Source organism: Hesperophylax consimilis, chromosome 25 (assembly GCF_061612785.1).
Source record: "Hesperophylax consimilis isolate HC1 chromosome 25, BYU_Hcon_1.0, whole genome shotgun sequence".
NCBI lineage: Eukaryota > Metazoa > Arthropoda > Insecta > Trichoptera > Limnephilidae > Hesperophylax > Hesperophylax consimilis.
In genome coordinates, this window is record NC_142860.1 from 27,316,065 (window position 1) to 27,388,153 (window position 72,089).

Here is a 72,089-nt window from a genome sequence, read left to right on the forward strand (position 1 = left end):
TTCCATTAAAAGTGTCCACTCCTTCCTCTTCTCAAAAAAACCCTCTGCACAGCATCCTCAAAGATAATTTAAGCCCTGAAAGAAATTATTAAATGCACGTGTATTTGCCTTAATAATATATCATGACGAAATGCGAAAATATTCGGACTTTCATGACGTGTTCATGAAATAATTTACTTACGTAAGTTTATCAGAAAACCTGTTAATTCTTTCCTTAAGGCCTGCAATCCCGTTTTTAACCGCATAACTAATAATTTGTATTTGGTAATAACTTGTAAATTACGTATTATCTACCTGTACTATTATTTTACATTATTTTTATGCCATCTTTAAAACCAGTTTATTTATTTTTCCCTTTTCTTATATTATGTACATTTAAATAAAAAAAGTACCATGAATTATCTTCCTTTTTTTATTTAATTTTTTTATTTTTGTTTTGTTGATATTTAAACATAAAAAAATTCAAATATTGAAGACAATATTAGTGATTTCTAAACGAAAATCTGAAACAGAAAAATCAGAAAAGGAAACGGTCACATCTGGGACTCGAACCCAGGACCCTTGTCTTTCCGTGACAGTGCTCTACCAACTGAGCTAATGGGACCCTATTCCCCTCGGTCACTTTTAACTGTATCATACTTCGAATAAGAACCACTAACATTGTCTTCATTCGAAGTATGATACAGTTAAAAGTGACCGAGGGGAATAGGGTCCCATTAGCTCAGTTGGTAGAGCACTGTCACGGAAAGACAAGGGTCCTGGGTTCGAGTCCCAGATGTGACCGTTTCCTTTTCTGATTTTTCTGTTTCAGATTTTCGTTTAGAAATCACTAATATTGTCTTCAATATTTAAAAATTACAATTTGAGGTTTTACTCAATAAGTTATTCCGAAAAATAAATAAAAAAAATTCTGTTATCATTGTATTATGCAGTAAATCTTATATCATGTAAAATATATTTGTATTGTTATATCTTCCTGGGCATTTAAATTAATGAATAAATAAAAATTCAGAGGTTCTTAATAAATTAGCAATACTAATTTGTATCCGCGTGTGTGGAGCTTAAATAAAAATCATATCATTTGATTACCCAAAATCACAATTTCCACACTAATGGTCAAGGATACATATTTCATAAATTTAATAAATTTAAAAAAATATATATATATATACAGTAACCTCATTAGCTAATGGCTAATGGTTAGGAACTTCAGGGGCAGTAAGATGTCCCCAGGAGACATTAAACTCGACGCGAGTAATATAAGAATAGATTGGGAAACTGAGAAAGACAACCATTTTCATCTCAAAAATTTCATTTTCTAATCCCCAGGTCATCAGAATCAAATTTGCAAATCCCTGGGTTTGCAATTAGGCTAAGAATTTCTGTAGAAAGAAGATATGCCACAAAATTTTAAACAAAATGGTTACGAAATTACTTTTACCAAAATTTATGCCAAAATTATACACGTACAGAATTACAGATAGGCGAAATAAAACACAATGTGACAATTACTCCTACTGGAATTACAAACTTGTAGTGTCGATAGTTAGTTGAGGTTTTAATACCACCCAACGAATGTCGGTAGGATGTGAAGATCTAAGATATTGTTATTCAGCTTATATAGTTTTAAGATATTTCCGTAGGTGGCGGTAGTAACACCACATGACAGAGACAATATGTCGGCTGTACCCGAAGGGTTAATACAGCCGATCTTCAGGCTCGCAGCTCATTTCGAGTTCCTTCCCTCGCTAGGATAACTTATTAGTCTTAACTGAGTCGGACGTATGTCCTGAAAGATATTCATTTTAATTATCTCACAATAATAAAGTAACTCGTATTATTTGATCGATTATTATAAAAAACTTCCGATCATAAAGTGTTATCCGATTTAAGAATGCAATTTACAATACACTAGTTCATTACAAAACGTAAAAACCTAACTTAACCCAACATTTGTTTTTATTTACATATTTTTTAATAAGCATTTACTTTGTGGCTCGTCATAATTTATAATAAAAATCGAAACCGGTAGAGTGCAATTAAAATAAAAGTGGTCTAAAATAAATTAATATATTTTATTGTAATTTATTTAGCTTAAATTCTTAAAATTTGAACTTACTTTGAACAGATTTTAGTTAACTAACTAACTAAACATCACGCCGTTTCCCCGAAGGGGAAGGCAGAGAGGACAGACCGCCAAGCAACTCGGTCTTGGCACACACTTCTTGCCTCATTCACATTCATACATATTATTCTATTATTCTGACTCTTGACATGGCCCGACTCAAGTATCTGATACACTTGATCGTGCCATGTTTTCCTCGGGCGCCCCGGCTTTTGCTACCACTCACAGATTTTCCACAGACTTCATGACTTCTTTATTTCCATAGGTGTGATTAAAGTGGGTGTAATAAAAATCTCTAGTTGGAATTAAATCCTGGAATTAGAAACATCAACAAAACCGATTTTTTTTTCAAATATGAAATTTATTGAGCACACACTTTGCTCTGAAATTTGAACCTTCTAATAATCATATTTTTTGATGTGTGTAATTTAATATATAATTTCGTCAATGTGTTATTCTGGCAGTGTAATATTTGTAAATGAAATTCACGCCTGTGTAATTTCGTCCTGACGGCAAACAAAGGTATATTAGCATAAAGCCGGCGCCAGACATGTGTTCAAAGAAGTGTTCACATAAGTGTTCACATGTGTGGCACGGGCATTTGATACTGTGTTCACTTATTTGCGCACTTAAGTGCGCTTTGCCGTTCCGTGTTGGTTTCTTTGGCGCACATCAAAGGGATCAAAGTCAAAATGTTTGCATGCCTGCCACACTGCGCGAAGCCCAGTAGCGCGAGCGTCGCCGTGGAGAGTTGTCGTGCCGCGTGCGTACACAAACAAGCCATAACCAAGCGAACTAGCGATGGAGTGGAACAATGAGGGCGTGTTTGAATTCATTGAATTATTACAAGGAGAGCCTGACACATGGGACCCAAAACGAAAAGGGCATAAAAACAGAAATAACATTAATGACGCCTGGAGCCGTATTCAACGGAATTTCTCAATACCTTGCGCTATCGAGGAATTAAAGCGCAAAAGAAACACTTTACTAACCCAGTACAGAGATTGCTTGAAGAAAGTAAAAGAATCTACTGGCTGTTTGGCTGTTTTTGTTTATTTATTTGCACGTGTAATAAACAATTACTAGCACATAAATAATATAAGCAAACTGTGTCGACCAAATCGTCGTCCATGTTATTTTATTTTATTTATTGGTAAAGGTAAGAGACAAACAGCTTATACATAAAATACAAATATAAATATATACATGTTAAAAACAGTCAAGCCAAAAGAGTCTCCTATATTAATATTGATTGGAGATGGAGTTTTATTGCATAAAAAAAAATAATAAAAATAAAAAAATATATATATATATTTTAGGTGAGGAGGGGAGGAATAGGAATTTAGGATGAGGATAGGAGATGCTCTGGATACATTCCATACTATAGTATTAATTTTCGATCGTACGAGTTACTTCTATTCGATATTTGTGAAGTGTATTGCTAAAAATATCTATGTTTTGAAATTTAGTATTATATTGGGCACATATACGTGGAATTGGTGAATTTTTTCTAAAGTTATGTGAGGTCTATTTGAAAACTGTGAGCTCAAAGAAGTGATCAAATCTTTGAACACATATCTGGCAGAGACACACATAAGTGACCAAATGTGTGAGCAAAGTCTTCAAATAAGTGTTCACTTATTTGAATACATGTCTGGCGCCGGCATTAATATAATATCTACATCGAACTTTACCCAAAACTCAGTATCCCACTTACTGCGATGTCATTTTATAAGAAGTTACAGATCAAACATAGGTACATATGAATAGGTGACGAGATGAGACAAGACATTGACGTTTTTAGAACATAATTCTGTTCCTAATAAAAATATCTTACGTGTGGTAAGCTTATAATTTATTTATGAGTTTGGCATCAGATGGAATCAACAATATTGTACAAGCTTTTCATCAACATGTTTCATTATACATTTTTTACTCTCTAGGTTATTGATTTACTAAAACATATCATTTGATATGGTGCAAGAACAAAATAAATATGTAAGTATCATTGACTAATTATATCAATGATAAGTAACAATAATATTAATAGTTTGAGCTAATTTTTTGTTAATATCTATTTAATATCTCTGCCTTTACTTGCAGATTTAGTGTGTTGGGAACTATTGATAAAGTAAAAGGTTCTTTAAAATAATTGCGTGTATTTACGTTACAATAAATAAGTCTGAATTTAGCTATTTGGCTTCATTACCCGAGGGTTAGTAATTCTCTGTTTTTAGAAGCTTGAAGTCTGACAAGGATACCCCACAGGTATCTACACTCTAGCGAGATCTGTCGGATTCTGGAGTAAACTTTCTGACTAGTGCTATCTATCGCTTGAATAGCCAAATTTTTACCATACATCACATTTTTATGTAAAATCATGTCAAAAAAGCTTTTTATGACTTTTTTTGCACATTAACTCCATACACGGAGTGTGTATCATCTTTGAGGATGCTGTCTGGAGGGTATTTTAAAGGGAAAGAAGGAAAAGAAAGGAAAATAAACAAGTTTGAGGAGTGGGTAGGAATCTAGAGGTCAGTGGGTCCAGGAGTGACGGATGTACGGATCCACCCCTCCCATTGCATAAGGTTGAGAGGTCTAGAGATTCAGCTGGAGATGTCAAAGGGTCTCTCTCATCATTCCTTTCCGCCAAGTAGCTGGTGGATAGACGCATCCGCCACCAAAACATGGAATAACCTCACCCTATAATCTCAGGCAACCCTGCTTATTCAACAAACGTAGCGAACCACTTGGGGTGACCTATGTCAGAGGTGTTGGTTGTCCAGTGAACGGTGACCGCGGCGGCGGTACCCACACCCGCCACCCACCTTGAAAATAAATTATAATAAATAATTTAACAAAGAAGGCACAGATTAAGATTTAAACGTTACATTGTTGTACGATTTTTTGGTGAAAATGGGACTTTTTGAAAAGTTTGGTCATAGCATATGAAGTTTTTTTCCCAAATGTTTTATTAGGAGTTACTTGTTGAATTTGATTTTAACCATGCGATCTAGTGTTTCTAGTGTTTGTTGTTATTTCTTGTGTTTTTTATTAATGAATGTGAAGAAGCATTAAAACATGTTAAGATTAAATGAAAAAAAAAACACACTTTGTAATACACCACTTTTTATTTGAATTAATAATGACAACCAACCGGGTTTCGTTTATCTCAAGCTTATTATATTAAGAAGGTATTTCACTATGTCGGGCTAAATATCTGACTAGCTAGCCGTTGGCTGGCTTTAAAGATCAGAATAACTTTGTTATTCAACGGCGACTGTTTCACCATTGTTGCCGAGCCTCCGGATAGATAATACTCGAAATAGTCTGGCAACATCGCAAAATGTTTGCAGTTACCCAATCTACTACAAAGGCTTTCATGTTTTGCCGCAATGTCTATGGAATGCTAACGTCAACGCCAATTGACAAGTTTCCCGCCACAGTCCGCACACCACAAAGTGTGCATAATTTGGTTATGTTATGTTGATTATCAGGTCATTTTAGATAGATTCGTGTCGAATTAATACATTGTTTCTTATTTTGAACACAATCAAATAATTCAGGATGGATCATACAAGCATTCAAATTCATTCGAGCTCTTAAAACTCGCGGCCTTCGCATCGCCGCCCTTTCACCTGCTTCTGTAAATCAAAAACCTCGGTATCCATAATAATTCGCAACAAAATTCGACTCACTTCTCCGCTGTCAAAATCGGAATGTTTTGACGCCATCTTATCTATTCCTCGAATCATCGAGGAATAGCGCCTAACGTGAGGTTCGAGCACTGATTAGTCAAATCGAACTTTAACCCGTGCGTTAGCGTTATTCATATAGTGAAAACGAAAAAATGACTAATCCGCGGATTAGTGCTTAGTCAGAACATAATCAGAGATAGTGAAATACCCCCTAACTGTTAGTTATTATATAAACTTATTATATTAGCTGTAGTTAATATAATAAGCCCTGACAAGAGCTAAGTTAATAATACATACACGTTTAATTTAAATAGCATTAGTCACGACTCACGACCCAAGAGATGAACTTCCAAAGCAATTCCGTTGGTACATATGCGTCGCACTTTCTGAACAATTATATTAATGCATCTGCGGTTGTATTAGATATTTGATGCAATTTAGATGTCTGAAGGATGTAATTCATGAAATGCTTGTTACATTTAAACAGTATCTAAGATTGTGTAACCTCTTGGAATATGGAGTGCCATAATTAGTCTCAGTAAATTACGTCTCTAGGAGGTTAAGTCGAATGGATTGCAATGAATTGATTCAATTCGAATGGATTGAAATGAATTGATTCAATTCGAATGGATTGAAATAAATTGATTCAATTCGAACGGATTGAAATGAATTGATTCAATTCAAATGAACTCATATATTGTTGAATCCAAATGAATTCATTTTGGTCATAAAGTTAAAGCTGATTGTCAAAGTCATAAAACAGCTAGTAATTTATTTTTATTTATTGTTTCCTTACATGCGGTATCACTGTTTTGGATCCTTAATATTAACGTTACTTAATATTCTCATGTAAAAGCCCCGAAAAAGGCGTTAATAAATAAATAAAATGACGTCAAGCAGTGCACTCAGTGATTCAAGTTAATTATTTTCCCATTATTTTGGCTTTCCAAAGTAGTACCTTAAAATAAGGAGTTAATGATAAAGTTCTTATGTGTGTTTTTAGTGTGATCGTTTTTAAATTGTATTCAGGTTATTTATGTACTTAAATGTTGCAGATCCCCATCCTATAATTCCATATTCACTTCAAGAATGATATAATGCTTAGTTTCTGCTTTAGACACTTTATAGAAGGGCGGTCTGTGAAGCTTGAACTGCGTGAGTATTTTCGAAAGCGAAGATTGATTTCCTGCAAAATTTAATAAATTTGAAAAGTATTGATAGTAAGATAGTTATTATTAAAATTAATAAAATATACATTAACACAATTTGCTTAAATAAATCGTTGAATAACTTAATTCTGCAGAACTCCGCTCAACTTTGCTCTAAATTGTATTCCCTGAGCTCAACCCTCTCAGAAGAATTGAGTTAAGGATAGTACCTGCCTGCTAAAGTTGGTGCGTAATATATTGTGTGGTAATAATATCGATGACAATTTTGAGGTTAGGTTCAGGAAGATGTTCAGCAACAATTAAGTTAGGAAACTTGTCAGTTTTGTTACATGATAGTCTTTACCCCTGATCGGTGGGACTTATCTTGCTCAGAGGTCAGATGTCAAGGGTTCAATCTCCGGAGAAAACTGTAAGTTAAGATTTGGTTTAATTTTCTCATTCGAGGAAGTAAGTAATCTAAATAACTTCCTCGAAGAAACTAAGTTAGATGACTTAAATTGAATAATAATTTAATTTCGTTTTAAATAATGATGAGATAATCCGTCGTACTCAAAATCGCGGTATAAATATTATACGGGCGTATAAGGTCGGGATAAAAAGCGCTACTCATAATCACTGCGGATGCATATACCGGCTGAATTGGCAGCTGTCAGATTTATATCGGCTGGATCTATTAGTTTGTATATCAGAATAGCATCGGTAGTATGAAGATGCCCGAATTTGTTGACGTTTTTTTGGTGAAGTTTATAAACATCGCTTTATTAAAAATATTAGTGTCGCGAAGCTGCGACTCCACTATAATTTTTAAATGTGGTTCAGAGCAAAGCCCTATGCCACACGCTCAAAGTACCAGTCCCAAACTACACCGATTGCTAGGTTATGGGACGATTTATGCATCCGACAAACCCGATGGACAGTACAATAGTCAAAAAGGTATAAATCTGGGCTTCTGGAGCACAAGATAAGCCCAGATTGGAATGCAGGAAAGATGGACTCACCCGTTGATGATTACCACACGTCTCCAGGAGTTTTGGTTGATTTCACTTCACAAATATATAATCGCCCTGTCTGATATTAGTTATCACTACGAACTCTGATGAGCAATTGACGCCACTTGTCCGATTTTGCGTGTGTCGCAATAATCATTTTATTATGGTGACATTTTGGGATGGGTAAAAGGGTAGGTAGGACATTTGCAGGATTTTGTATTTACATTACACTTGTCCATTAAGCCTGTGGATGCATACCTACCAATCCCCTATATATTGCGCGAACATATATTATTATACATATGAAGAAACGTGAATTTAACCCCAAAACGCGAAATGCGATAATTACCGTGTTTTTTGGTTCAGAACAAAGTAACGCCAGTCTAAAAAAAATCTGGCCAGAATGAGTATCATGAGTAACGGTTTAAACTAGAGCGGTATACGGCCCTCTTCCTCGTATAGTTACACCAATGCTGCAGCGGTGTATCAGGAAATCTTTATAAGTAAGGCTGACTTTACACTGGTTGTTATTTATGACTTACGTAAGTTTTCGATAAGTTACTCACAGGAGTGTTTACATATGCATCTTACTAATGGTAATTAATGCTGATGGAAGTTATTTCGAAGTGCTCACAGCGACAGCTCACCCCTTAATTTTATTTGCGGTAAAGTGGCTTCATGTAAATAACGATCTGCCGCTGTCAAATTTACGCGATTTTTTCAATAAATAAGAAAAAGCCTAAATAAAGTGTTGAAATACATGTTGGTTTAAGACAAACAATTTTCCATGTAGTGTCGTTCCGTTAACGGCGGAATTGGATGAAATTCTTTAATTTTATCTGAATGACAGCCAGATGACAGCAACCGACTTCCTATTCAAATACGTAATGTTATAAACAGAAACATTGAGATTAGAAAGGATTGGACGGATAATTAAGATATCATTTATTTTTCCACCTTAAAATAAATGAAAATTCTTTAAAAAAAAATTCTGTTTACATTAGTTTTTGTAGTTCTTGTTTGAGTTCTATCTAGTGCTTTTTTATATTATTTTCGAGTGTTAACAATGTACTTATTCACTTACCTTAATCATATTTTAGTTCATATAGTAAAAAACTAGTATTCATTTTAAAAAATTCCTACGAAAACTTGTTTTTTAGTTTTTGACATCTCGCATTGGAATTTTTTGATACAATTTCTTACGGTAAACTTCTCAACTTATCAAACTTATTTCATAAGCTTTGAGACAGCTGTAAGTTCGCGCGGACGTTATTAGACCTGTCAAAAACTTACACCTCTTACGACTTCCGTAACTTGATATATTTAAAGAATTACAGTGTCGTTTGCATTGCAAATTTTGCCATAAGTAACTTACGTGAGCGACTTACGTATGTAAAGGCAGCCTTTGACTGTATAAGTTCAATCCATATTTAAATACCCTTTAAAAGAACTAAATAACACGTCTAAATGCAACTACAACATAATATAAACTAAATGATTTAGAAAGAGAGAACACCATGTTTTTTCTTTGCATTTAAAAGTTTACAATAGACGCTCCAGTATAATTTGAAAATATTGTATAAAACAAAAAACCGTCAAACATTTCACCTGTCAAGGTTTGCTAATATTAATTTTTTGTGACGGTGACCTTTATAATACGTTTTTAGTTTCTAGTAATACTGTGAAAACACGTGATGGAATTTCACTTCTTTGGTAATGAATGCATGGAAATTTTAGAAGCGGGAATTAACAAAACATACTAACATGCCAATAATTTAACACACTTCCCGACATAAAATCGAACTGAAACTTGGCAGAAAGGCTCTTTGCCGGTGACAATGCATTATATCAACAAGTGACAATTACGTACACATACGCAAAATAAAGCAATGCGAATAATACTTAAGCGCAACATATACACACGGATAAGAGACATGTTAAAGGAGCTGAATATTTTGACGGTGAAGCAAACTGTGTATTTGAATGTATTTATTTTTATACATAAAATTAACTTAGGGATGATGTCTAAGGAACTGAAAAGAAAAATAAATTACAATAACGAGATACACGGACACGGGACGAGAAATTCTAAGCAAATTAGATTGCCAACAAGAAAAAAACAAGCACCCAAAAATCTCTGATGTACCAGGCCGTTCAACTCTATAACAAAATCCCGAAGGAAATTGCTGTGATAGAAAATATTAATAAGTTCAAAAATGAATTAAGAAAATATGTCTATCTCAATTATTAATGTTTCTTTTTTTGTGACTTTATTGAAATATTTAAAGAAAGATTATGTTTGCCAAACAATGTACATGTTTATATGTTTATAAAACTATTAGCACACACGAAGATGTGAGCTAACTTAAGATTAATAAATAAAAATAAATAAATAAATAAATACGCAGACGTGCACGCATTACTCTGACATCGGATGACATTACTGAATTAACTATACGAAGTAAATGTCGGTACCACCCGATCGGCATTTGGCGAGGTTAGTAGAGTTATAAAACAAAGTCGCTATCCGCGTCATTTAGAGAATTTACATATAAAATGCATTCAAATTATATTTATAGAAAGTAGAGAATACTCGAGTAACGCCGGGTAAACATCAGCATGATAAATGGTACAAATGTAGGCAAGAGACACGAAAAGAAAAACAAGAGACACAAATGTTATACATTAGAGCAACATATTTTTAGCAACAACAGAACATTTTTTTCTGAATCCGTATAAATTATTGACGAAAATATCTACTTCAGCACACTCTATATTATTACACAGTCGACCACAGACATAGGAATTAATAGACGAGAAGATAATGGCGAGGGGTAAAATCAACTGTTGAAGAACGAAGGGGGTTAAGCTGACTGTGATTCGTCAATAAATCAATCTGACAGTAAATAGGCATCTCGCATTATAATATCACCATTTAGTTCTTATAAGTAAAACCTGCTTTTGAATGAATAGAGATTTTTACATGGGAGCGCAAATTACTCGCCACGTTATGAACTAATTTGCGAAGTCCAAATTCGGCAAAGTAAATTTCTTCTGTTTGCAGAGTCGTAGTTAGTTTCAGAGTATTTAGTTAAGACACTTTTACAAATGTTTCATAATTTACTTACCCCAGTAAACAACGATGAGCACACTTGAGAATCGCTACATTGTGATGTGATAGTATATGTTTCTAAAACTGATCCATATAATACGGTGTGAATAAGCTTAAAATAAAGTAAAATAATGCTTACTTATGGAATGTAATACGACAATTGGGTTTATTCTCTTTTTCACATCTATTTTTACAAGTTTTCATATCACAAGTCAACATTTTGCCGTGTTATTTCGTAAAATGAACCGATGATGCCTCGACCATAGTTTGCACAAGAATGATGACGTCACGTTTTCAAATTTCACTTGAGGCCATACGCGAGCCCAGCCGGCTCCAATGGAACCGGTATGGGGAGTGGGGATAATACGCTTTTAATCACTTAGGGCAGGTCTACTAATATTCATATGTCTATGCAGTCGACACATTTGGTTCAGAGGGCTAAAATAGGAGCTATTTTTAAATGTATTCAGGTGAAACAAGCTATGGCGTCTTAGACGATGGTAATTGGGAACATTTATTTCAATATTGCTAAGACATAATATAGAATCAAGATGGACGTGAATTAATTTTTGTAAACATATTAGATCTTAGAACCTTATAATTTTAAATGTTTTAATCTTGAAGAATTAAAGAAGAACGTAGTATGATCTAAGATGAAGTCCACATTTGAAGAATAACAATTTTATCATTTTGTTAACGGAATCTACAATGTTATTTGCAGTATTGTGGATTCCAAATGAAACACAGTTTTGCATCTATGAAATTTATGCAAAGTCAGAATTTTGAATAAAACACGCCCTCACGACATTTTTTTGTTTTCTTGTTTGTTCCATGCTTCTACCCAAAGATATTAGAAGAACGTATTGGTGAACTAAACCGGCGACACTGGGCAAAACAATTCCACACAGTATGAACTGCTCATAGCACATCTCGTTCTTCTAATATCTTTGCTTCTACCTTTTTCATTGTCAACAATTTTACATCATCTGTCACAACAAGACATTTCATATTTAAAGGTAAAATATCAAAATTTCAATACCATTTTACGCTTGGCAATTTTACGATTTCAAATTATTGAGGCAGTCCATGATTGATGACATTTTTTTGTCTACTAACATAACACAAATGTAAATGAAACCAAATAATAAATACATTCAAATATATCTACCACTGAAGAGATAAGCCGTTAGAGGTGTGTTGTGGGCATGCCAGTTTGTCTGAAGTGAGCTAAGTTTGTCCTTACTTCTGTCCTATTTCTATTTCCTTATGTCCTTCTGTTCTGATTTATTGATTTACAAAAACATTTAAAACAAATTTTTTGTCCAGATATGGGAATCTATCGAAGTATCTGCGGGCTCTGTAAGCGAAAAACAATTTTCTTTATGACTTTACACTTTTTGCATCTCTACCCAGATAAAGGACGGCTCAGTTACCCTTGTAGTTCTGAAAGATCAGCTTTAGGAGTAATTTTTAAGGAAGCTCATTGTATTTATAAAAAAAGGATCAAACTAAAGCAATAACATAATACACTAACTAACACGAATTTTGTGTTTACGGGCAAGCCCTGAAGTAGCAACTTATCTTATCGATAGAGTACTGCTTTATCATTTGATCAGTAGAAAATAGGTAAGACGGCAGGGTTCAGTCAAGTTTCAAACCTAATATCTAAAGATTTACAACATAGAGGGCAATAGTAGTCAACTTTAAGCCTAGCTTTTTTTACCACATCCGAGGGTACTTCTTGACGTGCTTCTAATGCTACGTATACCTACTTGAGTCGAACTTATGGGAAAGGCACGAAGCAGCCGCAAATGGTGCGAAATGCCTCTTGTAGTTATTTTGTTCCTTTCTCGTAATTCGTGGCTCGGTTTGCGTTTTAATCGTGTGACAATCGAGCAGTCCTGTTAAGAACAAGGATGGATACAGGAATGGATAGTCCGTATATTATCTCAGATATACACATTTGTAGCGCATAAACCTCTTTTGTACTTTGCAGCGTGAGCAAGAAAAAATACAGTTTCTCAGTGACTGTTCCCAGGGACATCCTTGTTGAAGTTAGGTCATCGTCTTTGCCCTTAGGCACGCGAGGTACAGAAACTAGTTTTGATTTTTTTTATTTTATGTTTTTGGCTTTCGAAAGGGGGATTTCAAAACTAAGTGTAGGAATTATTTATTGTTATTAAGTTTAATTTGTAGAACTCCATTTTATTTTTTTATTTTTTAATAATATTATTATTGGGTTTATAAAAACAGTTTATTTTTAAACAAGTTCTGCTGTGTAATTATTATTACGCGTGACAGCTGTTTCGCCCTCTGAAGGCATTATCAAACTGTGGGTAGCCCACTTACAGACGATACATTTATATTATTTCTAGGTAGGTATTTTAATTTCATTTACTGATTTCTTAATTGATTTCTAAGTAAAATATTAAAAATTATTAATGGTTATTACCCCAGCAAAGTTTCCCCAATTAGTGTAATGTTTAAATTTGACTGAATGTCTTTATGTTAGTTATTCCCAAACGATGACTCATAGGGTTATTTTAATAGCATAATTAAGTACTTCATAGTGCACTCATATTTGCATTAGGTTTGAAGATATCTAGTAGGGGTGAACGAATTATATTTGTTTGTTCATTAATTAGAATAGCTTTCGGATTATTAGAGTTTTTGTTAATTTCTAATTGCTCTAAAAGATTCAGTTTACGGCTTTTATTTTGTACGTGTAACGGAGTTGGTTTATTATTATCATTAAGTGAGTGATTTTCATCTAGGAGATGTTTGGCAAATTGAGATTGTATTTTATTATTATTTTTAAAAGATCTTATATGTTCTTTAAACCTAGTGTTAAAGGACCGGCCCGTTTGTCCAACATAAACAGCGTTGCATTCGTCACACTGGAGTTTATAAATGCCACTATTTTGTAATTTGAGTACCTTACTTTTTGAGTTTTTAAGAGATGATCCTAAGTTGTTATTTGTGCGGAAGGCAATATCTAAACCACACTTTTTGAGGACTTTGGCAATTTTATTAGATGTCTGTCCGATGAATTCTAAACACCCGAATTTATTATTCGTCTTATTATTAGTCGTTGGGTAAATTAATTTAAGGTTATTTTTGTGTTTGTTATTATTAATTATTTTTTCAATGTCTCTACCCTTGAAGCCATTATTTTTAGCAATAGTTAGGATTGTATTTTTTTCCTTCTCGTATGCTTTCTTGTCGAGTGGGATATTAGTAAGCCTATGTACCATTGAGTGGTAGGCAGATAATTTATGTGACCATGGGTGTAAAGATTTATAATTAATGGTCGTATCTGTAAACGTAGGCTTACGGAAAATTTCAAACGTATGTTTATTATTTTCTCTACCGATAGTTAGGTCTAAAAAATTAATTTTATTATTACACTCTCTTTCAACCGTAAAGCAGATTTTACGGTTGATGGAGTTAGCAAATGTGACAAAAAGATCTAATTGTCTGTTGGTACCTTTCCAACAGACCAAAATGTCGTCAACATAACGAACATAGTATATTATGTGTTTGCTAAAGATTGAATTTAAAATTTGTTTTTCAATGTAATCCATGAATATTTCTGCAAGAAGTGGACTGAGGGGCGATCCCATTGGTAATCCGTCGTTTTGTTGATAGAATTTATCATTAAACTCAAAGTAGTTAGTTTCAACACAAATTTTAAATAGATCGAATAAGTCTTTTTTAGTAACTGGGTTTATATTAGATTCGTCTAAAATATCTTCAATGATTTTAAGGCATTCTTGAATAGGGATATTGCTAAAGAGACTGACCACGTCTAAAGATATGAACTGGCAATTGTGCGGTAGATTAATGTTTTTTATTTTATTTACAAGTTCGAGAGAATTTTTAACGCTATGTTTTGGGTAGAATTTAGTATGTTGTTTGAAAAGAAAGTTAAGTTTTTTGGCGAGTATTGTCGTTGGGGCGTTTATAAAAGAAACAACGGGACGTATGGGGATATTATCCTTGTGAATTTTAGGTTGTCCGTATAATGCAGGAGCCCTTGGATTCATCACCATTGCACTTCTTCTAGCGAATTTATTTGGGAATATTGATTGGCAATTATTTATTAGGTTGCGCACGTTTACTGAAATTTTGTCCGTTGGGTCCTTTTTTAAGATTTCAAAGTCTTCTGGTTTTAGGAATGCTTCTACTTTATTTAAGTAATCAATTTTGTTTAATATAACGACGGAATTTCCCTTATCCGCTTTAGTAATTGTGAGGTCGCTATTTTTAATTTTGGCTTTAATATCATTTAAAATTTCCGTTTCTTTTATATTGAATTTATTTTTATTTTTACTGGTTGATTTCAAAGTTTTTCTCAATATATCCGCTGTTATTTGTTAAGGTAAGCCGTTATTTTTTATTTTAGACAGAGAAATTTCTGTGTCGATTGCCAAACATTCAATTTGTTTTTTAGTGATATCCGAATTTATTTTATATTTGAAGCCTTTATCTAGTAAATTTATTTCATCCTCTTCAAAAGTTTCACCTGATAGGTTAATAGTTTTTATATAAAACTCCGTATTTGTATTACTTTGATATTCATTGACTTTTACATTTTTATTTTTAGATTCGACAAGTTTTTTAAGTTTATTTTCCTGAGTTTTGAATTTATCAGATATAATTCCGCCGATGTGTTCACGAGTATCGTAATCCAGGGTATCAAATTCCCATGGATGCAGTTTAAAAGTTAATTCCGAATGCAATACCTTGATGTAGTGAAGTATTGTGTCCCTTTTCCGACAACATTCCTTAGTCTCCTCCTTCAACCATATCCTGTGCGCTCGATGCACAGTTTTTATGGCTGCCGAGGATTTGCTTTTGGTAGAAATATGCACGTACTTGGGGATCACGTTTAACTTCAAACACTCTTGGTTAAACCAAAGGTTTTGCACTATTTTCCGATGTTTTAATTTTAATCGTCTGTAAAAAATCACTTGGGTAGCTATATCAGCAACCTTCAATTTATTTATTGTTATTAAGTTTAATTTGTAGAACTCCATTTTATTTTTTTATTTTTTATATATACACGGTGACGAATGCAACGCTGTTTATGTTGGACAAACGGGCCGGTCCTTTAACACTAGGTTTAAAGAACATATAAGATCTTTTAAAAATAATAATAAAATACAATCTCAATTTGCCAAACATCTCCTAGATGAAAATCACTCACTTAATGATAATAATAAACCAACTCCGTTACACGTACAAAATAAAGGCCGTAAACTGAATCTTTTAGAGCAATTAGAAATTAACAAAAACTCTAATAATCCGAAAGCTATTCTAATTAATGAACAAACAAATATAATTCGTTCACCCCTACTAGATATCTTCAAACCTAATGCAAATATGAGTGCACTATGAAGTACTTAATTATGCTATTAAAATAACCCTATGAGTCATCGTTTGGGAATAACTAACATAAAGACATTCAGTCAAATTTAAACATTACACTAATTGGGGAAACTTTGCTGGGGTAATAACCATTAATAATTTTTAATATTTTACTTAGAAATCAATTAAGAAATCAGTAAATGAAATTAAAATACCTACCTAGAAATAATATAAATGTATCGTCTGTAAGTGGGCTACCCACAGTTTGATAATGCCTTCAGAGGGCGAAACAGCTGTCACGCGTAATAATAATTACACAGCAGAAGTTGTTTAAAAATAAACTGTTTTTATAAACCCAATAATAATATTATTGTATATATAAAAAATAAAAAAATAAGTGTAGGAATCCCAAACTCAGTGCAGGAGCCAAGTCGGAGAAATCCAAATACGAAAATAAGGGGACCCCTAAATTCAACGTTCCCTGGGATCCCATCATTGATTAAGACGGCCGTGATTGAAGTGTGCACAATAGACTATTTAAAATGTGCCATTTTAGATTTGCTGCCAAAACACAATGGTCGTTTTTATTCGTAAATTAGATAGCCGTCCTACCAGACATTGACGGTTTCTATGTGATAATAACTTTGTAGCCAGTTGGAACCGTTTTAGAACGAGCGGTTTTTCAAATCCATGATGTTATGAATACAAATATTAAAAGCCCACATTTTTAGTACTATAATTAGAATCGGAAAAATAGACTTTAAGTCTTCCACATAAAAATTTGTGAAATACACCATGATTTGTTTTGTGTTATTTTGTTTCGATTCTAATTTCGCTACATATATATCAATTATATAAATTATTGACATCAATTTCATTCGTATGTCTATGGTCTAGGAGTTCAAAGCTTTTATTAATGTAAATTAAATGCAAATCAGTTTTCAATCAAATCGGCTTAAATCACACTTTAAGACATTTTTTGTTCAGTGTACAAATACAATACGCGAAAAATAATAATAATGTTGACATAAGGTAAACATTATTTCGTATATTCCACTGGAAATTGAAAGAGGTTTTAAAATGATTTACTATCAGGTTTTCTAAGGACTTCGATCAATAGTTGGCAATACCCTTGATTTAGCATCATATCATTCTAGCGCAGACCCCTGAAAAATCACGGGAAATTGTAATTTTAAGAGTTTTGAAGCTGAAAGTTTATGTAAAGAATACGTCAGAATAAGTACGATTGCTGCAGAATGATCAGAAAAAAATATTAAAGAAGAAATACACCGGTAACTTTTTGTTAAAAATATTTTTTATGAATATTTTATCTTGATGTAAGTTATCAATTTGTGTCTGAATTTGTAACACATCAGTTCCAATTCTGAAAATGACAGTTAAAATAAATAATTTGTTTATTTATTTTAGATTATAGTTAGATTCTAGAATAGAAATCAAATCCCAGCGTGCGCAAGTAAATTTTATTTGATGAATTAGCTTTATATATCAATTTGTTCATTTGAAATAATATGAAGTATACTTGCTACTCGTTCTCAGGAGAAAGATACTCTCAGTATCGCCCTAGAAAATTTAGAATTAAACGTTGCTTGAAATGGATTTAGCCGTCTTTGGTGACTAGATCTGAAAAGCCAAGCATTCTTCCACCTTCCTCTTCCCCATATCCTTCGCCTCCTCACCACCTTCAGCTTCACAAATTACTCAATTGGGTATGCCATAGTGTCACTGGCTCCAGTCGGTTGGGAACAGTAAGGACTCAGTGGGATGCGGTATTAAAATAAAAAAATAATATTTATTTTCTGAATTCTTGACACAATCAGTTCCAATTTTGAAAATTGCACTTAAATTTAAAATTAATAAGAGCTCATTGAACCAGAGTTACAATAACCAAAACCGATAGAACCAAAACCAAAATTAGTATTTTTGACGATGGTAAGTTAATTATTTACAAATTTCAACCATAGTTAGTTAAAGGTTTTTTTCGTGTAAATAGTGAATTACAATTGAAAAGCCATTATTTTTTAACATGTTTGTTTTAATGTGTTGCGAATTGTAAAACTAAGCCATGTATCTTAGGTAATAGCTTATAGTGGTTGAATAATCAGTTACATACTTATTTATAAATTATATACAGGTTTTTCCAATAAGAGGTGTTATTTTGATATTCAATCGTAAAAGATCAATGGTTTCGTTGCTTTTGTGGAAAAACTTTTTTTGTGTGACACGTAACGATGTATATATAATAAATATATTTGTACTGAATACATTTTCCAATATTCGCCATTTTGCCTCACTCAAAGTAACAAAGAGAGAAAACAAACGTTTGTCCTCTCCACTTGCAAAATCTTGTAAATTCATCATGAACACTACTGAAGAGGAAAAATAGTAAAGGTGCGTTATGGACGTGTCTGTTTGACTGAAATAAGGTCTACTTTACCTTACTTTTAAAGAATCCAGGTATTAGTGTTCGCTATCGTACAGATTAAAAGTCAAACGGTATTACGTTAATGCTCCACAGTGAGCGTTCAAAAAAAATAAAAGATCGTTTGAAAGGAAGATTTTATGTAAATAAAAATGTTCGAGTGAGCGCGCTTATACCAAGAAATGATTCAAATATTTAATGAAAAACAACTCTTTTGAAATAGAGAAAAAATCTCTCAACAATTTATTAACATAAGTTATATTTAAAGATACTACGTTTGGTGACTTAACAAGTGTGCTCGGGTTCATCGGGTGAGGTCTGTTCAGATCTTGTTGGCGGATGCGCCTGACCACCATCTGACCGTTTGACTTCTCCAGCTCGTCTCTCTCGAACCATCGTCTTGCACCGCAGCGGGAGGGATGGATTCATTCGTTCGTCACTCCTAGACACACTGATCCTTATATGCCTACCCACCCCTCATACATTTTTCCTTTCCAAGACTTCCTCTTCTTCCTTTCATTAGGGTCTCCTGTGTGGGGTTAGTATAAAAAAATGTGAACTGTGAATTTTACCATACCTGAAACATTATTAAATGTCAGAACAATAGGTGGTTTTAACAAAAAAAAAATCTGTCGATGGATTTTCATATAATTACCGTTTCGACTTTATAAATAATTAAATATTATCTTAAAAACATTTTTTTTTATAAAATTTAATAAATCCGTAGAAATTTGGACCTCCGTTATAAGCTTTCAAAAAGAAGAAGATGATTATAAAAGGTGGTTTGAAAGGAAAATATTATGTAAATACAAATGATAAAATGAGCGCGCTTATATTGAAATAATCAGTTCTAATGAATAGGTCTAGGCGACTGTCGCAAAAATATTAATTTATTAATGTCTTATTTAGAATACAGCAAACAGGGTTATGGCGAAGCACTACTAAGTAATGCAAAAACATATATTTTTGGTTTGATAATCTGATGGTTTCGAAATACTTTAGATGTTTTAATTAAATACTGCGGGTAAAATAGATCTTGGCCTTTGAAATAATAGATCACTTTTTTATAAGCCCAGAAAAAAATAAAGTATCAATCCTATAAAAAGTGCTTTAAATTTAAAGTCTTCTGCTTACGAACCTATTTTAGGTTATGGTTTTGCTGTACAATTTAGTAAAATTAAGTTCATTAAAAAATATTTAAATATTTGGGCCTCAAACTTCGAAAACTAAAAGGTTTTTTTCTTGCATTAATCAAAACAAGCGGCGGGAATTTAAACCCTATCGCCATCTACGTAAGGTGTGTTATTGTTAGCGGCCCGATTCCAAAATTTATACGACGCGACGTTGGTCATCTCCTTAAGGCGATGCCATACGTAGTAATACAAAATCATGTGTTTTTGGTTTGAAAATTTGGTCGCCTAGAAATGTTTCAGATGCTTAAATTAAATACTGCAAGTAGAATACATCTTGGCTTTTGAAATAATCGAGTATTTTTTTTATAAGCCCAGAAAAAAATAATGTATAAGACCTATGAAAACTGTTTAAAGTTCAAAATCTCCTTCTTACGAACCCATTTTCGGTTATAATTTTATTGTATAATGTAGCAAATTAAGTTATTTATAAAATGATCGGAGAAAAATTAAATATTTATGCCTCAACATCCACAAAATAAAATAAAAGGCACTTTTTGGCCATGTTTTTTTCTTGCATAAATCAAAACAGGCAGATGGTGTTAAGCGGAAATTTAAAACCTTATCGCCATCTACGTAAGGGGTGTTATTGATAGCGGCTCGATTTAAAATATTACACGACGTAGTGCATCGCTTTAAGTCGCATTTAGAGAAGCATTTTGAATATTTTTATACCTATAGCATATTAAATAATATTTTCTTTATAATTTTCGGAGCATACTTTGCGATTTGTATCAATGGAATTTCATTTTATAATTACTTTTTCACCTCGACATTTGAGTAGAGATTAATAAAAACTTTAGTATGGCGCGGTATATCAGTCAGTCCGTATCCCCGCTATCGATCAAATTTAAACGGGCTAAATAGGCCGCTTAAGCCTAGGTAAGCCGCAGAATAGGTCCCAATTTAGACGGTAGGAGTTACACTTGTCAAATATGACGTTTACGTGATTAATTACGTACTTCCATCTCTAGTATGGACTATTATATTGATCGAGTGATGAGGGATGTTAATGTTATTAATTAGTAATTAATCTAAAATAGACAATGAAGTCTACACGGTATCATCGATGTACTTAGTAAGGTATTATAAGAGGGATTTTTGAAGGTTCTGACCAGTGTTTTCAGCGGTTTGTTCACTATATATTTATGAATAGTGCATTGATTCCAGAAAAAAATACTATTCAATCAACACAATGCTGATTGAAGGGTGTAACTTTATCAAAAAATCAACTCGTAAATTAATCTCGCATAAAACATTTGACATTTTTGAAGTTCGCGGTCTCCCGATGAGACAGTAAGGAGCAAAAGTGTATCACTCTCGCAGACACTCATTTGGTTTGACATAGAAAAATTTAGAACATTCCTCTATTAATATCAAAGCAACACGTGTAATTTTAATAATATCTAGGCTTCCGTCCTTTTTTTATTATAGCGAATTTTTTAACATTGTACATACAAAATATGATATTGAATATAGGTATGGTAAATTTTATTTCTTAGTCCTCCTCACTAGGGTGACCTGTGCTGAGGCAGACTAAACTTATTCATTTCTTTTCAATTAGTTTTCTATGTCATTTTTAATGTTATATTCAGAGTTTTTTCATTAATCTCTTTCAGCCAAATTTTTATTTTTGATTTGTAATCATTCATATTTTCTATTCGCTTTATATTAGGGGGAAGGAAGGATATTATAATGTTTCGTCGCAAAATAAATATAAATTCTTTGCCAGAATGTGGTTTTATGACCTGGAATATATTTATGTCATTGTGATTTGACCTTCTTTGATAAATACACGGTATTGTAGAGGATTCAGATTTTTTTAATAGTTTCAATAATATATTTTTAGCATATGTTTGTTGTACATTTGGTACATCAAAACTATTGAAAATTTCAGTCAAAGGCGTTCTTATGGGTACTTTCAGTGTGGTCTTTATGATTCCTTTTTGGATTGTGTTCATGTTATGTAAATACTTCCCCATCCTATAATTCCATATTCAGTACGAGAATGACATAGGGCGTAATAGATTTTTTTCGTGTTCTTTTTTTACCACATTTCTTAGATTTTTAAAGAAATATATCAGTTTTGAAAGTTTTTCCGTGATACCTTTGATATGTAGGTCCCATCTAAGATTTCATCAATTACTACCCCGATATATTTTATGCTTTGTGATTTTCCTATAGTTGGGCATTGACATTGAACATTATGTCTATGGCATTCGTGTAATTTTAGTTGGAGTGATTTTACTGCTTGGCCCCTTGAGTTCATTGAAAATGTTATATATCTAGTTTTGCATATATTAACAGTAAGTGAGTTCATTTTTAGCCAATTTTGAAGTGTACAGCTATTCAGCCACATTAAATTTTGCCGTCCAGTTTTCTTCTTGAAATAATATAATGGTATCACAAGCAAATATGTTTCCTTTAATGTTAAGGTTAGTGATATCATTTATATAGATAATAAATAAAATCAGTCCCACTACGCTTCCTTGGGGAACGCCATAGTTTAAAGGCAATAGGCAAACCTACATACGTGTTATGTTCCAAGCCGCACTAAGCTTGACATTCCAACCAAGCCTAGCTTTAAATCAACCGATATACCGGTTGTCATATGTAGGTAGAATTTTAAAATGGGGGGTCTTAGTAAGGAATTTGAATAAAAAATGTTTAACTTTAAAAAAATATACTTTTGTAGATCAAAAATCATCGATTCTGTATATACTTTCTTTACAATAAATTTAGATATTTTTATGCTCAGAATGAATAAATCGTTATTTTTTTGGAATAACTTAGTGAGTAAAACCTCAAATTGTAATATTTAATTATTGAAGACAATATTATCGATTCCTAAACAAAAATCTAAAACAGAAAAATAAGAAAAAGATACGGTCACATCTAGGGCTCGAACCCAGATCCCTTGCCTTGCCGGGACACCGCTCTACCAACTGAGCTATGACCTTCGGTCATATTTAACTGTATCTTACTTCGAATAAGAACTACCGACATTGCCTTCATTTTTCTCACCGCACATTTTTATTGGCAACTATCTTTAGGTATGATCGCAAGATTCAACCCGAACTAAATGTAATCTAGACAGCGTTTTTAGATAAACATATCTTATTTTAATTTTAATGTGCGACATCTATTGACTTTTTTTCAAGTCTAGGATGAATATTTATTTTTTTGATATAACTTAGTGTGTAAAACCTCAAATTGTAATATTTTATTATTGAAGTAATTGCTAATAATGTCTTAAAAAATAATTTTATTTTGAAATATCGATATTAAAAATAAATTAAATTAGTTAGACAAACATATTTAAAATTCCAAAATCTTATGTCCATATTCGTAAAAAGCATTTATTTGTGTCGTGTTATAATTACAACATAAACAAATTAAAGTGTTTATATTGTAACTTCTAACTAAATTAAATAAATATGTATGCATGGCGTACTAGCTTCAACAGTGACAGCAGAAAAATAACCAGCCAGCTATCTGAAAATGAAATCTGTCTCAAGAATTAATCGAACGGGCCCCGAGAGTCTAGAGCTCAGCGCGCCCCTGAATAATGACGGGGCCGGCCGACCAGCTGGTGCGCCCCTGGACCGTGTAATGCGCCGCATGTAATTGATGATAGATCTAATCTGCCCCAGGAGAAATTTCTTTATAGACGCCACTGGTTTGTTGAGAGGAGTTTTTGCGCGATAGATAGATGTTTTTAATTGAGTTGTAAGGGGACTTGGCGAAAGACGTGAAGCTAGTTTACGTTTAAAATCATGGCTTAATAAAGAAATCCAATAAATAATAAATATATATTCATTTAGATTAAAAAACGCTGATTATGAATACACAGGTTTTATTATATCGATGCGGGAAAGACAAATGGGCGTAAGCGACAATTTAGTAAAAATAAGTTAGTCATCCAGTTTTGTTTAGAATTTTTGTCTAACCAAATCTGTATATTTAACTCATCTTTGACTAAATTGTCGCTTACGCCTTTTTGACTTTTCGGTGTCGATTTATTATTATACGTTTAATTTATAAATCGTAATTTAAACAACAAAAAATATTAAAATCATATAAAAACACACCGTTTGGTTGGTACGACTGGATCTGCTGATTCTGAAAACCACTCTACTTGAATAATATATCTATGGTCTACAATGTCCATATTTGAACCGAGGTCCTCCTACATGGTAAAATATGGCACGCTTAATATATCACAAGGTTCTGTTTTTAAATGTTTAGACATAGTGTCTGGAAACCAGTGGTAAAATCGAGAAACATCATTCAGGAATTTTTTTAGTAGAAGTAAGCAATTCATTTTAAAAATCTAATGATTTTTCCAATTTCTCGAATTATATACATAGGTAATCGAAAGAAATTTTCAAAAATGTTTCTGAAACTAAAAACTGAACAATTTAATGACTTTCATAAATTAACGAAAAAAGTTTCTAAATCGTTCAATGACGATTCAATACAAATTTTTGATAATTTTTCAAAATATTCCAACAGTGTTTCGAAATACTCGAAATACATTTCTAGATTTTTAATGATTTTTCCAAGTGACCGAATAATAGGTCCAAATAATTGAATTGTTTTCCTAAATCATCGAAAGATTTTTTCTGAAAATCGAATATTTTTTTAAAAATCGAATAATATTTCTTTTGTATTGTATTTTCTGTATAAGCGATGCAGTATCCTTTATAATCGAATAGAGTAAATCGTCGCAGACCATTTTTTGAATGTCGGAATTAAGTCAAATTTGAATGAATTATCATTTCAGAAAAACACCGTAAACAGAATATAATTTCCATTTTAAAAATTCCAGAAAATAAGAAAAAAACATTCCAATCCGATTCCAATTCCTGAAAATATTAAAGAGAGTCAAACACGGAAAGAGTTTAAAAAAAATGTTAAAATTTGGATTTATTCAAATGATCGAGCCTACACTGGTACCCTCACCCAAACGCCTTGTCATTGACAGTTATTGCAGTAAGTACGGTGCTAAAACTTACTATATACGTATTGTGTAAATGCAAACAATAATGAAAAGTAACCAAATGCCTTGTCACAGTGAGTTATTATAGTATGTATTGTGTTTAAACTTATTGTATCTGTATCTTCAATATGTAAACAATAATGTAACCTAAAATAATGGATTGCTGTATGGGAACCCATATTAAACATTTACATATTAGCAAACCATAGACAAAATGGAGAAATAATTAACTAAAAATTCTGCCTCAATACAGGTTCGCCTAGTGAGGCAGGTTATGCACAACCTAAAATATAGTATATTATGCCATTTCTATATAACACTCTTACATTCATATATATTTTTTCTTATATTAGAAACTGCCGTATTATTGTAACATTATTCTTTCAACAATTTCATTGTTTCTAACTGACATATAATTATACAACTTACTAATGTTATATAATATATATTCTGTACGTTTTTTGATGAAATAAATAAAATTAAAAAAATAAATAAAAAAAATCCCTTTTGGAAAACGTAAAAAACTAGAAACACAATAATAACCACAGAATAAGCAATTAAAAAAAACAGGAAACTTGTCATTACGATGGAATCCATTGTAGTAGTTAAATAGCTAATACACTTTGCATTTAAAATACCAATCCGTAAAGTTTTAGTTCCCAAAAAAAAAGTGGAATCAAAAAAAAATTTGGCACGCTCACGCCATCCAGAGCGTTAAGGGTAGGGGGTAATAGAGTGGAAGAGGGGTGGGGATAGGGGGAGGGGGATTGATGTTTTTTAACCGAAATCTTTCTTTCTTCAACTTCTCAATCTTATTTGTACGGCCAAAGAGGTTTTCTCGTTAAGGAAGTAATGGTTTACGTGAGACTTGTCGGGGCGGTCGGGAGATTCGATGGACGTGCCTGTTTGGTAAAATGCATAAGTATTATAAAACAAATCGCAAAATGTTTCGAAGATAAAGCTAATTTGACGAAATAGCTGAAGAAAAATTTGCTGCAGGTCAGCTGGAGAATAACTGTACAAGAAAATAGCTTTGGGACAATTTAGCTGTTAGACAAAATTGAGAAATGACAAATTAGCAGAAGTACGAAATAGCTGTGGATAAATTAGTTTTCTGATCATTCAATTTCGAAACATTTCGTGAAACGACATTAACCGTGTGTAGTAACCGGATCTTTATAGCCAACCGACCTTTTTATTTCTCACAACAATCCCCAATAAGGAAGTTGAGTGAAAAATATTTTGACTTATAAAAAATATGTTCATTTAGATCAAAAAATATCGATTCTAAATATATAAATATATTTCTATATTATTATTCTTAGAATTAGTTAAACGTTCTTGAAAAAGCATTCAATAGCAATAGAATATATACGCTCCACGATTGGTCGAAAGAATTCTGACGTCACATGTGTCGTGACTCGTACGTACAACGGATCACCTATGGTGCATCTCTTTCTATTACATGAGAGATGGTCGGTTTAGATGAGAGAGGTGTATAGGCCAAACGTTTATTTGGGGTTGTCAAATATATGTACGTATTTGTTGTTATTATTATATGAAATGGATTTCTAAAGATACATATTCGTATAGTGCTTTATAATAATATGTTGTTTATTGCATAACTTAGAAGTTTTTATTATTATACATGTCACATAACATGTGATACACTTCAGGCCGCCGGCCGCCCAGAAAAGTTTCACAGTGAACTGGGCTGTATACCGTTATTTTACTTTTGGTCTTTACTTTTCTGCGCGGTGGTCCTGAATTCGCGCGGGGCACGTCAACAAATACCGTACCGGGCGGGAAAAGCAAATATTCTAACTTAAAATATTAATTTAACTATGAAATCTTAATCAATTTTCTTTTTTTTTTAAATAACATCAATTCTAATAGACAGTTAACATTGTTAAAAAAATTACTGGAATTCCTTGTTGAAGAATTAAATTTTTTTCCATACAAAATTTTTTAGCGACGTGGTTCTTACAGTTTGAATGACGTCACACCACACCCCGCCTATTACCGCTCGGATTCCGCTCGTTTTGGCGGGCTTAATAAAATTCAAACTTTGAGAATTAATTTAACTATGAAAACAAACTTTAAAAAAAAAAAAAAAAATACTCGTATTTAAGTTTGAATGCGAACATTGATTAAAAAAAATAAAAAAAATGGACTCAACTTCCTTATTGTGGATGCCATAGTACGTGAAAACCGCACAAGAGTCCTGACTGCTTACAACAAGATGGAGCAAGTAAGATTGTCAATCGGCATCCCAATGTTGTGAGGCTAAAGGTAGTGGGGAAAAGAATGACGGAGAAGGAATTATCTGGCTATTCAGATCTGGTCACCAAACACGACTAAAGCCATTTCCAGCAACGTTTCAAGTCTTTCACTGGGGGATACTAAGGATGGGTTGTTAATAAAGTTACAAAATTCTAACAATTCATAAAATTTCAACGTTCATTTTCGGATTCTGTGAAAGTCTATTTCTAGTTATATTGTTATATAATTATAGGCTAGTTGCTTGAAAGAACTGAAATAAAAACAGAACTTGAAAAACTCTTTAACAGAACTTGAAAATTAAATTTTGAAGAATTATTCGAATTCTCTGAAACAAACCCGTTCTAAGAATGTGTTCCACTCTAGACGGTGCCGCAAATATACTGTTTATTATTTTTGCCGAATTACTTGTGAAGCAACACAAATTTTTAAATAAATAAAATAACACATTTGAGTACGCCGGGATTTGAAACTCGAGATACTTACTCCGCGACCGCGGAGGCTGTGTTGGAACACTTGTGCTTATTGCTTCTTAAGGCGATGCCATATGTAGTAATGCAAAATCATGTGTTTTTGGTTTTTGGTTTTTGGTCGCCTAGAAATGTTTCAGATTCTTTAATTAAATATTGCGAGAAGAATACATCTTGGCATTTGAAATAATCGAGTATTTTTTAGATGAGTCTTTTTATAAGCCCAGAAAAAAATAATGTAAAGGCCTATGAAAACTGTTTGAAAGTTCAAAATCTCTCTACTTGCGAACCCGTTTTCGGTTATGATTTTATTGTATAATGTGGCAAATTAAGTTATTTATAAAATGGTCGGAAAAAAATTAAATATTTATACCTGAACATCCACAAAATAAAATAAAAGGCACTTTTTGGCCATGTTTTTTTCTTGCATAAATCAAAACAGGCGGATGGTGTTAAGCGCTAATTTAAACCTTATAGACATCTACGAAAGGGTTGTTATTGATAGCGGCTCAATTTAAAATATTACACCACGTAGTGCATCGCCTTAATCAATTCATATTTGATGTTATTAATTTGCTTGATTTCTGGTGAAACATCTTTACCATTTTTGTTTCCCTGCACCAGTGATACTTCCACAGGCTAATTTACTAAAGGTAGTCCTATGCATTTTGCATTTTGCTTTCATGCTTTACTTTAATGTGCTTTTATATGGCAGACAGAGTATGCACTCACCTGAAATAAATTCACTCAGTTCAGCTGAAATAAACAAGCATTATTATTATTTAGCTTTCGTTCTGCATGTTTCTGAAATATCTGCGTGTTGTGTTACTTTTTATATCTCTTTGACATAATTATAATAATTTGTTTAATGTACATCACAAAAACAGTTTGTGTAACTGTTATGAAAATCCCTTTTAATAACATAGGCTATATAATCTCTTACTCGTAAATTCCGTAGAATATTTGGAGAATTTCAATAACAAAATTTTATAATAACCCATATTCTCAAACTTCCGGTAATTGTTTGGTTTTGATTGCCTCCTTATTGTACCTTTTTAAAATGTCTTCTCAGAAGATTCTCATTTCTGAGCACAAACTGCCTCCTGTATTATATTATGTTTTAGTTTTAATGTTCTTGTTTTGTACTGTCCTGCTGTTATTGTTATTCTAAGTTTTGTCATCACTTTGTATAAACAGCATATTTAGTGTTATAATATTAGATCTGTATTGGGTAAGGCACACTGTGGGAATAATTTAAAGAACATGACCACTAATACTGAATTACCGTTTTTAAGTTTGTTGTAGTTAAGCCCACTTGAAGTGAAATTACACTAAACTGCGCTATATAAATGCCATGTTATTATTATTACTATAACAACAATAACATAAAACCCTAAAATAAAGTCGGAATCTTATCGTCGTAAGTGTAGAAGCTGTGTATAAAAATATGCGGCGCGCGGCCGTGGTTCACTGGACGTACCTACGGTCGAATTTTCCTTAGCAAATACTATAAAATAAAATGGAAATATTAACAAAGTAAGTGAAGTCATGTAAAAAAAATATTCGGCGCGCGGCCCAGCGTATTGCACCAAACTACAATCGAATTTGCCCAAGCAAGCCCCGAATAGTGATCTCTCCGCACAGTTTATTAAAATTAATTTTGATAAACTTATTACTAAAATATCTCGGGAAGTTACTAATTCGCCGTCTAGAAAAATAAAACCCGGTGCTAACCGTTAATTTTATCGATTAAAAACGTTTCATAAATTTTTGGTGAGATGCTACTATTATTAAGGCGATGCCATACGTAGTAATGCAAAATCATGTGTTTTTGGTTTGAAAATTTGGTCGCCTAGAAATGTTTCAGATGATTTAATTAAATACTGCGAGTAGAATACATCTTGGCCTTTAAAAAAATCGAGTATTTTTTAGATGAATCTTTTTATAAGCCCAGAAAAAAATAATGTATAAGGCCTATGAAAACTGCTTTAAAGTTCAAAATCTCCTACTTACGAACCCATTTTCGGTTATTATTTTATTGTATAATGTGGAAAATTAAGTTGTTTATAAAATGATGGACAACAAATTAAATATTTTTGCCTGAACATCCACAAAATAAATTAAAAATCACTTTTTGGCCATGTTTTTTTCTTGCATAAATCAAAACAGGCGGATGGTGTTAAGCGGGAATTTAAACCTTATTGCCATCAACGTAAGGGTTGTTATTGATAGTGGCTCAATTTAAAATACTACACGACGTAGTGCATCACCTTAATTGTAAATATAAATCATTCGTGAGTATTTGTCAAACAAAAAAAATGTATTTCAATAAGAATCATAGGTATTCATTTAAATGTGAGCCTCAAGCAAACCCCCGTTATTAGAGTCTTGTCTCGACTTAAACTTATAAAGTTCGTCAACTACCTTCCGATCCTAAGATAACGTTATTTAGAATTTGTAACTAATTTTTTTTTATACCGGTGTACGTTTAATATTTAAATATTTTTTTAACCCTATTCTAAAACAATACTCCATATATAAACGCAAAATACAAGGAATAACGACTATCACAGATATTAGAAAAACTAGATCTCAGGGTTAAAAACATATCCTACAAGCAAATACAAATACAACATTTAGGCAAAAAAGCTTCCTGTACTATGATACCAAACTCTACAACCAAGTCCGTAACATTCACTACTCATAACAATAATATAATAATTACATTTCACATTGTGCGATGAAGCTGTAGTTAGGTCACCGTAATTGGGGCAGAGAAAGGCATTCTATCCTCTCTCTTTTCTAGGGAGACTAGTAATTTTATGGCGAATTACGCTGCCCCAGGCAACACACAAAATAATCGCAATATTTCTTGAACTTACCAGGTTTGGTGATTCTTTCGTCTATTGATGACTAGCGAGGCCCGCACTTGGGAAGAATGTTCGATAAAAATGAATCACAAGTCATTTGTTTTATCTCCGGTAAATAACTCTTCGATCTTGAGTCGGTGACGGTTGAATTCCTATTTACAGCACTTTTCGCTAGTTGCGTACGGCTCCATGTATAAAATCAAGCGTGGAGTTTGAATTCCTGCTCTAGGTTCGTGGGAGCAGAACAAAGCTGATAATGTTGCGTAGCCAGAAAAATGACAAACGTCGTAACGAAACAAAAATTAAAAACTTGTTACAAAACATATGGAGATCAGAAATATAATATGTACTGATACTAAATACAGACTGAAATGGAAACTACTCAACTGCACTAACGGTCGTCGTTACCAACGCCCTTGAGGTGATTTCGCACAAAAACGGCGCTATACAAATCATCCAAATATTATTATTATTATTATTACCAATCCTACTCGTCAACTGCTGAGCCGAAATTTTGGCACACCTCAAATGCACAACAACGCTCTTTACAACACGACCCTCCGATCAAACTAGAGGAACCGAACCAAACAACTGGATTAATCTATGGATTTGGGATAAAAAGGTTCTACAGAGTGAAAAATCACAGACTTCATTCAGTTCACGTAATGTTTTTCCCATTGCGTATTGCCAATTATACAAGCATTTTGAGTGTCAAATTAATATGGACAGCGAAGATTTCTTTTACATAAAGCTGTTAATAATATGATATTAATTAGGTTCTGAATGAAACGACGTGCTTTGCTAGGCTGACAAAACGAAACAGGTTTTATTTCTTATCTTAAAAAAGTTTACATCATTAGGGACAAGTACCTAAAGACATGGTTAAGCATATTATAAGAAAACCCAATACAGGAGGCATTGAGGAAAATTATTTCCCACGAGGCCTATTTTTAAGGAAAGAAAGGAGAGGAAGTTATGGGAAGGTAAAAGGCATGAGGGTTGGTTAGGAATCTAGGAAGCAGTGTGTTCAGTGGTGACTGACATATGAATATATTCCTCCCACTGTGGCGCAAGGCGATGGGTCAAGGGACTAATTGGAGAAGTCAAATAGTCTCCCCAAATCAGCTTCTCTCGATCTGACATTCCACGCAGCTGGTGTCAGGCGCATCCTGAACACACCTCACCCGATGAACTCGGGCACTCCTGCTAAATCACCAAACTTTGCGAACCACTTGAGGTGATCTATCCATCCACTTTCTTTTCCACCTATTTCAATTCCCACCCACCCCTCATATCCTTTTCCTCTTCCTAGATCTTCCTCTCCTCAATTTCTGTAAAAAACGATAATTTTCCAGAACACAAAACAGCAAAAAATGACATGGTGACTTAGAGCTTAAAAAATATCTTCGCAAAGAGAGATAAGCTACCTTTTCTTTTCAACGAGATAAAATTCGGGTTGTCAGTTTTCATTACCTGTTTATGTGAGATTCAGTGACGTCTCGTATTCGTATCAGATTACCTTCTAGGAATAAAAATGAAGCAATACGATGAAAGCGTAAATGGAAAAAATAATAATGACTAAGACATTTTTATATCAATGCCATTACAAAAAATATATTTATTCTATTGTATGGGTACCGATAAAACTTTCTAAACACATAATACAGATACGCGGTGTCCGTAAATTCGTAGTACAAACGGAAAACCGGTGAATCCACATTAAATTTTAAGTAACTCCGTGCGGGTTTAATCCCCGCGTGCGCAAGTTAATGCAATTTGATTAATTTACATTTTTTCACAGTTTATTAATTTAAAAAAATGTATACTCGCGAAGTTAAGGAAGTATAAACTAGTGAAAGACCACCATTTCATTGACTTGAAACTTTAGTTTGAAATGGCTTTAGCCGTGTTTGGTGACCATATCTGAATAGCCAGTTACTTCCCCGCTCTCCTCTTCTCAATCTTCTTCCCTTTCTAACTACTTTCAGCACAACAGCTACAAATAGTTGGAAGCAGTTGGTACTCTTATATAGTATTCACTTAAAAAAAGAATCGAATCGTTACCTATTATGGATTTTTTTTATTACAGAAATTTGTTTGGTGACCATATAGCCAGGTAGGTACTTCGCGATTTTTCTTTCACTGTAGTGCTAATATTACGAAAAATGGCATTATTGATAGTGTAGATTTTTTGTATGAAGATTTTCAGGAAATTTCCTAAAAATCTTCATGCAAAAATTCAAATTTTTGAAAAAATAAATAAATATCGTTTTTAGCCATAACACCATCAGTAATGTCGAATTTTTCGAACTGCATTGCAGTTGAACGTACAATATTTACAGAAATAAGTTGAAAAAATGGCTTTTTTTCCATCAAAATGTTTCTGTAAGTCTAAACTGAGCGTCGAAGTTATTAATAATGCTGACAACAATCATTCTACTTGACAGAAGATTATCTTTTAGCAGACTCATTGCGGGTCTGAAACATAAATAAACCATTCAAGATTATGACCTTGGTTGACCCATTCGTAGCTAGGTTATTGTTTAGGTGTCTGCCGTTCTCATATTAATATTCATATGTCTGTGGCCGTTCTAAACAAATGTCATTGGAAATAAAAACTCGCATTGTTCTTATTACTTTTGTAGTAAAACGCATTTGTTGAATTTACAAGTATGATGTATGATGTCGGAGTCGTCCTGAGTGCTTTTAAAGTGCTAAATTATAAAACAACAACTTTGTAAACGAACTAACTAACATGCAACACAACTCAATCCCGGAGCACACTTATTATTTCATTTACATTCATACGTTGTCTCATATAATGCATTTGATTCAATAGATCGTGCCATGTATTCCTTTAGCGTCCGTTTTAGACGTTTTTATTTGTTTTTTTTTTTTTTTTTTTCAGACCCAAACATTCACATATCTAAAAAAAAATATTGGAAAGTGACCCTTGACTAATTTATTTATTTATTAACTCCCCTTTTCAGGGCTTTTACATGAGAATATTAAGAAATATACATTATTTATTGTACATAACTGAATTTCGTCATTAACAACATTTTATATTTATTTAAAGATAAATTGAAGATGTCATCTGACTTGGTATAATTGTTTCCCTCCATTAGTATTCTGGGCGAAGAGGAATACAGATGGTAGTTAGTCCCAGAATTTCTGCACTGAAATAAATCCAGACTTCTAGTATTACATTATGGAACCCGAAAACTTATCAATTCTAGCAATACCGGACTATCAACTAAATCATTTAGAATTTTATATAGAAATACCAAGTCAGTAAAAATTCTTTTGCCTGACAATTTGGGCATATTCATATAATTTAACAGTGTTGTAGTTCAATATGATTGCTGGAATAACCATTTTAAAATTTATAAAACCTAAGAATTGGTTTTGTATTCTTTCAACAGCTTGTACATGTATATTATAATGTGGGTTCCAGACAGGAGAATTGTACTCAAGTTGACTTCATACATAGGCAAAATATAACAATTTAATACACTTAATTAATTAAACTTAATAATGCATCTCAGCATTCATATTAGCACATTCACAAAAACATATACAATATATAATTTTACAGTTCTGTTTCAGTGGCAATAAAAAAAATTTAGGAAAATAATAAAAATGAATAGTGCTCTTAATGTAAATTGATATTATTAGTGCTTTTCATGTACAGAAATCATGGAGATATCTCTTGAAACAAAATATATCATTTGAAAAAACATTTGTGGTAGTGTGCGTTGTGAATGGAGAAAAATGAGTAAATAGTGAAATCCTGTTAAAAAACGATGGCAATTAATTTCCTGATAAATTATGAGTCCATTCGGAATATATATGAATACGTGTTCATGCAGATGTCTTATTTCCAATAAAAATTATGCCGAAATTCGACAATCTTGGTATTTTTATGACACGCGTTTCTCATAACACTATGTTGGGAAATCCGTCAATTATTTCCTTTAAGAGGAAGCTACAAGCTAAAATGTGTATATTCTTGGTACACCTAATACTGTAGGTAACAGGCATTAACATCGCTTAACAAACGGAATCTAGAAACGTTCGATTTTAAGCACAAAACTGGTTTTTATTTATTTTACAAGCAATAATTATTCGCCTGAAACACTCATCCACATTGAAAAATCTCCTGATAAAAGATACATGACGCCAACGGGACTTGAACCCGTGTCCTTTCGATTTCCGGTCGACAGCTCTGACCACTGAGCTATGGCGGCTTATCTCTTACCCGCGAAATGATTCAATATATACTAGTGTTTCATTCAGCAATTACTGCTTGTTACATTTTTTCACCTGAAAACAACCAACTTTATTTTATATGAGAAAGGCATTGTGAGTGCTAACTCTCTCACTAAATGGCGTCGAGACAAATTGTCTACATTTTTAGGTGAAATACTTGAACTTGTCAAATATTAATTATTATTTTTTTGGTAAACTAATGTTTTTAAGACAAGATTTTTTATGCATAGCACAAAGGGTAACAATTAAACAATAACAAGGTAAACAATACATGACGCCAGCTCAGTGGTCAGAGCTGTCGACCGGAAATCGAAGGGAAACGGGTTCGAGTCCCGTTGGCGTCATGTATCTTTTATCAGGAGATTTTTCAATGTGGATGAGTGTTTCAGGCGAATAATTATTGCTTGTAAAATAATTGTTACCCTTTGTGCTATGCATAAAAAATCATGTCTTAAAAACATTAGTTTACCAAAAAAATAATAATTGGTTTTTATTTATGTTTTTAATAATTTTATAAGAAAGCAAAAGATTTAATCAAGTGAAACTGTCACAGACAATCTTGGCTATAATTCTGTATTTTTTTAAACGTTGTTTCCTTTACGCGTTCATACATTTCTATTGAAAAAATATTTTTAAGTTTACATTTATATTTTTTATTGAGTAATTTATTTTTATTCTACTCAACCGAAACGATAGGAAAACCTTCAATTTATCTAAAAAATATTTTTTGGTATTCATAATGTACACCAATTCGTTATAAATATTAATCAAAATAGTGATTTAGCGTTAAGCTTCGCCTTAACTATCACGCAGCCAATGGGGGAGTAGGTAGTACCTAAAATTACTATCCTCCTTAAATTAGCTTAAATACTAGACCTATAATTTTAGTATTTTACGTATTTCTGCGCAAATACATGTTACCATTAATAATTGATTGAATAATTGGATTTCTATAGTTTTAAAGCCCATAAGACAGAAAAATGTGTGGAGTCGTCTGAAGACCCACTGGTTACAAACGTTTTGTTTGGCATTTTGGCCTATCAAGATTTAATAAAATATTTTTTACGTACTTATTCGTAAGTTAATATAGATTATAGAAATCAACGTTTATATAGCACTAACAATGAATTAAAAATCTCATTTATGTTGTTATTCTCTGGGAATTATTATAATATTTTTTTATTGATTAACTGTAAAAGTGGGTGACAGTTTTTTAGCAGATTCTCTAAATAAAAGGAATGTGTTTTGAGAATTTCGAATTCTCAGAATTTTTTGACGTTTGGAGTAAAAATATATTTATTAGTTTTTTTTTCATGTTCGTAATTAGAATATTCCAATTTATAAATTCCAAGTCAAATACCAAAATCTCGAAGATAATTTTATCTTTTTTCTTAAAATGGTATTTGTTTTTACGATATCTTCAAGAATGAGATATAAATAGAGCACATTTTAAATACAAATATTCTGAAATTCAATGAGAAATTTCAAGTTTATACAACAGATAAACAACCCCCTTTGGCTGTGTAAACAATGTTTATATCATTCCATGAACCTTTTATGTTAGTTTCCATGTTAGGAATATTTTCACACACAAGACATACATTTTCTTTGAACAGATAAGCAACATAGGTACATGTGTTATAAATGATTGTGATGTGGATTCCAGACTGATGACCCGTACTCAAGAATAAGTGACTTTTGTCACCAGATCTGAATAGCCAGGTACTTCTTCACATTCTTCTTCTCCTGGTTAAACTCGTCCGTTTTGAATTTCGTCCGTTCGTAAAAAAAATTGTTCGTCCCGTTTCCGTTTCAAGATGGTGACCGTTTTCATGGTTCAGTAGATTATTTTTTCAAACGATCCTTACTTATTCGATTTTTTTTCATTATTATGGTAGGTACCTAATACCTAACTTGCCTGAAGAAAGTTTTTAAAAAGAATTTTCATTGAGACGCGTGAGGTATTTAAGTACCTACTTGCAAATCTTATGATTTCATAGGATTTTTTTTGTTATGATATATATAAAAGAAAATTATTTGAAAAACTCTTTTTTGTACGCGAGGTCTACTATTCACAAAAATACTACCAGTTAAATTTAATTGCGCACGTCGGGATTTGAACCCGCGACGTCCGGATTGCTAGACAACATCCTAACCCCTCGACCACGGAGGCCGTGGGTAACCTATTGTTATTTTTTTACTTTCTACGTCATTATTTTTTTTGACATCTACATATTTTTTTAGATTTCCTAAATTTAGAAATACAATACAAGTGCTTACTTTTTGATATCTCGTCTTATCCGATTGCAATCTGAGATGGTCCGATAAAGAATAATGGTTGAAAAAGCGTCTCAGCTTTTGATGACACCCTAAAACACAATAAACTCAAATAATGCCGAAAGGTTGACTGCCGGTAAATTCAATAATATTCGGTTGACATTCGCAACGAAGGAAATATAAAATTCATCATTATTTTATCATGTATCAACTCTACCCACTAGTAAATGTAAAATTCACATAAAGGATGTTTTGAGAAAAAAAAATAAACGAGTTTATCATTGAAGAATTTAATGTCTTGGATATAACTTTTTGCGAGTCTTCAATAAGTGTTCAGTTTGTTCTAGTTTACAAGAAGGTTATTGTCGTAGATTATTATAATAAAACTCCTAAGGCCCCTTAGCAAGATTTCAAAAATGATTTGAAAGGGAGATATGTAAATACGAATGTTAGAGGAAGCGCGCTAGAGAAAATGGTGAAAATATTTATTAAAACATGACTCGTTTGAAGTAGAGCAGAAATCTCTCGACAGATGCTTTAGTTGCATTTATAGATACACTGTTAATTTTTTCATGCCTATATAAGACATTAAATAACAAAAAAAAACGTGTTTTTAATCATTTTCGGAGCTCACTTTGTGATTTTTTTATCGACGGAATTTTATTTATTTATTTATTTATTATAAGAGCTTGTTGAACATTTTTACATATTTTTGATAATTCATCCGCCATGCTAGGGATGTCCCTGTGTTATGGCGGGTGATATTTACAGATTGGATTTATAAAATAAGTTAATTATAAGTTATAAAGTTATGCAATTCAGATTAAAATATAAAAGTTAATTGGATTATACAATTAGATTATACAATTAAATAATAAGTAAGTAATAAAACTATACAAATTAAATTAAATTAAAAGTTATTAAATTATACAAATTTAATTGCATTACAAATATTAAAATCATGGTTTCTAAATGTATTTATAGTAATAAAGATGGTATTAAATATTAATAATAATTGATAATTAGTTGATAAAATTATAATATAATTTAATTTATGTACCAATTTTTATATATTGTGGTCTCCAAGTGAACTTATCCATTTTGATATTAGTTTTTTAAATTTATGGGGTTGGGTTTCGGTTTATAAGTTTTCAGGGAGAAGGTTAAATATTTTGGGAGCTAGGTACATGAAATGTCTTCGAGCTGACGTGGTATGTAGTGTAGGTACGTTGTAGTGTCGGTTGGTTATTGTTCTGGTGGTGTAATTGTGGTGTACGAGGGTTTTTTTCTTATATTTGTAAAATGCATTAGAGTAAATTTTATGTGGAGTTGCCGTATGTTTAAGACATTGTATTCAGTGAATAGTCGAGTGGAGGAGTATCTTGTCGGTCGCTTGTTGATAGTACGTATTATCGTTTTTTGGGCTTTTTGTAATGTAATTTTGTAATTTATATAATTAACGTTTCGGCGTAACAAATTTAAAGATATTATTTTCAAAAATAACATACATTTTTTTGGAACTTAAACACTTAAAGAGGTAGCGAGAAACTTGTTATAAAACTTTAGAAATTGTGTATGCGGGGGCTTAAGCGAGCCACAGATAGCTGCGCACGAAGTCCACGGCCACGATTGACACGAAAGTTACGTTGATTGATACAGCGATGTGGTCACACATTGCTAGCTGAGGAACGCCCGTTTTCTGGATGCTTTATTAAATAAAAAAAAACAAACTCGGTCAAGTTTGAAAAGTGGGAAAAGCGGGAACGGTGTGCGGGGAGGGCAAAGTGCCGCCGTTGCTCTCGCAAGCATCCGCTGCAACCAACGCGCGTGCCAATGACGTCACATACCCACGCAGCCGTGTGTTGCGTGCGCGTGGCCCTCCGTGTGTTGATATATATGGCAACTCATAGTGAACGAAGCTAAAGCCACGTGTGAAACGTAGCCTTGCGCAGCTGTCCGTTGCCCGCCTTACCGAAGTCTTATACGTCCATTCTACCTGAAGCTATGGGTTATTCAGACGGGAACTAGAATGTAAGTGAGCTCCCAACCGAGAAATCGGCTATCCTCGGCTGCAGTCGGAACCATTCGGTTACCACCGACATCTATGAATAACTCTTAAAACTATCGTGACCGGCTAATAAAAATTGAATCAAATAACAACATTACAAAAATAATACTACAAATCTAAATGAAACCTGTTTTCTCTTTCTAACACCGTTTAGATATAACGATATCTATGAGGCCATATTTATACATTATAAGCTGTCCCCAAAAGCAAACCAAGCCTGAGGGATTGAGAACATAACATTGATTTGTTTTTTCAAATTTAGTAATATTATTTTTATATTTGTTATTGTATTTAATTAGTAGTTAATTTTTGGTATTTGTTATTGTTACAGCTGTTTCGGCTTTCAATGCCATTTTCAAACTGTGGTTATAACCACCTTTAGACGACTAATTCATATGATTCTATTTTACCCCCTCCCAATTAAAAGTGATTTTTAACTGGTTAAACCGATTTATTGAAAAAATAATTGTGACAATAGATTTCATATTCTGTGGGGGTATTTTGAAGTCTGTTTTCCCCACATTAATGTTATCTTAATTTTTTAATTATGATGTGGCTGCTATTAATTTATTTAAATGTGTTATATTAGTTTTATGAACATACTAAGAAGCGGGGAATAAATCATTTTCCTTACTTTATTAATAATTAATGAAACACATAACATTGAAAGTTACATGATTTATTTTATCGGGACATAATTTCCTAGAAAATTTTAAGTTCTTAAGCTCTTGAATAATATTTGTTAATTTTTAAGACAATTTCTATGAATTTGCTGAGCTGAGAAGTGATTATATGTAATTCTCTCAATAGAAAAAAACGCAAAGCGTGCTAAAATTATAAAAAAATATTATAAAAAAACAAATCTGGTTCAGTTATTATACATGTAGGTGGTAAAAAATTCACAGAATTTTATTAAATGCTTCTTAAAACATTTATTATTTGTCGAGAGATTTTTGTTCTATTGTTTTCGTTATCGTCTATAATTACAGTAATAATTTGTACCCTGAAGATGCTTTAGTAAAGCGAAACCGGTCGGTTCAAAAATTATTAAAAACTCGTGGTGTTAAAACAAAAATTATTTTATTTCATTTTAAATATGTCAAACCACAAAGTGATTGCTTTCTACAATAATAATTATATTTGTAATCGTTTTTTTTAAATTAGCGCGATTCCTCTAACATCTCCTTTTCAAATCATTTACTTCTTCTTTATGAACGCGTACAGCTAAGCTTTAAGAGTGAATCAAATCTTTTAATTTTTGGTCATCTTTTTAAAAAATCGAAAGCGAATCAAATTCTAATAATGCTCAAGTGGGCAAATTATAAAATGATTTTGCAAAGTAGAACGGAGTTCTGACTCAAAAGAGATTGCATGCTAAGAGGAGGAGGCAATTCCAGATTAATCTTGGAAGAAAAGAGGAGAGTCTTTATTTAAAGTTCCCATCTACACACTACAGTTACAAATAAGTCTTTAAATATAATCTCGGGAGTCTAATTATGTAATTGTTAGAATATATATTATGTATGTTTAGTGTTTTTGGAAGTAGATTTTTAATGTTAAAATATTACATTATTTTTTAGATTTTTTATGGGTATTTTTGTGGACATATCTGTAAAGTTGACCGTAACTAATCCCCTGTGAGTTTGGTGTCAGATCGAAATTACACAGGTGTGAATAACAAACGATTGAAATAATTTAATTTGGATAAAAATACGCATGAAGGGAATTACACCTATGTTATTAAATTACAAACACTAGAATTGTTACTCACGTTATCTGTGAATACGTAGATTTAAAATTTAGGGTATTTAGAAAGTAGATTAAGTTAAGTTTTTTTGACATGTGTAATTTCAGTAGGTGTATTTTAAGTGAGTGCAATTTTCTGCGTGTTTAATTTCGAGTTTGTAATTTTGGGCATTGTATTTATTATTGGTATGTATAAATTCGTCACGTAACCTTTAGCAGTTAGTAGATTTAACTTATTTTTGCTATTAAACCCCACATATAGATATCGAAGTAATGCATTTTAAATATAGGTTTATATTTTAATTTCACTTGTGTTTTAGATAAAGAAAGAATAGACATCTTTGAAGCGGAAATTAAATTACTTCCCTACGTTTGACCGGTCGGTGGCCGAGTTGACATCGCGTTTGTGTCCCACCCAGGCGTAGTGTGTTCAATTTCTCGGCTGGCTAAGTCCTCCATCACAACACAAGCAAAAATTTTAGGTTGCTGTGGTGGTAGTAGGAGATTTTCAAATATTGCCAGGTTATTCGTAACCTGGGAATGTTTGAATTTCTATTAAAATAAAATAAAATAATTAAAAAAAACGTTCTATCGAGTTTAAACTCGACAGACAGACTCATTGTCGATTACAATGCGTTCTATCATTGGTGGTAATCATTTTTTTTGTTTATTTTTTTTTTTTTTTATTTTTTTATTTTTTTTATTTATTGCACAACAGATCTCTTAACAATAATTTACAATCTTAACACCTATGAATTCAATCACATCATACACGCGGACATATACGCATTTCTCTGAAATCGGTTAATATACGAAATAAATGTCGGTCCTAACCGATCGGCATTTGGCGAGGTTGATAGAGTTGTCAACTACGGTTCCAGGGTAGGAATGTTCAATTTTCAGTAAAATCAATTTTTTTTATTTATTTTTTTTTAAATTTATGATAGTAAAAAAACTTTGTTGTTGTTGACGGGTTGATTGTTTATAGTTTTATCAATTTATGGTTCATTGAAAAATTAAGCGATTAGGCCCCTTTTTTCTAGATAAGGTTCATTCTATGCGCTTTGGTCAGTAGCGGAGGTATTAAATGAGGGTTTAACTCCCCGTGCCCTTTATTTAGGAACACACTCCATGCTTCAACTATATTCAAACATTCAATCACTTACTAGTTTTATCAATTAGTTGCCTGCAATGGGCGAAAAACTAATATATATATTGTGTCACTTCTGTTAGGTTTTGCATTACGCCCAATTGTGATATAATCCTCTATATGCAATGAATATCAAAGACAAGGTTGGTTTACCGTGCATTTATCAATATTCCAAACTTTTATTAGTGGTTCACCCTGTATGTATACAACAATTCGGTAAGGTATAGCATTACAACCCAGGCTGATAGAATCCTCAATTCGTTAGTAGAAACCATCCCTTACAAAAGTGGTGCGCTCTTCCCACCGCACCAATCGCCCTCAAAGCGGACCCTTCATTAACCGACTCACCTCGGAAATCGAACCCAAATTCGCTTTGCACACAAAATAAGGGTTTAAGAGCTACCCCTCATCGGCTAATCCTCTTCGCATTAAAAAGAAAATACGATTTGGTAGAAGGCTTTTGAGTAGATCCTGGCTCCTTGGGAAAGAGATTGGGAGGATGAGTTACACGTAATACACAGGTGAAACAACAATTGAAGGGTTTTCGAAATCAAAGAAAGCAGTTTTCTTTGTTACTTGACTGAAATTAATTGAAGAGAGCTCTCGGGAGCAATTAATTGTTTTGTGATATTGAACAATAGTTAAATTGATGGAGGGTAAAGCGAAAGAGTTGGGAAGTATCCGATTATTAAGATTTAGTCAGTAAACGTTGATTCTAGAAGAATCAAGGTCGACTATAGTACAGACGCGCCATTGCGAAAGTACGAAGCCAGCGCTGTCGCTAAGTAAACTTCACTCTTTAAAATAGTCCAATTCAGATCAGGTACGGGGGCTCCATCGAAGCCAGAGTAAAGTTGGCCTCTCAGAAGCTGGGCGTACTGTACAGGGCCCGCAGATACTTTAATAGTACACAACTGCTGACCCTGTACAAATCGCAAGTGCGCCCTACTGTCGAATTTGGCAGCCATCTCTGGTCCGGAGCCCCTAAATACCTGAAAAAACCCTTGACTCTGTGCAAAAACGGGCGGTGCGTTTGATAGATTCCCCAATCTTAACAAACGGACTGCAATCTTTAGAGCACAGGCGTCAGGTAGGTATGCTGTCCTTGTTCTATCGGTATTACAATGGAAGATGCTCTGAGGAACTAGCGTCATTGATCCCTTCGGCACCGGTGCGTAGTCGGGATACACGCCAAACGTGCGCCCAACATTTGTACACGGTTGAAATATGTCACATGAGAACGGGTCGCTCCTACGATTCGTTCTTAAGTTCAACAGCTCGGCTGTGGAACGAACTGCCGGCCTCTGTGTTTCCTCCCTCCTACAACATGGGACTCTTCAAGACCCATGTTCACTCCTTCCTCTCCACAAAAAGAACCTCCACACAGCATCCAAAGATTGATTGTTCTCCCCTTCTGTCTGAAATTAATTTTAGAGTTCCGAGCGTTAGAACTAGAGAAAAATCACTTTTTCATCTCCATAAATGTTCTACTAATATAAGACAAAATGCGTTTATATTCAGAGCCTATAGTATATTTAATAAGAATTTTAATGATATGGACATATTCTCAAGTAATTTAGGAACCTTTAAAAGATATGTAATAACTAACATTAAATAATTTTAAATATTCTACTTGAAGTTATCATGTTATTGCTTTGAATCCTTTCCAGTTACTTACCTTCCAATTTATACTCATGTGTTCAATTTAGTTGTAGGTATACATTTATTATATTGTTATTATTGCTATTGTGTAGTGTTATTGATTGCTGCTGTGTTGAAATTTTACAATACATTTTGTTTTGAATTTTAGTTGGTTATTAGTATATCAGTTAAATTTAAATTTTTGAAATTTAGCTGGTTATTAGTATATTATTTGTGTTCCTAGATCTGTTATTATTTTTTATTTATTATTTACAATTTTGTATTTTTTGTAAATTTCTCAGGCCACGGGTACAGAACCCTTAGTTTCTTGTTTTAATATTTTTTATTATTATTATAATTTTAAGTGAAAATCTGTTATTGGATTTTATCTATATTATTTAGTTTATTCTTATATATGTAAATAATCTGTTGATTTTCCCAAATAAATAAAATAAAATAAAATAAAATGACATAGGCCCTGAGGGAAATTATTTTCTTCAGGGCCTCCTGTGTGGAGTTAATATAAAAAATAATAAAAAATTGATCTGTTGATATAATACTAGCGCAAATACGTGTAAAATAACGGAATGATATAATTGTAGGATTTGTGAAGCTGAAATAATTAATTAGAAAAATAATTGACCTCAAGATCATTGCTTTTCAAAAGAAGAAATTTGAACTCTCTCGAACATGAAAAATTACGACTTCTGATTGTTCCATTTTTTTACATTAATCACATAGGAAACCATGCAAAAAATAATTCCCCTCAGGGCCGAAGTCATCTTAGGGGATGCTGTGTGGAGAGTCTATTTATGAAAAGAAGGAGAGGTAGTTCTGAGAAAGACAAATGTGTGAGGGGTGGCTAGGAATCTTTTGTGTCTGTGTGTCCAAGAGTAACGGACATATGAATCCACCCCTCCCGCTGCGGCCCGGCGATATTCTGGTAGAGTTCTGCTGGAGAGGTCACTTTTCTCTCCTTCTATTCCTTAAAAAGACCGTTCACACAGCATCCTCAAAGACGACATAGGCCCCGAGGGATTTTTCAGGGCTTCCTGTGTGGTTAATGTAAAAAAAAAATACAAAACAGTTTATATTCAAACTAATCGAACAAAAAATGTAGTGCCGCTTATGAAAAGGATAGTCATTCCAAGAATATGTCGTGTATGTATTAACGGTATCCTAAGGTACCTACTCACATGTTCACTAGGCCTAATTCAGTGACACCACGCGAGTTATCTCATTGATGTATATTCGCTCTATTAATTCACCTAAGCATTCAAATAAAACAAAATACAGAAAAAAATTACTATTAATTCATAAAATAATTTGTTTAGTAAGTAGAATTTTGAATTAAAAGTTCATCGAATTTGAATAATTTCGCATTAGGTACTTGGCCGCGCACCAAAAATCGAAGTTAGTTTGTATAATGCTTGTGGTAAAACAACACGTAAACAACGACTATAAATAACAATCGTTATCATTTTCCAACTTTCGCTACGCGATGGCACTGACTTGATCACGTGACACTTCGCAATCTATCGCGCGCTAAAGCCTGTACTCAGCGGTCAGCCTTGTAGGAGTACGTAGAAGTAATTAGTAAGTAACAACTGTTCACAACATTAAAGATCAATCGAGAGCAATAATGTACTCGTCTTTATTGTTGTGATCTCGTCTCAGAGTTAAAACAGTGAACCATGACAAGAGTGATGTTTTTGATGACGTTGAAAGGTCCAAAAAGCTTTTGACACTACTGTAAGAGTTGGTGTTGCTGGGACAAGAGTTGATGTTGGTGTTGTTGGTGTCCCAAAACTGCACTCAATGTTTTTTGGGACAATTAATTTCTATGCATCCGCTAAACTAGATGAACAGTATTCCTAAAAAATTCTCTTTGGGGCTCTGGAACATAAGATAAATTCAGATTGTAATATAAAAGAAAAGGGACACCCGTCGCATTTGGGGCCACAAAATATACCAGCTACTATATGAATAGCTAGTAATATGAATGTTAAATTCACAAAAATTATTACACATCCATCCTTCCTGTCTGAGATATTACTTTATACCATCGTTACGCAGAGTACCCTTTCGAGTTTGAAAGTAGTTTGGAGGATTGGTCATCATCCCCAGTATAAATGGGTTGTTGGCTAAATGATTTGCGGTTTTCCAATCCACAGAATCCAAGGTTGCGTGATTACTCTCAGTGTGAAATAGCGAGAATTTGGATAATTCTAATTTTTTTATTTTTTTATTTTAACAAAACTTACTTATAATAATTTTATGAACAAATAAGTCGCGTACGCTAGATGAGGTTTAGGGTTAACCCGACGGCAGGACTGCTGGAGACAGAATGATATTATTTGCCGCGCAAGGTACCGCGCGCAGGTTTACAATGAATGCAGGTAAAAATAATATTGTAGTTATTTCGGAAGATGTAAACTTCCTATAATTTACCCTACAGTAGGTTTTGACAACTTCTTCTACTTGCAACAATTGTTAAGGTCATTGTGATATTTTAGGAGAGCAGATGCAGAGAGCATTATGATATTTATTAATTTCAGGATTTAATACTGAAGTTTTCTATCAATCAAGTCTTTGCGAATTCATTCATACCTACTCCATACACATATGACGCGAAAACGGATAGAGGAAGATTTGTGCATTAGATCTAGCTAAACAGACTCCGAAATACAATGCAATAAATATTATTCAAAATCAGATAGTTATTTTGCCAACTTTAGGATTTGAAACGTTCAGGAGACAGAGCCAATGTGCTTGCAGGGGTTCCGCAGAATTTTCGAAAGTTATTTTAGCAAACGTTGGATTAATAACTGTCGATTTAGGAAAAAAAATATTAACGCACGATTGCTGTCATTCAAAAATTCTCCAAAAATCATTACCTTACGAAAGTCATTTGTTTATTGTGTTGTTTTACGAGAAGTTTCAATTTACCGGAAAATAGTCATATTTAATTAGATGGATTCAATAAAATATCATACATCTATCTTCTAGAACCTTTGGTTAAAAGTACATAAATTAAATTTAAAAAACATGCCAAGTTATACAACCACATTCGTACAAAGAAAATACATTAATTTGCTTGACAAAACTCCGCAACTTTCTTTATTCAGATATAAAACGAAAAGAAAAGTACAAAACAAGAATAAAAATCTGGCTGATAGAGGCCAATGAAAAAACAACAAAAAAACGCTAAAAACAACAGAAGACAAATAAAATAGAATTAAATAACTTGAGTCCGCCTCAACACAGGACACGGTTAGGAATACTAACTAAGAATCACCATTACTATACGGTAATTCAACATCATATTTTATATAGTCGCTAAAAAAAAACTAGTTATAGAACTGAACGCATACGACGCAGGTGAAACTAATCTTTCCCAAGATTCAAACGGTTTCTTGAAAAATCACACTTTATTGTTGCCTCTAGCCTCTGTTTGATTTGAACAATGACAAGCTTAATCGACAATGATTTCCAAAAATCCCTCATGACCGGTAATACCGTTTCCATTCCAGACCGCTAGCATTTTCATTTTTCTCGGTTGAAAAAACACGTTTCTAAAACAAAAGCTAAAAAGGTTTTTTCTCTCTCTAAAGTGTCATTTTTTTCCTTCTAAAAGATGCCCGCACAACACAATAACCAAATAATAAGCAGTCAAAAGGGCAAAATAATGAAATCAGTTATTGTAACTATAATCATTTGATGGGAAGGCTTGAAGTCACAAAAAATGATTTTGTAGTGTACGGTTATGTTTCTTATTAAATAGAAATACACTTTATGATCGGGAGTTTATAATGAATACTTTGGTCGGTTAAAGATTACGAGTTTTTTATTATCGTGAGAAAAGTACAACAAATACTCGTATATGATGTAGGGCAGATATTCATTTTTTTTTATTTTTCATAGTGAATACCTCACAAGAGTCCCAACTGCTCCCGTCTGGAGCCAGTGAGACTATGGCATCCCCAATTGGGGGATGTTGTGAGGCTGAAGGTAAGTGGGGAAGGGAAAGAGGAAGGTGGGGAAGTACCTGGCTATTCAGATCTAGTCACTAAACACGGTTAAAGCCATTTGGAGCAACGTTTCAATTCTGAATGGTGGTCTTACACCAGGGCGATACTGGTAGTATCTTTCACTCTGGAACGTGCCGCAAATATACTATATATTATTTTAATTAATTAATTGTGAAATAACACAAATTAATCAAATAAAATTTATTTGCGCACGCCGGGTTCGAACCCGCGACCTTCGGAATGGCAGTCCAATGCGTTACCACTGGACTATGCCGGCCGTCAAATATTTAATATTTTGTATCAAAATTTTGGAAAAAATTAGAATAAATATAATTCATAAAATATTCACAAAGCTTTATAAATGTTTTTCAAATTACGGTCGAAACCTTTGATTTCATAGTGTACATTTTTTATTATTCTGTGGTTAACTTTTATATTTGAATGAATGGTATTTTTTCTTTATAACACAGTTTAGTTCATATTTCTAATAATAGGGGAGAAACAGTGATTTCTTAAAACCATGTAAACTGGTCCTAAAAGCGAACAAATTGAATCTACGATTGATAAAAAACCGCACAAATTAGATTGAGAAGTTGGGTGCGAACCCAAAACCTTAGATCACTCGACCAAATAACTACTTAATCCACTGCATTCTGATTTTTTTACCAATTTATAACATATTTATTTTGAAAACTAAAAAAATATACGTTATTATATGAAATAACGTCGACAAAAATTATTAAAAACACATTTTTTCGGTTATTTAAAATGTTACACATTTGTAAAAATCACAGTGTATATTTGAATACAACTTAGGCATTATTCAAGAGATTTTTGCTCTATTTTCAACGAGTCGTATTTTATAAATATTTTTACCTAATTATTATCGTCATATTTTAATATCAGCGCGCTAAATTCAAAATTCGTATTTACATATCTTCTTTACTAACCATTTTCATCTTGTTGCTACGAAGCCTTAAGCTATTGGAACATGAAATACTTTAAAACCTCTAGACAACTTTTTTAAAGATAATGTATTTTCACGAATTCTGAGAAAATCTATTATTTTTTTTGAAAAAAAAAATTAAATATTCATCCTAGACTTGCTAAAAAGTCAATAGATGTCACACATTAAAATACAAATATGATATATTTTTCAAAGATTGCATTTAGTTCGAGTTGAATTTTTCGATCATTCATAAAGATAGCAGCCAAAAAAATGTGCGGTGAGAAAATGATGATAATATTGGTAGTTCTTATTCGAATTTTAATGAAAATAATAATAATAATCTAATTAGTTCAGTTGGAAGAGGAGAAGGTCATGGATTCAAGTTCTAGACGAACCGAATCCTTTTCTGATTTTAATGTTTACAATTTTTTTTTTCAAAATCGCTAATATTTTCTTCAATTTATTTAATTTCGATTTAAGGTTTTACTGATTAAGTTATTAAAAAAAGACAAAGATAAATGCCACTCAAATAACACCAACTGTTAATTTTACCTATTTTTAATCGTTATTCCAAATATATATATATTTATATCTCAGGTGAACATATTTTTGCGTTTATGAATTAAATATCTTTTTATTACGAAGAAAGTTTGAATGCTGCATGTATTTTTCAAGGAAATTAATTTTGAAGGCGTATTTTTAATAGATTTTAAAATTCGTACTTGCCCTTTGTGGAACTGTCAAAAACACAAAAAAGGAATCCGTCGAGTAGCAATCCATAGAACAGTGTTTCTTAGAGAATGGTTTTTTTGAGTGAATGAGATATTTGAAATAAAAATCATTTTCTAAAATACTGTCTTCTCATGGTCGCTTATTCATCAGCTTATCAATTTATTAGCCGGAGGTCTCGAAATCAAATCCTGGTAAGCATCAATTTGTTATTTCACAATTCACTTATTAAAAATAGTTTAATAAATATTTAATGTTTAATATTTGTGTTTTTTACAATAAAATTACAATTTTTACAAGTCATATTGTTTTAATTTATACTCCACTTCCATTAATAGCATTGGCTTGTGGATGGAAGAGGAGTGTACATTTGCGAAAAAATAATATAACTTGGTTTTTTTTTTTTATTTTTTTTTTATTTATTATAAATTTTTAAAGATACAGGTATATGCAGTCCCACAAAGCTGTCACACATGACGGCTTGTCTGTAGGTTCTACAAATAATATGTATAAACATTTTTAATTTTTAATACATGTATGACACAAAATTATACAATAAACAATATCACAAAATAATATATATCAAAGTACCTACCTATATACAAATTATTTAGGCAAAGATGTTCAGGGATACATCAATAATAATGTTCAGAGATACATTGATTCATCGCTTATTAGCCAACGCTTAGTGTTTTTGGGGCAGGGTCTCTCATTATTCTGAGGTTTAAAATAATTATTAAATTTATTGAAAATCTCTGGTATTAAATATTTAAGCGTTCGGCTTCCATACTTATTTGTTACTCTTGGAATAATGAGGCCCTTATTTTCAGTGAATCTTGTTGTGTGATTATGCACCGGTTGCTTTTTATATTTGCTATCTCCCTCATTATCCATTATAATAATGTACCAAAGAAGACCCTTTATTGGAAGTAGGCCCTCAGAACCATACAGTAGTTTTAGATTACTTCTTTGTCTGTAGATATTCGGTGGTACAATTTTTTTTATTATAGCAATTTGTAAGTTTTGTATATATTTAATATAAATATTGCTTGAGTGCCCCCAAGTTCGTATGCCATATCTGAGTATGGATTCGACCATAGAAAAATAAATTATTTTAAGAGTACAATGAGGCAAAACAAATTTCAGTTTATAAAAATTACTTGCAAAAGATCGGAGCTGGTTACAGATTTTAGCCACTTGTTTATCCCATTTAAATTTATTGTCTACTATTAGTCCCAGATAAGTATATTCGTTAGTAAAGTCAATTGTTTCACAGTGGCAAATATTTTCAATTTTTCTATGAATACATTCAGAATTATGAGCAATTATTTTGGGTATATTCCATATTCCCAGGCTTGGTGATTTTACATACATACATTTTGTTTTTTTAACATTAATAATTAAACCAACATCATGAGCCCATTTAAGTAGCTCGTTAAAGTCACTTTGCAATTGTTGAATAGCTATGATAGGATTTTCATTGGATACTACAAGTGCAGTATCGTCAGCAAAAATGAATCTAAAGGCCTTTTTAAAGAGTTTTGACATAACAATAACATATATAATGTACAATTTTGGACCTAAAATTGATCCTTGCGGTACTCCTGATTTAATATGTCTTCCTTTACTCATATCATTTAAAATCTTTACGTTCATTTTTCTATTAGTTAAGTAGTTTTTAAAGAATGAGAGGAGCTTACCCCGGATTCCAATGTTTTCAAGAACCTTAATTAATTGTATATGGCTGAGAGTGTCAAAAGCTTTTGAGTAGTCAATAAAAAGCACCAGTACATGTTTTTTAGAATTAAGTTGAGAATTTATAAAATCAGAAAATTTTTCCAGCAATTTATCACAACTTTTTTTTTTCTGGAACCCGTACTGGCATTCATCTATAATATTCAAATTATTCAAATATTTATCTAAATTTATCGAAATATATTTTTCTAAAATTTTTTCTAGTGCCGGGAAAATAGAAATTGGCCTGTAATTGTTAATTTCGGAGTGATCTCCATTTTTGAAAATAGGTCTTACAATGCTATTTTTTAATTCATCGGGGATGAGGCTGGTATCGATTATTCTGTTGATAAAGTGAGCAATAACAGGGCTAAGTAATTTGACATGTTTTTTTAAATCAAACATACGAATTAGATCTATCCCCGGTGACTTTGAATTTTTCATACCTCCGATAATATATTCAATTTGCTTAGCATTAGCTCTAGGTAAGTACATTGAATGCGGTAGGGATTCTTGCAAGTGATTAGACGCTCGGAAATCACATTCATGTAACAACTTATTAACTCCTTCATCAAAAAAGTTAGCAAAATTTTCTGCCACTGCATCAGAAGATTGTGACTTTAGGAAATATTTAGATAAGACTTCATCGCAACCAGATTTATTTTTCCTACCCAAAATTGTATTAATTTCATTCCATGTTTTTTTAATGTCCTTGAAACAGTGATTAAATTTGTTATTATAGTATGCCTTTTTTGTGTTTAATATTTATTTATTAAGTTTATTTCTATATTTTTTGAAAGAGATTTCATATTTTTTATTATTAGGCGTGTTTTTCCACTTTTTCCACATGGCATCTCGTATTAGAATACTTTCAGCGAGACTGTCATTCATCCAAGTTTTTTGGTTATTTCGAAATTTTTTTGTTTTTAATTTTGTAAAGGTACTTTTTTCATAAATATTTTTAAAAATCGATTTTAATTCTGCATAAATAATGTTTGGTTCAGACAATTTTAACATTGCATTCCAATCGGTGATTTCGATCAATAAATCAATCCTTTCGTCCGATAGTGCAGTGTAATACTCTTGGTGCGATTTGTCGACGGTACATTTATCATAGTAACAGAAGTTAATACTAGCTGCAGTTAGGTAGTGGTCAGCTATTATTGAATCGCATACGCATGAACTGATTTCGGTCGTCTCCTTCACTCTTACATAGATATGGTCTAAACATGAAGCCGTTACATAGTTAGTCAATATCGCTTCTCTAGTCACATCATTTATACATCTGGTCATTCCAAAATGAGACATGAGGTTTTCATATTGCATAGTTATGGGTTCGTGTACATTTAATAAGTTAATATTCGTATCACCTAGAACCAATACGGATTCTTTTATATCAATATTTTCCAATATTGTCTCCAGCTCATCAAGAAATAATTTTTTTTTTGTATTAGGCGGTCTATATATTGCTAAAAGATGTAAGCGAATATGTTTGTTTACTGAAATGGTTCCGTAAACGCATTCAAAATTATTAGTCATTATATTTATTTTTTCAAATGTAAGGTGATCTTTCACGTACACAATAATACCGCCACCCGATCTTTTTGTTCGACAAAAATGGTACGAATTAAATCCCGGTAATTTATAAAGATTTATATTATTTTCATTAATAGACGTTTCGCATAGCGAAATTAAGTCGATGTTTCTCAAAGAGCTAGAAACAATTAATAGTAAAGTGTCCCAATATTTAGATAAAGATCGTATATTTAAGTTGAGGGCAGTTATTTTATTATTTCCTAACACATGTTTTTTTGTAGCCCAGTTTTCAAAAATTGACGTGCGTTCATAATCTATTTCTGCTGTATCATAATCACAGTTCAAGTCACCCATATAGAATAATATTTTAATTGGCAGCAATAATATATAAACATGTATTGGGATTTATAAATATAAATACGATAGATACATAACAATATAGCAGTAAGTATTTCCGATATGTTCCAGGTTAGATTATAGTTTTGTACAGAACAAGGTAGGTTTACTAATTGGCACCAATAATTACATATTGAACTTTTTCTACACATACGAATACACGAAGAGTGCGCGAACATCAATATAATCATAGATTTCAGTATACTAGCGTTTAACACTGTGGCAATGGGATAATGCATTGTAACATAAATGGCAAAAATTTTCGGCAAGGATATGAAATATTTATGTCTCAATAAATTATATACATTACGATGCATAAATGAAAGTGATAGTATGAAGTTAAAAAATGAAAAAATTGTGATTAGCATTGTAATTGTTTTTTAGAATTATGATACATACCTAATCATAGTCTATACGACTTTGAGCGATATGCATCATCTTTTTGTAGTAAGAACAATTAGTATTATTAGCTTTGTGATTGGTATTTAGGGTCATCTTGAATAAGGTGTTCTGATGTGCACAGTTACTACATTTTTCTTCAGTGTTTTTGTTAGGGCATTCCTTCCATTCGTGATCTTTTGCGCAATGTAAACACGTCGCACGTTTGTCCTTATTAAAACATTTTAATGCAGTGTGACCAAATTTGAGACAATGGTAGCATTGCGTCAAGGGGCTGGCATCTTCCACTCGTACTCTGCTAAAACCAATGTTAATTTTTTCCTTTTCCATGAGGTAAGACCTTACTGCTCCGCTGGTTTCAAATATATAATTAGTGAGTCCATTTTGGTTTTTTGGCTTAAACATTTTTATTAGTTTAATCGTGTTTTTAGTATCGCTATTCATGATATCTTTTATTCCATCGTTTTGTGTTTTTATTGCCTCAATTATGTCCTCTTCAGTTAAATCTACTTGAAGATTTCTTATGAATATTTTTGGATTTTTCTTTCTTAATTCCTCTGCAACCATGTTTTTTTTAAGGGTTTTATTGATTTCATCTGTCAATTTCTCTGCATGTTCTTTTGAAGGACAAGATATAATTAATTTATTTTGCGAGGCTTTTCGTATTCCGTTCACTGCGATACCCAAGTTTGCTATTTTACAAATTGTATTTATTGTAACAAAGTAAAAAGAATTAAAATTAAAATCTATACAAATTATAGTATTTGGAAGGAAGAAAAAAAATATATTATGGAGGATAAGTAGAGTATAGTAGAATAATTTGTGAGATTTTCAAGTGAAACTAGGGGAATCATTTTTTTTAACGATTTCCATAAAATATTTTTGTATATAGTTCAATATTTGTTTTTTTTTTTATCTATAATGCTTCTAATTTCTTCTGGTAATTTATTAAAGAAATGTTTTCCTCGGTGGGTATAATGGTGCTGGGCATAGTATTTATCTTTTTCTTATAGTTTGAATAATTGAATTTTTCATAAATAAGTGTTTAAATGTAGGAACTTTGAAATCTTGGAATACGCGTTCAGTGGGGAAGTCAGGTGGGTTTTTTTAAAATCATTTATTTTCATTTTTTATTTAATATTTTTTATGTTTTTTACAATAAATATACAATTATACATATTATACGGTGTTATCAAGGTAAATCATAATAGCTTTTCCTCACCATAAAGAGACGAGGCTCTTGTGTTTGGTGAGTGAATCCTAGCTCAATTATATGGAATCATGTAAGTAAGTAAATAATATATTTGCAAAACCAAAGGGATAAGTAAGAAATAGGCAAGATTTATCAATAATACAGTTTCAAGATTTGAAGGAAATAATAATAAGAGTAAGATATGGACTTTTATAGTAGTTTTAGGTAATTTTTTAATTTTATTTTAAATTCCTGAATATCTTCAATATTTTTTAGATATAATGGAAGGATGTTAAAATATGTTATACCTAGGTAGAGATAGGTATTTTGTGTGTGCTTTGTATTAAGTTTTGGGATTTCGATAGTTTTTTGATATCTAACTGATGAATTGAATTGTAAGTAATTGTATTAATTTGATTTGTTTGGTCAGCTTCGTAAGTTCCGCTCCGATTTTGTGTTCTTCACATATTCTGGTCGCTCGAGTCACCAATGTATGATGCACTGGAGCGTAACGGCTACCCAGCAAGTCAGACAAGGCAAATCATAAGAGCCAAATCTGCACCAAACGAAGACAGAATTGAACAAGAGTCGAAAGGCTGTGCCTTCCTGCCTTATGTGCACAATGTGACAGACAAAATTGCCAGGCTATTGAGAAAGGAAAATATCAAGACTGTCTTCGGAACAACAACAAAGATACAGGACTTACTGAGGTCTGCAAAGACTAAGTTTCCTCTGGAAACAGATGGAGTGTATAAACTCAGCTGCTCCGGATGTGACAAGGTCTATGTAGGCCAGACAGAACGGACTATCTCTAAAAGGATTTCAGAACACTTCAGAGCTTGTAAACTCGGCCACCCTGACAAATCGGCAATTGCCGAGCATTTGATTGACACCGGGCATTACTTTGGATTTGTTCCTGAAATCCTGGGGAGACCGAAAACTTATAGAGCACGGCTGATTACGGAGGCCATTGAAATTCACAAAAATCCCGTAAACATTAATAGAGACGATGGAGCTAAGCTTAATAGTTCTTGGTATGCGGTAATTGACGGATACACCAGAGCTAAACGAAGAAAACCACTTTAATTAAAAATAAATAAAAAAATGATACGTTAATGTTAGCTCAGAGGGTTGGAGCTGGCAACACGGTATCACAACCTCATAGATAAGCTCACATTTTAACACAACCTCAAATAACACATCTGCCCTGATGATGGACACTGCAATGCTGTCCGAAACGTTGGCTAAAGAAGGAGTTAGCGCAACACGGCATAATACCCCAAAAACAAATAACAAAAATTGCATAGTACACTCTTTTTAGGTTTTCTAGTCTAAGAATATTTCTAAGTCTTATAAATATATAAATACATTTTCTAATTCTTTTGACAAGTTCACAAATTTGTTTTTTCCATTGAAAATGTTGATCTATATATATACCAAGATATTTAATTTCAGAAGTTAGACACAGTATAGAACATTCTTGATTGCAATTAGTTCTGTTACATTTAAGTTGATGTATTGTAATTTTTAATTCTGGTATTGATTTAAATTTGTTGATAGAGAATGGGATACATTTTGTTTTTTCAGTATTTAATGAGAGGAGGTTTTTATCGAACCAATTTTTCAGTATATTAATATCAGTATTTGCTAAGTTATTAACATTATTCCAATCAGTACCTTCAATTATTATGACAGTGTCATCAGCATACGATATTATTTTTCCATTTAATCTTTGATTGAATATGTCATTTACATAAATGATAAACAGTAACGGTCCCAGGACTGTACCTTGAGGTATGCCGAAGTGAATTATTTTTTGTTGACTAAGTACATCGTTGATTTTTACGACTTGAGGGCGTTTGAAAAGGTAGCTTTTTATCCGTTCTATAGCTGTACCACTTAATCCAATGTTTCTTAATTTACTTATAAGTTTGTTGTGTGATATGCTATCAAAAGCTTTTTTAAGATCTATGAAAATTCCAATGCATTTTAATGATTTATCTAATGAATTATGAACAAGACTAGTTAATTTTGCAATTGCATCCTGAGTGCTTCTACCTTCCATAAAACCGAACTGATTTTCATTAATTAATTTATTACATTTTACAAATTGGTTTATCCTTTTTTTAACTATCTTTTCAAAAATTTTTGCTATGTTCGAGATTACTGATATGGGTCGGTAATTGCCAACTTCTTCTGGGTTACCAGATTTAAATATTGGAGTAATAGTAGTTTGTTTGTAGATTGATGGAAACACTCCGCTTTGGAAACTTACATTTATTATGTGTTTTAACGGTTTAGAAATTTTATTTTTAATATTTTTAAAAATATTAACTGTTATTCCATCAAAACCCGGGGCAGAACCTCCTTGCATACCGTTTATAATTGATATTATTTCGTTCTCTGTGGTGACTTGGAATGTTGCTATATTATTGTCAGTATCAATACTACAGTCTGGAAATGTTATATTTGGGTCAGTATGAATGAGATTGGCAAGATTTTCCCCTACATTCGCAAAGAAGGTGTTAAATATGTTTGCAGCTTTTGAGGGATTTTCTTTACAACATGTTTTCATGTTGTCATGAAATATAGTAGCGATGTCGTTATTTTTGTTTTTTTTCTTGTCAATTATTTCATTTATAACTGTCCACACTCTTTTACTATCATTTTCAGCCTGATTCAACTTTTGTTTATAATACTTTTGTTTTGTGTTTTTTATAATATATGAAAGTTTGTTTTTATATGCTTTAAAATGATTTAGTAAATTTTTATTATTTGGTTGTTGAGTAGTTAATTTGTAAAGAGCTTGCTTATGTCGTACAGATACTACTAAACCATGAGTAATCCATGGTTTTATAGGTTTCAAGTTCGACACTTTGGATTTGGTTATTATATTATTATTTGTCGAGTCATTTATGCATTTAGATATTTTTTCTTCAAACATTTTACAACATATATTGACATCATTACATTGTAATAATTTATTCCAATTTTCTGATTCTAATTGGTGTTTTAATGTATCCATATTAAGTACTTTTTTTGAGTAATTATTTTGTTTAAATAATGGCAAAGTTGGATTGCTTAATTTATAGTTAAAAATACATGAATAATGATCAGTGATAGTTGTATGAATAACAGCTGATTTTATATTTTGGATATCAGGAATATTTGTAAAAATGTGATCTAAGCATGAGGGGCGTTGACCCTTAACATTTCTAGTATAAGAATTTATGCACGATAAATAATTGAGTTCTGCTAACATATTTAGATATGTGTCTTTATCTTTACTAGAATAGTCGTTTGCGATATTTAAATTCATATCTCCAACAATAATAGTATTTTTATTTCTAAAATTTAACAAAATATTTTTTAATTCATCTATAAATTGAGGTACTATCGATGTATGCGTACGATAAATAGCAATAATGTTGTAATATTTATTTACGTCTTTAAATTCTATATTTAATATGTTAACATTACTAACATTATTTATTTCTTTAATATTGAGAACATTATACTGGTTAGAAATAAATAATCCGATACCTGAGTTTTTTGTTTATTTTGTTTACTGTCGCATGGTATGTGTAGCCTGGAATAGTGTAATTGATTTCGCCTGCAGAGTGTGTCTCTGTTAAGACAATCAGGCCCGGGAAAAAATTTAATTCTTTTAATGTTACAACTAATTCATCCATGTTTCGTTCTAAGCTTCTAATATTTATATGAAATAGGGTAAATCCTTTTTCAGTGCAAATTAAGTTAAAATCTTTCATAGATTGACATAAATTTTCTTCAATATACATTTTTTTATCTAATGCGTTACATAAAAAATCATTCATTTTTTAAGTTTTAGATTAGAGTTTAAAGAAATGAAATTTACCGTATTATTCATAGTCGATGCGCTCTCTAGCTAGTTGAAGCATTTTTTGCGAATAGAGACATTTCATGCCATCAACTCTGTGTTCTGTAGAATAATTCATATTAAATCTTTTGTTTTGAACACAACAATTGTTGCATGTTGGAGGTTGTTCTTTATTTTCACATTTAGACAGAATGTGCTCCTTTGTGCAATGAGGGCAAATGGGGGGCTGCGTCCTGGCGAGACATCTTTGCGCTGTGTGGCCGAACTTAAGGCAGTGGTAGCATTGAGTAAGCGGGTTACAGTCTTCTATGTATACTCTTTGGAATTTGATGTTTATTTCGTTTTTTTCTAGTAGCGTTTTTCTTAATTTACCGGTTGTTTCAATAATGTAGTTAGTGGTGTCGTTTTCTTTTCCTTTATTGTATTTGTTTTTTAATTCCTTGATAAGCTTGATGTTGTTTTTGTCTTCCAGGGTTAATCCTTCATTTTGTTGTACAATCCCATCTATTATTTCCTCTTCAGTCAATTGGGATTGCAGTCTTTTCAACATTAAACACGTTTTCTTTTTTTTAATTTCTTCGGCCAATATTTCTTTTCCAATTACCTTATTAATTTCTTCGGTTAACTTTTCTGCATCTTCATTTTTTGACATGAAATCAGTAATTTTTGTTCTCCGATTTTTTTTACTCCATTTACTCCAACTTTTATTTTAGTTAAATTAATGTTTTTTTGAATTTTTATTTTTATATCTTCGGCCGTCAAGGTGTTTTTAGATGTAATTATGATGGCGTGCTTCTGTTCTGGGATGTGTGCACCTGTATTCACGAAGTTTTTATTGTCACCTAATACATTTGCATATGTCCTTTTGTTATTATTATGAATTTCTTCTAGTTTCTGTGCGTAGTGATGATTGTTTTTAATATTAGTTTCTTGTAATTCTATAATCTTTTTTTGTAGGTTTATTAGTTCATGTTGAATTTTTTCTTCCAGTGATATAATGTTCTGTTCCAGTGTTAATTTTATTTCTGAGTCCTTCACTGAAGTGATCTTGTTTATTAAATCTTTAATGTTTTCAATAATTTCTTGAGTTTCCATATTGGATGGAATGGAGCGCCCAGGTGGGCGAGTTATTAATGTAAACTATTTGATTTACTTGTTACAAAATTACGCAACTGTACTCCTTCGATGCGGAGCGAGTATTCGTTATATATTCATTATATATTCATTATATTATAATTTTATTATTACTTTTTGAACAATTTCTATGGGGGTCAGGCTAGTTTTGTAAGCTGCTCCCCAACTGATGATATTGCAGAACAGACTGTATATAGTATATCTATTACATTTATGGCACGTTCCAGGTTGGGAGATACTTTCAGTATTGCCCTGGATTAAGACCACCTTTCAGAATTGAAACGTTTGCTTGAATTGGTTTTGGCCGTGTTTGATGACCAGATCTAAATATCCAGATATTCCCCCACCTTCCCGATCTTCATCTCCTTTCCCTTCCCACTAATTTCAGCATCACAACATATCCTGATTGGGGATGCCATAGTCTCACTGGCTTCAGTCGGTTGGGAACAGTTGGGAGGCTTGTGTGGTCTCACAAAAAAATGAATCTACTATTTTTTTCATATAAAATAAAGACAATATTCCCAAATTAAGAATAACTTTGAATGATATTTAAAAATCTCCTACTAACATCACAAGTAAGCGGAAAATGTTGCTTGTGTCGTGATGGAAGACTTAGCCAGCCGAGGAATTGAATACACTACGCTTGGGTGGGACTCAGACGCCATGCCAACTCAGCCACTAGCCGGTATTTCAATTTTAATAATGTCAACAATAATTCACGAATCTATGCTTTGCTTCCATTCTTTACGTTCCGCAATTCCATGCAACAATTTCTTTCACTTTCAGCGTAACCGGTTTTTTAAACGTTATAAAAACTTAATCTAATATAAAAGCTTCAAGAAGTTCCTCTGGCCGAGAGCCAGGGGCGGTTCGCGGTTTATTTAGGTGTATTTAATTCTCCAGAAGTGAAGGAAATTCCAGGTGAGAGAACAACTTTACCTAGAAGGAAAGGCGAGAGAAACTGTTGGAAACAATTTGAATTGATTTTACGCGCAGCCCTGAAAGTTTCAAGTTGTTTTAATTGGAAAGTCAAAACTATTAAGTGTTTTTCAAATTTTGTCCATGTTTTGAAATTAATATTACGGTAATCAATTTAGGCTGGCCGCATACATACGTTTTCCGTATTCGATTTCCGAATTCGTTTTCCGTATTCGGAATTCCGTGAGACTAGCGCAAACGTTCGTTTTTCTTCATTCGGAATGTATAAACGTTAGTACCAGTGTTGCCAACAAGGGCAATATATCGCCATTTAGGCTACTCAGAGCGAGAATCGGCGCCGAAAAAATCTAAAACTGCAAAAGCACTGGTCGCCAATTAAGCTACTTCAAAAACATCAATTTTAAACATGTCCCGAAATTCTCTAGCCATCCCCCCCCCCCCACGAAATTTTTATTTTCACGTAAAAACATCAATTTTAAACATGTCCCACCTAACAGCAAATTCGGCTACTTTACGCTACCTTATGTATGAGAAACGGCGATATTAGGTCAAGATCCGTTGGCAACACTGAATTACTGAACGTAAATTTCCGTACGTTTGCGTCGGCACAAACAAAGTGTATGCAAGAGCTGCGTTCCACATGACGTCATTAGGTTTTTTCCATTCGGTTTCTCCGAACGCGCCGGCTCGCATTCGGAACGTGCGTAAGGAATTTGTTCCGTTCGGAACTAAAACGAACGTGTGCGGCAGTTAATGTATTTTCTACTGATTCCGTGCATTCGGATGTCCGAATACGGAAAACGAATTCGGAAATCGAATACGGAAAACGTATGTATGCGGCCAGCCTTATTGTTTTGGTAAAAAAAGTAAGTGGTTTTGGGGAGTTTTTATATTTAAATTTACTTTACTCAATGTCAATCGGGAAATAATTTTTTTTCCAAACATTTATTTATACTAGGTTTTTTACAGATAGTATTTATATTTACTCAAATGTGATGTTAAGAGAACGTCCGAGGAAGACTTAACTGCACTAGAATGAGATACATAGTCGATTTCAAGTTGATATAATGTTGTTTTTTTAACGGTAACAATATGGTGTACAGTACTTGTAGGCAGAAAAGTCCTTGACGCCGGAGTAAGACATTAATCAAATAATAATTTGTGGTAAAATGATGCGTAAGTACTAAACGAAGAAAGAGGTGTAAGGACAATGTATGACGTGGAAGTGAATGGCAGGAAAAGTCAAGGACGCCCAAGGAAGACACGAAACAAGTGAAACAAATACTTATTTCAATACAATAATGTTATATGCAAAATGTCCCCAGTTTTCAAGTATACTAGAATACACAACCTCTAACTTTACTCCAATTCATAACCGAGCTACTAAGCTTAAAAAAATGGTATATCAAAAGTGCCCAACAGGCCAATTTTTTTGACAAAACATAAAAAAAATTAATTACTTAATGAGTCAAAACTCAAATTGTAATATTTAATCATTGAAGACAGCATTAACTACTTTCAGACGATAAATGTGAAACAGAAATAGCAGAAAAAAATTCAGCCGCATCTATTAATTAAATCCAGGACCTCAGATCTGGCTATTGAACTAATTCGACCATTTCAACTTACGTCATTTTTAAATTTTTCATCCTTCGCTCAGAGCTCCAAAAATCATCTTCATTTTCTTGACTCGTATTTATGTTAGCTGCTATCTTTTCGTATGTTTTCAACATCCTTCCCTAACTAAATGCAATATAGATAGAGTCTTGGATAAAAAATATCAATTTAATTTTATGTGCGACATCTATTGACTTTTCTGCGAAGTCTAAGATATTTTTTTTTAATTTATGATCCTTTTAAAATTGTAATTCACTTGTTTATTTAAACATGACAAAAATCCGATTGTGGCTGAATCCACAATCCGTTATGGAATCACTTCTTGAGGACATTCTTGTAAAACTAATATTAAGTTATATCCAAACATTACAAAACTCCCTTACAAAATTTTTAATCCATAAATATACCAATGCACACAGAAACGACACTAAATTAATATACAAGTCTCTGAATGTTTTACCTGTCAGAGGATTATTGTTTTATAATATTGTAAGTCAACATCTTATATTGTCTGATTCCTTGTATAGGGAAAGAGTTTTACATAAACATAATACAAGATTCACCCAAAATGAAGGATTGGTGGTCCCGAAATGTACCAATAAATACGGTGAAAGAACCCTAAACTTTAATGTACCCAGAACATTTAATAAACTACCAATGACAATTGAAAATATAAACGTTTTTACAGCTTAAGTCAAATATAATCTAAGGAAATGGCTATTAGATACTGAGGATTTATATTAATGCCCTACTGAAGACCTTGTTTTCCTAATTGGAATTCACATTCTTAGGGAAATGGAAAATCGTTATAAATTTGTATTACCTTTTGTATATTAAAACCATAGAAGTACTTGTTGATTATATTCATTTGTTCATATTAAATTCATTTGTGCTTGTTCTGTTATATGAGGCTTATACTGCTTCTTACATATTTATATAATATTATATAATAATAGTTCAAAGATTGATAATTAAAGTAATATTGAAAAAACCATCCAAATTTTCTACTGAGATTCTCTTTTCAATATTCAATGTACCCACAATAGACAAAATATATAAAAATATTCAATTCTACAAATTTATAAAGAAATACAGTTAAATAACTTACAATTCAATTCATCAGCAAGATATCAAAAAACTATCAAAATCACAAAACTTAATACAAAGCACACACAAAATACCTATCTCTATCTAGGTATAACAAATTTTAACATCCTTCCATTATATCTAAAAAAATATTGAAGATATTCAGGAATTTAAAATGAAATTAAAAAATTACCTAAAACTACTATAAAAGTCCATATCTTACTCTTATTATTATTTCCTTCAAATCTTGAAACTGTATTATTGATAAATCTTGCCTATTTCTTACTTATCCCTTTGGTTTTGCAAATATATTATTTACTTACTTACATGATTCCATATAATTGAGCTAGGATTCACTCACCAAACACAAGAGCCTCGTCTCTTTATGGTGAGGAAAAGCTATTATTATTTACCTTGATAACACTGTATAATATGTATAATTGTATATTTATTGTAAAAAACATACAAATATTAAATAAAAAAAATAAAAAATATTTATACAATTCTGTAATTTAACCAACTTATCATCAACATTATACATACCTACATACTGTTTACCATTGTACCATGTTATTGCAAAAATGTTGTCATTATGTACCTGCTGACAAACTGCAATAGTTTAGCAGGTTTGAATGTCAATAAATAAAAAATATTTTTATTTAAACATTTTTTGGTTTCAAAAGTTTAAAAGTGATCAATGAAGCAAGGAATGGAGTTACGTAGCTATCTGCTCTCTACGTCTAACGGCCTGATGGTTAGTTAGTTTAGAAAATTGATGGAAACTATAACTAACTCCTATTTTAGTTAAGAACACACTTATAACAGCACTTGAAACATATGCATGTTCTTCTGCCCCATCCTAATGTAATGAAGGAGCCCGTTGCCTAAATTAAACAGAAATGCTCTGTAAAGTACGCAGACAGTTACGGCGGACTGTTTCCAGAACTACCGGAATGCATGTAAATTCTATAACCACCCTGCGGCCATTTGCATCTCCTTTGCGGTTCCGTTTCACCGCTGCAGTGGTTCTGAACCACTGTCTCCTAGATTCCGACACTAAGTTATGTAGCAGGTAATGGGGTATTTTCGCAAAATAAGGATACCTTTAAAACTGGTTCTAGGTAATGATGTCCCTGGTAACAATGTTCCCGGCCAAAATATGATTATATTAACACAGTCAGTCAGCAGACTCAGTATGTCCTATCTTACCTAAACTAACCTAAGCCAATATGTGACTTAAAACTAGGAAAATTTTGGAAGGAATATTTTAACTGTGGTCATTTTTACTAGCAACAAATTTAACCTGCACATTCCTAAACGGTTCAAACCTTAGAGGAAACTATATAGATGTTCCTCCATACTGATTTATAAATGTGGAAACTCTAACTATACAATTGTAAATGTTCTCCAAAATGCCCTGGAAAGAATCTCAGACTTGCGATGTCCCGAAAGAAACCATTCATCTGTTCTGAATTCAATTACCTACTATTTTATCCAAATTGACCCTGGTAATAAATTACATCTTTGCGATTCTTTCAAGGATAAAGAAACCATCCTGTCACTTCGAATGCAATCAACAATGTTCTCGAAATTGGTTTTGACAGCATCGCCATTCCATTGTAAGAATATTATGTACTTAATACACAATTTGGCTGTCCTGAAACGGGAATTCTTCCCAGTTGGACAGACAAAGGCTCATTTTGTTTGTATTGTTTATAGTTTAAACTAACTTCGACGTTATTATATCGGACGTGATAGACATATTTGATAGATAAAATGCTTGCAATACCTGAATTCTGTGCATATCACACCATCAATCCTAATCTCGTTTTTCTAAGCTGAGGCTTAATCTTAGCCTAATTTTAATGAATTTTCGGCCTTTTTAGGCATTTAAAAATAATGTCCTTTCCTACTCTGATATCTCCTGGATTCCTGTGAAGAGACAAGACTGATCACCAGTATTAAAACAATTACTCATATTAAACACATGTGGGTAATGTATAATTTTGCACTATAAATAGAAAAGTGACTTGAACAAGCAGTCATTCCTCATCCGACAGAACTCGGAAAAAGTAATTAGTTGCTTTTTTTTTTTTTTTTTTTTTTTTTTTGTTATTTGTTTTTGGGGTATTATGTCGTGTTGCGCTAACTCCTTCTTTAGCCAACGTTTCGGACAGCATTGCAGTGTCCATCATCAGGGCAGATGTCTTATTTGAGGTTGTGTTAAAATGTGAGCTTAAGTATGAGGTTGTGATACCGTGTTGCCAGCTCCAACCCTCTGAGCTAACATTAACGTATCATTTTTTTTTTATTTAAAGTGGTTTTCTTCGTTTAGCTCTGGTGTATCCGTCAATTACCGGATACCAAGAACTATTAAGCTTAGCTCCATCGTCTCTATTGATGTTTACGGGATTTTTATGAATTTCAATGGCCTCCGTAATCAGCCGTGCTCTATAAGTTTTTGGTCTCCCCAGGATTTCAGGAACAAATCCAAAGTAATGCCCGGTGTCAATCAAATGTTCGGCAATTGCCGATTTGTCAGGGTGGCCGAGTTTACAAGCTCTGAAGTGTTCCGAAATTCTTTTGGAGATAGTCCGCTCTGTCTGGCCTACATAGACCTTGTCACATCCGGAACAGCTGAGTTTATACACTCCATCTGTTTCCAGAGGGAACTTAGTCTTTGCAGACCTCAGTAAGTCCTGTATCTTTGTTGTTGTTCCGAAGACAGTCTTGATATTTTCCTTTCTCAAAAGCTTGGCAATTTTGTCTGTCACATTGTGCACATAAGGCAGGAAGGCACAGCCTTTCGACTCTTGTTCAACTCTGTCTTCGTTTGGTGCAGATTTGGCTCTTATGATTTGCCTTGTCTGACTTGCTGGGTAGCCGTTACGCTCCAGTGCATCGGTCAGCTTCGTAAGTTCCGCTCCGATTTTATGTTCTTCGCATATTCTGGTCGCTCGGGTCACCAATGTATGGATAAGTCCTCTCTTCTGCGCTGGGTGGTGGTGCGAATCAGCGTGTAAGTACCGATTCGTATGGGTTGGTTTCCTATATACAGTATGCCCTAGGCTACCATCGTGTTTCCGCATCACCTCCACATCTAGAAAGGGCAGGATTTTATCTTCGTTTTCCAGTTCCATTGTGAATTTAATTTTGGTGTGGAGAGAATTAAGATGGTCCAGGAATTCGTTTAGTTTCTCCGTTCCATGAGGCCAAATGGCGAAGACATCGTCGACGTAGCGCCACCATACTTTAGGGACAGCCGAAGCTGTGTCGAGTGCCACTTCTTCAAACTTCTCCATAAAAAAGTTGGCTAGTACTGGCGATAACGGACTGCCCATCGCAACTCCCTCCAATTGCTCAAATAGTTCACCCTGAAATGCAAAGTATCCCGTTTTGAGGCAGTGTTCAAAAAGTTTGCAAATGTCTTCCTCATATATCTCCCTGAGCATTGTCATGGAGTCTTCTAGAGGCACGTTTGTGAAAAGTGACACGACGTCAAAGCTGACCAGAATATCTCCTTCCTCAGTCTTAACTTTCTTGAGCTTACTTATCAGGTCTGTTGAATCCTTAATCCACGATTCAGTTTTACCAGTTTGCATCTGCAGTAATCTTGAGAGGTATTGGGAAAGTTTGTATGTAGGAGCGCCAATAGCGCTGACAATCGGTCTCATTGGGATTTCCTTTTTATGTATTTTTGGGAGACCATACAGGGCAGGAGTTCTAGAGGCTTTTACAGAAAGCTTAGACCAATCCTCTTTCCTGATGCTAGACGCTTTCACTAGTTCCCTTGTCTTTATGTCAATCTTGTTGGTGGGGTTGTTTTTAATCTTCTTATAGGTGCCTGAATCGCACAAGAGGTCTTCCATCTTCTTTGTGTAGTCTGCCGTATTAATCACGACAGTGGCATTTCCTTTATCGGCTGGCAGAACCAAGATTTCCTCATTGGCGCGTAATTCTTTTAGGGCCATAAACTCTCCTTTCGTGATATTGGGGCGGGGTATTTCAGCCCTTTTCAAAATATGGCAAGTCTCTTGCCGGATGTCCTCTGCTTGCACCTCTGACATTTTGTGTACTTTCATCATTGTATGTAGTGCAGTCTCTACACCACATACGATGGATTCCACAGGTATCTTTTTGGGGGCCACTGCAAAATTCATCCCCTTTGCCAGTACAGAAGTTGCGTCTGGGCTCAACGCAAGGGTCGAAATGTTGATGACAACTTTATTTTGATCGAGTTGTTTTCGCTCACCTTTTTTGTCTCGGTTGAGCCTTTCAAACTTTTGTTTCTGTCTCGCATCTGTTGACTGCTTAGATCTTACTGCTTGTTGGTAAGTCATGTTGTCAACTTTTCTCCAGTCTTCTTCGGTAAGGGTTGCACTTAGGTGCAGATGTAGAGCGAAAAGGTCCCGAGATACTCCATCCAGCTCGCCTCGCACATTGTGGATCCTCTCCCTTAATAGTGCAGCCTCCGCTCTTTGGAATACTCTATCTGCTTTCCGGGATGTGATGTGTCTTTTTATTTGGATGTGTACTTTTTATGTGTCTTTGTATGTGTCTTACTTTGTATGTGTCTTTTTATTTGTGATGATGGACACTGCAATGCTGTCCGAAACGTTGGCTAAAGAAGGAGTTAGCGCAACACGGCATAATACCCCAAAAACAAATAACAAAAATACTTTTGGCCGTGAAAATCTTAAATCATATTTAATTAGTTGCTTTATTGACTGTCTTCCTACTGGTCCTAGCAAAGCTCTTGCTTCCATTATAAGCTGGACTCTACCACTCTGGGATCAAGGTGTACAAGTGCCGGTGTCTTGTTGAATTTAAAGTATTTATGCAGGCTCTCATTGTCCCATACAGTTATTATAACGTAGAAAACGCTAGTGGCTGTTAAGATGGCAATCATAGACGCGTATACGTTGGTCGGCGTGACGTCAACAACGCTAATTCACGAAGAAAAACGGACTTGTCATTTTGGCGATAAATCAAAAACGGCATATTATAAATCATTGTAGAAAATTTATTCGTTAACATAAAAAAATGCCTTCAGGTTGACTATTTATAAAACATTTCTTCAAATAAGATATTTCCAGGCTTGAGAATTTTTGGGTAGAGAAAATTATGTTTAGACTTTTTATGCCAGTACGATAGAAAAGTCCGAACTGCTTCAGCTGTCCAAATCCAGTTAGACTATCTCATCCCCAATTGGAATAAGTATGTTGTGAGACTTAAAGTAATGAGGAAGGGAAGGGGTGGGAAATAGGAGGGTGGGGAAGTACTTGGCTATTTAGGTCTGGTTACCAAACACGGCTAAAGCAATTTTAAACAACGATTTGAGTCTGAATTGTGGGTTTTTACCATGTCATTATTAATAGATTCTACAACTCTGGAACGTGCCACAAATTTACACACAATACTAACGCAGATCTGTTAAAAATCACGGGTTATTATAATTCTATAATACTCGTAAAGGTATCTAAATTGGCTCAAACGAACAGTTCCAATTTTGAAACTTTTACGAAAATTTATAGCAAATCCGAGTTCTAGAGTTCTTTAAATTTAAATAATATTATATAAGTATATAAAGAGGAGGTTTTGAGGAAAATAATTCCCTTACGTCACTTTGGGGATGCTGTGTGAAGAGTATTTTAAGTGAATGAAAGAGAGGAGGTTCTGTATAGGTAAAAGGTATGAGGGGTGGGTAGGATTCTGGGAGTCAGTGTGTCCAGGTGTGACATACGTATAAATCTATCTCTCCCACTGCTGTACAAGGGGATGAGTCGACAGAACCTAGACAAACCTCACCCCGTGAACTTGGGCATACTCAAACGCAGAAAACAATTTGATTTGACCTATTACAAAGATGTTTGTTATCCAATAAAAGCTTTCAAATTAAATTAACTGTGATTAACATTATTATTTTTTTAAGGCTAGGCGAGATTTGAAACCACGACCTCTGAATTTAGTCTAAGATCCCAACTTTTATACCACGGAGGTCACACATCGAGGTCACACATCGAGGTCGTTCTTTGTAGTGAAGTAACAGGTCAACTTTGATAACAATAAAATCTCTTTCGAAATGTATTTTTCCAAATACATTTTCGTTCCAATATAAATCACTAATTCTTGACATGATTAATACCAATTTCTGAAACTAATGTTTCCAACTTATTTGTTCAACGAATAGATTTTGATAAATATTAAATAAATCATCGGCTTAACTTTTTGAGAATGTGTGAGAGTTATGTTATTTGGAGAGGTTTATGTTGAGAATTGTTTTTGAAAACTTTATTACAGTTAAAAAGTTTATTTGTTGAAATTTTACAAAAACAAAAAAGAGGAATTATTACGAGAATCCAGGGTAAAATAATAGTTACTCTTAGTATCGCAATAGTGCAAAACTCTCATTTTCTTCTGATGAGCAAATCACTAGGATGATTGTGAGATTTAAATAACACTTCGTTTCGTTCGTTCGTTGAATATGTAACTGGCCTGCGATTCTGGAGTTAAACGATCAATCGTTTTCGTATACGCCGTCTTCGAGTGAAAAACTACTAGTCGTCGCGACTAACTTTTTCGAATGTTTCAATTTTACGTATTCTTGAGCGTCGAACGGTCGAAGTTGGTAGAAGAGATGATTATATTGGCACCCCTGTGAATATTGTCTATGTTCCTGATGTTTTTGGGATTTCTATGGTGTGACTGTCAAACAGACAACATTTATTCGTTATTCAAAACAGAAATGGCTGCGGGACATATTACAAATTGCCAAAAGTAACTCTTAATTGAGCTTGTAAGCTCCGATAAAGACTTAGTAAGTGGGAAATTTTCACCCACTTTTACATTTGCGGAATCCGCGCGGTAAAACAAAAATTGACAGCTAGACTAGATTTTGACAGCCAATTCCATAGAAACGCCAACAACCTACCACTCGCTGCCCTGTTTCTACTGGTTATACCCAGTAGTTGTTGTGTGGAATGACTTTTGACGTTTGGCGTCGAAGTATGTACCTTCGACCGATTTCGGGAATAGCAACGACGACCAACGTACGTACTTTCGACGGCGATTACGAGCGCCCTCGATTCAGGAATAGAGCCCGGACTATTTCATCACCATCAATCGCCCATAGATCGGCTAACATCGGCTATCTTCGTAACCATTCGGGATTAATCAGATTGTATTTATTATAAGCAATAATTAGTCGCCTGAAATATCCAGACAAATTGAAAATATCCTCCGAGTAAAAACCCGCACCATCTGATCTCCGGTCAGATGCTCTAGACCAAGGCTGCCCAACCTTTTTAACAGTTGGGCCAAATTGACTGACGATTTTGAATCACTGGCGGGCCACTGAATACCTGACGGTTCCTATTTCCATGGGGGGGGGGGGTTGTTAGAGAATTTCTATAAAACATAATTCCTCACAAAAAAAAATCAAAATGAGTGCTCCCCACCAAATATTTGAAATCCATGGCGGGGGGGGTTGTTACGGAACTTCGCTGAGAAAAAATTCCGCGCACCCAAAATCATCATATGTGATTCCCCACAACAATTTTTCGAATTCCATGGAGGGGGGGGGGGGGTGGCTACAAGATTCCATTTCGGACGCAAAAGATACTATATCAAAACCGGTGTATTTTTGTTTAAAAAGTATGTTCAACAGGTTAGATTTATTCGTCGCTGATTCTCGGTCTGATTAGCCCAAATAGCGATAAATCGCCTTCGTTGGCAACACTGGTGACCGCGCGCAAGCGGCATTGTTTGTTTTACCGCAGGCCCGCGACACTTTTTCAAATTGGCGGATTGGCGGGTTTTTTGAAAATGGTTCACGTGGGCCACTTATAATTCGTTCGCGGGCCACATTATGGCCCGCGGGCCTGGGGTTGGGCAGCCTTGCTCTAGACCACCGACCTACGTCGGCTTGTTCCCAATACGTCAAATAATTCAGTATGTACTAGTACTTCAATCTAAAATTACTAATTATTATATTTTTTCAACTTGTAAACAACCAACTTTATTTTTGTAGGAAAAACCAAACAAAAACAGGAGATATTTTTAATTTGTATGGATATTTCAGACGACTAATCATTGTTTATAATAATTTATTATCCTTTGTGGTATGCATAGAAAGGTTCCATGATAACTCAACACAGTGACAATTCAACACACTTTAAAAGTGATAGAAAGTCATTAGAAATAATGAAAAAAAAAATTTAAACCTAACCTATTCTAACCTAACCTACTTAACCCAGTTAATAAAGTTTTTGTTTCATCACTTTCCATGACTTTTTTTTTTTTTTTTTTTTAACTTCCGATTTAGTTGTCCGGGTTAAATCTTCCCCAAAGGAAAAACTTAACCCTTCCACTCACTTTTCCACAAATGATCATCTAGTCAATCAACATTATGTAAGTGCATTATATAAGCAAAATAAATACAAAACAATACAAGAACAACACGTCAACTCACCAGAGATCAAATGGAAAAATAATTCACCGACTCCAGATATTTTCATATCAGAGGGTTCGGCTTTCATATCAGAGGGTTCGGCAAAAAGATGTGATGAATTATTATTGTGATGATTTACCCGGTCATCGCATAAAAAACCTTGTCTTTTA